This window comes from Nicotiana tabacum, chromosome 21 (assembly GCF_000715075.1).
Source record: "Nicotiana tabacum cultivar K326 chromosome 21, ASM71507v2, whole genome shotgun sequence".
In the NCBI taxonomy this organism is placed as follows: Eukaryota; Viridiplantae; Streptophyta; class Magnoliopsida; order Solanales; family Solanaceae; genus Nicotiana; species Nicotiana tabacum.
The window spans coordinates 39,784,305-39,856,393 of record NC_134100.1 but is presented as its reverse complement, the minus strand read 5'-3'; the positions used below and the strand labels follow the sequence as shown (position 1 = coordinate 39,856,393).

The 72,089-nt window shown below is 37.9% G+C and overlaps 1 protein-coding gene across 4 annotated transcripts; it reads right to left on the bottom strand.

The window, feature by feature from the left end:
• Positions 1-26,890: 26,890 nt before the first annotated feature.
• Positions 26,891-48,146, bottom strand: LOC107802689 (ubiquitin-ribosomal protein eL40 fusion protein). Of its 4 annotated transcripts, none has more exons than XM_016626227.2 (6): positions 47,947-48,145; positions 47,772-47,858; positions 47,584-47,686; positions 34,799-34,865; positions 28,194-28,308; positions 26,891-27,295 (listed from the first exon to the last, which is right to left on the bottom strand). In XM_016626227.2, the coding sequence occupies exons 1-5, from the start codon at positions 48,047-48,049 to the stop codon at positions 28,279-28,281; spliced, it is 390 nt and encodes a 129-aa protein (XP_016481713.1). In that variant the 5' UTR covers positions 48,050-48,145; the 3' UTR covers positions 26,891-27,295; positions 28,194-28,278. The 4 variants fall into 4 exon arrangements, with proteins under 4 accessions (XP_016481713.1, XP_016481715.1, XP_016481714.1 ...); XM_016626229.2 differs by having other exon boundaries at positions 47,937-48,095; XM_016626228.2 differs by lacking the exon at positions 34,799-34,865 and having other exon boundaries at positions 47,947-48,140.
• Positions 48,147-72,089: the final 23,943 nt, after the last annotated feature.

Here is a 72,089-nt window from a genome sequence, read left to right as displayed (position 1 = left end):
TGCAAACTCTACATTTGTAAACTTCTAGTCTCAATTGCGTACCTTGGGCGCAATTGCGAACCTGTGATCGCAACTGTGAACTTCGCAATCGTGAACTTGTGGTTGCTATTGCAAACTCCGCAATTGCGCACTATTGGTTGCAAATGCGATATCTGCAACTAGATTATTAATTGAAATTTTGGGATTTTACCTCAATCTCTCATATTTTGAACCCTAGACTTGGAGAGGGGCGATATTTCAAGGAGATTTTCATGCAAGGCCGAGGGTAAGTGATATTTACCTATTTGTGATTATGTTTCAAGAATCTAGATGGATTTTTAACACCTAAAATATGCAATTTTGAGACAAAATTTGGGGGCTTTATCTACAACTTAAGAGAGTATATTTTGGGGATTTGAGGGATGATTTGAACTCAGTTTTGGAATCTAATAACATATTTCTACTCGGCAGGTTATGGGTCATCGAGATTTATTATTGGTTTCAAATTTCGGGCATGCGGGCCTGGATTGACTTTTGTTGAATTTCTAAAAATCTTCAAAGACCGAATCTTTATGGATTGGGATTGCTTCCTATAGTGTTGTTGACTTTCTTGGATGATGTTTAGTTAGGAATTTGCATTATTTAAGGGCTAGAGCGAGTTTTTGACACGACTTGAGGTTGAAGACTAACTAGATCAGGTAAGTATCTTGCCTAATCTTTTTGCAAGGGAATAACCCTTAGGATATGACCTTATTTGTTTAAATGTAATGTGTGAGAAGTGATGTATATGTGAGGTGACGAGCATATATGCAGGTGCTATGTATGGTTCATGACCGGAGTAGCCTTTAGGTTGTATCACGCCTTGTTTTGGATATTGTGCTTCATGATATCATGGTTTATATGTTTGTATGACTATGTGAACTTCCCGTATCATACTAGAGATAAAGTGTAGGTATTCCTGTTTGAATATGATACTCGTTATGGTATGGCATACTGTCACGCCCCAAACACAGGTAGCGCGACCAGCGCTCAACCGAGTGAACCCGACTGAGCAAGCCTGTTAGAGTTTCTTCTACCCAAACTCATCCATGAATAAAGAGGAGATGTACTCCATTAATCAAACTTTCAAAAGATTTCATTAACAACTCTCATTTAATTCCCATTAGCATCTTCATTCATAATTTCTAAAATATTACGAGTTTATAGAATTAATGAAAAATATGATTTCCAAATACCAACATTTCTAGTTCAATTCCCAACATCAACCACAACCCACAACCTGTCTACGGAGTCTCTAAGTACAACAGAAGAGAAATATGGAAATGCCGGCAACAAGGTCCCGGCTATACCTCAACCACAAAGTACATGAGAAACAAAAGATACATGACCCCAAAATGAAGTGGGGCTCACCAAGTCAGCTGAAGAGAGTGTACCGCTATCACTGATCAATACCGCCTGTTGTAGAACCACCTGCATCCATTAAAGATGCAGCGCCCCCAGCAAAAGGGACATTAGTACCATCAAATAGCACTAGTATGTATAGATAAAAGTCCTCTTTCAAAATAGAATGCCCATATAAGAAAAAGGCAACACATATAAATAACAAGTCACAATCAACAATATCCAAATGTCCAGTTAAAATATAATAATTTTCAAAATACGAACTTCATATATAATTTTTGGTTGGGAGATCATTAGCACCGATATACCACTATTCACAATATCATCGTTCACAATGCCAATGTTCACAATACCAATATTTATAATACCAATGTTCACAATACCAATACCATCGTACTTTTAGTACGGAGTCCGATCATGACCCGATCGGCAAGGCCATCTCATTAGAGACATCAACCACAATCACTCTCAATACCAATACCACCGTACTTTTAGCACAGAATCCGATCACGACCCGACCGGCTAGGCTATCTCATTAGAGAATCAACCATAATTACTATCAATACCAATACCACCGTAATTTTAGCACGGGGTCCGATCACGACCCGATCGGTTAGGCTATCTCCTTAGAGAATCAACCACAATTACTATCAATACCAATACCACCGTAATTTTAGCACGGAGTCCGATCACGACCCGATCGGCTAGGCTATCTTATTTGAAGACATCAACCAAAATATCAATTTCAATTAAGATGAATAATTTTATCACATCAATCTCATCCCAAATAAGGGGAATAATCACAATCCACCCCTACACCAGCATGTGTAGTTTCAGGTGTGGGCCTTATGACCCACCCTTCCTCGGTTTTGCTAATGATGCTCCCAAAAATATTTTTTTGATTTGATTTGCACACAAAGGTAACATAAATACAATTGTACTCACATCAACATCTTTCACATAGTATAAATTCTCATTAGTATTTCCAGTCACCCACAACAATAATATTTCATTGGCTCATTTGGCCATTCACAAGATTCTTTATTCCTGGCACGATGGACGTATTTCATATTCCACACTTTCACCTCTTTCAATTTCAAAGATCACCATCAAATATCAATATATAGAATATTTCAGAAATCATATACTTCATATCCATTTGAAATGGGAACTTCAAACACAAATGGTTTCTTCCCAAAGAATGAGGCATACCAACCAACAATAGAAACGCTCATGAAAAATCATAAACAATCAATACACCATTTATTCTTGCAATACTCTTCCCCATAAATGACAATGTACAATTTAAACACATGAGTATATAGAACTCGAATCACACTGGATATATTTACAAAGTAAAGCATTAGTTAAAGCAGCCACTGATGGGCATGATTTGAGTATAAAAGCTCTTAGGAAAATTCTATTTTCCAAATCACTTTTAAAACAGTGGAGTCGAAGCTCATTTCATATTCTTTATCGCATCCTCTCAAATCATTTGCACTACTAGCCACAATCATAACTTAAATTCTTGGCACGTTGGCCACACTCTATTTCTTCAATCCGCTTATTTCATTTTCAAGTATCTTCTAATATTATCAACAACAAGAAACTTCCAATCAAGTCTTTACGTACACATATGAGAAATTATGAGTCTTAAGCATATCGAGGTTTTCTCACCCAATTGGTATACTAGTTCTCATTTAAAACACGACTCAAAGCCACAACATTTTAATGCACAAACCATACTTTGAACATCTATCTTTTGACATAAGGCTCATTCGAAATAAACAAGTTTATAGGGAATAACCCGGAATATAGAAGTTAGGAATCTTGAGCCAATCATACTTGATCTTACGGAAACATTATGGATATCTATTCTAAGAGAGAAAGTTTAGCCAACATACCTCGCTTTGAGCTTTCCTTAAATTACTACAACGTTTCGGAAATTCTAGCAATTCCAATCTATTTGAGACATAACAAAATTGAACACAAATTAGGAAGATATTCATGGTTTCAGCTCATTTGAGCATTTTATCAAACACTAGGTGTGTAAATTTGGCTACAAGGTTCTTCTACAAGATTTCCTTCATTCCACAACCCAATCTTTACTTATTTTAGCTCAACAATCTTCCCACAAACCTTATTGGTACAAGCATGTATAATTAATACTCTTACACCCAAAAGTCATACTCCAAATCACCCATCTTTTACCCCAAACTCGCAATTGAAGACTATGGGTTTGAATCTTACCTCTTGAGTGAAGATCTTGTGAGATTTCCTTGTTGGATTTTGAAGGCTTGAACAAGATCTTGATGAACAAAACACTTCATCTACTTCCTCTCTCTAGAACACTCTCACTTCTCTCTAAAATATCAGGTTTTAGGTCAAAATTGACTTAACCCCTCTCTCTACCCGGCCTTGGGGGTATTAAATGAGCTCCTACGTGCGCGGCCGTGCACCTGGGCAAGTGGCCGTGCATCTGGCCGCGCACCTGAGGCAGAAACTCTCAAATATGCGCGGCCGCGCATCTGGGCGTGCATATGACACAGGTCCAGTAAAATGGCCATAACTTTCTGTATACATATCCAAATGACAAACGCTTTGATGTGTTGGAAGCTAGATTCAAAGGGCTTTAATTTTATAGGTATATCACCACCTAAGTCATTATATTTAGGGAGTTCTATTCATTTTAAGTTGGGTATTGTGCCAATTAAAATATCCTTTCCACTTAATGTATCCAACTTATTCCACACAAATTCTTGCCATTCACAAAACTCCTTAGTATGTTCCAACACACCTTAAACATACATTATCAATTCAAAATTATGTGGCTCTATCCCATAGGTCTCTTTAATACTCAAATATGTTATTCCCAAATACCGTTGGCGTACTTTAAAATCTTAAATCATTAGAAAATCTTTTTACGGGGCCTTACACATACTCGCCTAATTTGAGTTGTAGTCATACACTTCGTACATACATACAACTTAGCATGCTATTTTCCTTAGTCCATTCGTATGTAATATGATATCCGTTGTTTGTGTACATGTGTTCTTGTATATGCTTCTATGTGATGGACTTAATTGACAGCACGTGAGTGATCTGTGCGGTTCGAGTTGTTATAGCACGTGAGTTATCCGTGTGGTTGTTATAATTGTGGCACGTGAATTGTCCGTGTGGTGATTACAATTGTGGCATGTGAGTTGTCCATGCAGCATGTGGATAAGTATCCATCCCCCTAGGGTCACAATCTCATGTTTCTCTCTTGATGGCGTACACGCAGATTATGAAAAACTTATTAGTAGTTGGACTTTGCATATCTTCTCTATATGAAAACTCCTTGGATTTATACATGATTTTTACTGCATATCTTCTCTATATGCTAGCTATAGAATGTATACCTGCCCTTATGCATATCATTTCTATATGTTGCTTACCTGATGAAATGATTCACAGTACATATCTTATCTATATGTTAGTCTGTGTAAATTGACTTATTTATTTATGCATATCTTCTCTATATGCTAATATTGACGGTTATTTGATATTTTATGCATATATCCTCTACATGAAATTGCTGACAGTTATTTGATATTTATTCGTTTCTTCTCAATATACCACATGATTGAAGAATTGATTCACAGTACATATCGTCTCTATATGTCAACCTGGGTAACTTGGCTTGCTTATTTATGCATATCTTCTCTATATGCAACTATTGATGATTTAATGATTTTAGGAACATATCTTCCCTATATGTTGAGCAGTTAAACTGGTACAAAACATGTGCATATCTTCTCTATATGCAATTGTTGACGAATTACTTGATATCAAATGCATATCTTCTCTATATGGTGAAATATTAGTTTAGTTACAAAGCTTGTGCATATCTTCTCTATATGCACTGATGGCATTATCAGTACTTCAGGCTTAGATTTTGATATTGTTGTTGTGTACATTTATATGTTATTAAACGGTACATATTAAGTAAAGTGAGTATCTTTTGACTTAGACCCTCGTCACTATATCACCAAGGTTAGTCATAATATTTATAGAGTATATGGGGTTGGTTGTACTCATACTATACTTCTACACCTTACGTGCAGATCTTGGAGCTAAGCTGTTGTAGATGACGAAGGCTAGCGTTGAATTTGTACCAGCGATCCAGATTCCAGATACCACTTGTTCATGGTAGTTTAGGACTTATAATTTTGTTTATGTAAACTTCAAACATGTATTGTATTTATTCTTTGTACCATAGCTGTATAATTAATCTTAGTGGCTCATGCTAGTACTACCAATCCTTGGGATATTGTATGGAATTCAGCCATATTATTTATTAATAATTGATTGTCTTCCATTCAAGTTATGTTACTTATTGTTTAGATTATCTAACGGTTCACGTGAGGTGCCATCACGATTTGGTGGGATTTTGAGTCGTGACAAAGGAAAAGTTTTAGGACACGCCTTGTTTAAGTCAATGTAGTTAATACACACTAACCATTTGATGTTCTTTTTAGTATGACCACACTTCTTGCCAACTATTTCGGATATTTGACTTTTTTTATTGAAACAGTTTTCAACTGTTTGGAAATTTCAATATTTATTACTTCATTCCTGTGTGACCCTTGCTTTCATTTTTTCTACTTGACTGGTTGGTAACTGGGATCTATGTTGAGCTTGTGAGTCGTTACTTCTGGGGAAATCCCGCTCATGTCTGCATGTGACCAGCAAGCAGTATGCATTAACGTATAAAAATTCAATTAACTTACGTTTCAGCTCGGGAGTGAGTCCCGAGCCCCCATACACCTTCCCTTCTGGGAATTCGATGATAAGGATAACTTCATTTAGTTCATCAACAGTTGATTTGGAGGCATCAGTCTCGTTTGGCTCAACGATCATATCCAAAAATAGCTTGATTTCAGGTTCAAAATCACCAAACTTGGCTTCTGCATTTAGGGCCTCGACGCTTTGGGATTATGGCTGCTTTGGTTGCTATTTGATCGCTTCGCTTGGGGAGGGTGCTCACAACTGCAATTGAGTTGATCTCTCGGGACACTATTTGTTCCCCTCGAATTTCCTAAAGTCTCTACTTTGATGGGAACTTAATCACTTGGTGTATCGTTGATGGAACTGCATCCATCTCGTGAATCCATATTCTCCCTAGGATGGCATTGTAGGCCATGTCACTCTCTACTACCTAGAATAGAGTTTGTTTAACCATCCCCTCTGCAAAGGTTCTCAAGACCACTTCACCGTTGGTCATCTCAGTAGAGTTTTTGAACTCGAAAAGCAATCGTGCTTTCGAGGTGATTTGGCTCGTGAGCTTCATTTCATTGATTAGCCGCAATTGGATGATATTTTTTGAGCTGCCTGGATTAATAAAAAAAATTCTAAATTCAACGTCTAAAATGCATAAAGTTATTACCAGGGCATCATTCTAGGGCATGGTCAAGTCGTCTGCATCTTGTTGTCAAAAGTTATGTTTTCTCCTAATAGGGTCTGCCGAGTATGCTTTTCATGCGAGATAGACACTCTTGTGATCTTCTTTGCTGCTATGAAAGTCACCTCGTTCACTTCTTCTCCTCTAAATATGATTGACTCTTAGATTTCATGTCGGGACCTGTGGCGGCTCCTCCTTACTTATGTTCTTTATATATGATTGCTTCCATTTTTTTCTAAAGAGCTCTGAGATACCTTTGTTTGAGAAGACCTTCAATTTAATTTGAAAGACTCGATAGTCGGCAGTCTTGTGACCATGATTGTTGTGGAATTCGCACCAAAATTCTTGCTCTGGTTCTTTCCTCGCTCGGTGTGGTGCAGCATTATTCCTTTATTCGCAACCTCTATCATCGTGATTCGGCCTATGCCTACGGTCATTTTCTCAATGCAGGGGTCTTAAAAAGGGCTTGTATCGGACTTTGGTGTCTCTATGTCTGGGATTTTCTCATATGCGATTCATTTTTGACTAATGGCCATGTCCCTTTGCCTCCCTATTTTCAAATCCGGGGAGTGTTAAGATATCTTCTTCTATTTGGAACTTCATGATGTATCCGTGATACACGTCATTCCATATTTTGGATGGGAGCTTTTGAAGGTTGTCTTTCAGCCTTCTCGTAGCTTCCGAACTATTTTCATTCAGATTTCTTGTTAAGGCCATGGTTGTCCAATTGTCCGGCACGGTAGGGAGCAACACACCTTTCCTCAGGAATCGATCTATGAAGCGTTAAAGCAACTCTTTGTCTCCTTGTTCAATTTTTCAAATGACCAACATTTGTCTCTGTACCTTTAGCGCTCCAGCGTGTGATTTGATAAAAGTATATGCAAGTTTAGCAAAAGAACTAAAAGAGTTTTTTGGTAAATAAGAGAACCAAGTTAGGGCTCCTTTGGTCAAGGTTTTTTCGAACTTCTTGACGACTACATACTCATTTCTTCCTTTGTGAGATCGTTTTCTTTGAATCCAGTTATATAAGCCATGACATGGTCACATATGTCCCAAGTTCTGTCATATTTCAGAATGTCTGGAATTTGAACTTCTTCGGGATCGGGAGAGGTGTCGCACTCGGCTTCTACGATTTCTAAGAGTATTTATTTGTGTTGATTCTCCTTATAACATGTGGAACTCCTGGGATCTGTTCGGACATACCTGAACCTCCGGCCTTAGTATCATTCGGGAGTCCCCCATGTTGTTGTATTCCTTAGTTTAAAGTTGGTGTCTTTTTAATCGACGTGCGCCCTCGGAGGTGGGGTTGGTGTTGCATCTGTTACATCACTTGTTAGGGATTTTAACACCTCTAAATTAGGGCATTCAACTGTTGTTGCTGCATCATGAATTCTTTCATCGTCTCCTCCAATATGTGTCATTCATTACCCGTGTTGGTAGATCTTGCAGGGGTTCGTTTCCCTCGAACGATATGGTGAAGTTCTAGTTGATTGTCATTTGGGTCCGTGTCCAGTTTGCTCCATTAGTTGGGAGGTTGGGCCCACGGGTTGCTTTAATCCCAGACGTGGTATTTCCCTTGAATAAATAATCAACAAGTGAGAATAATAGAAAGTAGTAGTGCGACTTTGGATCAAACGCTTAATTGGTAAGGCCCCATGATGGGTGCCAACCTGTTTAACCCAAAAATTAGTTTAAAATAAATAATTGAATTTATTTAAGGCCACTAGGAAATAGATTAATCCAAAGCGCGTACAGTGAATCTAAGGACAATAATGATAAATAGAACGAAGATTAAGATAAAATAAATCTTGTTGATCATTGACCTCTGAAGTAGCTATGTTGAAATGGAATACAATCTCAGTAAGAGCCAAAGATGATCTGTCTAATGAACAAAATATGAACACAATGAATGATCGTAAAATATTATCTGCCATTAGATACTTTTTACGAATGAATAGAATAGGGTATTTATAGATTAAAGGGGATGAGACTGTTCCGAGTTTCTAGCCTGCATGTCAGGCATGCAATTAGTGGGGAGGCGAGATCCTCTCCAACAATTATTGTGGTAGCATAACACACAGAGACCACGATCTCATGGAGGTTATGGGTACAACTGATTTGACATCGAAAGTATTTGATGTTCTCCATGTTCATGCTCTTCTAGTTTTTCTTTTTTCAAATTGTATCAGGTGGTCCCGGTCAAGACCGAATTAAACGTGTCACCATTTTACTCAGCCAGACGTTAAAGGCTGAATTTTACCAATACACCATTTATAAACAATTCAAATATTTCTGACAAACAACTTGGTAACTCAAACAACCATTTGAGATCTAGTTTAATAAGGTCAAACCAAAATGGTTAAGATGACACCTTAATCAGAAAAAGTCTAAGAATTAAATTAATCTTCCGCTTGGTGCAAGTCATTTTTGTCACGAGCCAAATTCCACCATAGGGGTCGTGATAGCACCTAATCTCTAAGACTAAGTAAGCCTATTACTTATCAACATTAACCAATGAAACAAGATATATAATAAGACATAAATTAATATAAAAGTGAAAATAGAGTTAATACAAGCCACAGTGATAATACTCAAACATCATCCCAGAATTAGATAGTATAGAGTCAAGAGCTCTAACTGAATACATAAGAATATCTCAAAACACAATATTGTTCGGATTTAAAAATGACAGTATCAAGGTAAGGATAGGACTCTAAGGGACTGCGACGGTCAATACAGCTCTACCTTGAATCCTCGTAGTCAATGTAAGCTCTCACTCCCTAGGTCTACTGCCTCCAACACTTGGATCTGCACAAAAATATACAGAAATATAGTATGAGTACACCACGGTCGGTACACAGTAAGTATCAATACTAACCTCGGTGAAGTAGTGATGAGTTTGAAGTGTTGTGATACTCACTAGTAGAATAACCTATGAAATATATCAAATATTGATAATAGAAAGTATAGTATAAAAATAACAGTAATCTCATCTGAATAAGTGATAACAATTCAATACAAGGGCTCAGCTTTAACAACAAGTCATCAAATAGAAATACACACAAATGGCACCTCGTGCTCACATTTTTATCACAATAATAATGGCCACTCGTATCTCCGCCCCGACCAAATCACAATGGCCACTCGTATCTCTCGCTTGGACAAAAAACATAATAACCACATGTATCTCTCCACCCTAACAAATCACAATAGCCACCCATATCGCTCCACCCTAACGAAATTACAATAGCCATCCGTTGGTACACCTCATACTTTTATGATGTCGTATATTGTATAAATGACTTTATAAGCATGATTTAAATGATTTTAAAGTTATAATATGATTATATATGATGTTTGGATATAGAATATAAAGTTTGAAAAAAATAGATTTAATTTGCAAAAGAAAAAATGACTATTATATGAGGTATTTTGCGGACATATTATATACAAAATTGGAGTTCTTGGAACTTAGTTTCTAATGCTTTTGACCGTTGGTTCATATGACATCCGGATAAAGAGATATGAGCAACAGAAGAAAGGCCAGTAAAGCACACATGTTGTTGACTTTTCAACTTTACTATAAATAGAAGACTTAGTCTTCTTTTTCCTCATTTTCGAGCAAATTCACGCACAAGAAGAGCTTCCGTAGCTATCTAAGAAGTTCCTTAGGGTTTTTAAGCAAGTCCATCATCTGCAACTCAAAATCAAGAAGCAAACACATCAACGCAATCCTTACGACATAGGTAAGACTTTGTCGTCCTTCTTTCTCCTTATAACTCAAGTTTTGGAAAGATATTCGTGGCTAAGCAAGCTTGTCACTTCTGTATTTTATCTATACAATAATAAGGAATGGTGTTGATCAAAGGTAACAAGGTTTGGAAGCAAGAACAGAAGAGGTATATAGGGTTTTCGTTTCGTTTTCGGCATGATTTGGTTTCGCTATGTTCTAGCCTTTATTCTTGATCTTTTAAGGGTTGTTCAAGGTAAATATCGGCATGTATTGTATACTTGTATATTATTCAATTCCATATATGAATTATCGAAAAAAATAGTTTAGTTTAGAACTTCAAAACACAACAAAAACAAAAGGGGCGAATCGTCCATTTGGCCTATGCCATCCGAACTTCCGTTTGCTCCTTTCCTTTGATGTTTTTATGTACACCTAACCTCCATATGATCCTAATAGATTAATTTAAATTATATAAGTTTAATTATCATATTTTGATGCTTAGATTATTCCTAAATCATATTTGGTCTTTCATGTCATAAGTTAGCCACTATGAGTCGACATTACGTTAATAATTTCATTTTGTCAATCGTTTGAACTATTGTGGATAACTAGATCTCCTTTAGTTTGATGTTATCATCTTTTCCGGGTATCCATCCCCGTGTATATTGTGGTGCTTGCTGGTTGTTTGGGGATCATCCAGTTTTAGGGGAAACTCTGTCGAAAGTTTGAAATTTTGAAGAGTTGGACAAATTTTGAGCTCCTTGGTTCAAATTAATTCTAGAGGGATCCTTATGAGTTAATTAACATTAGTATCTCATGTACATACTCAGTTTCTTGCTATAATGGGTATAGGCTCCTTCGTCCAACTTATGGATGACGAGCGTCAGATTACGTTTGTGATTCAGTTTATGGTTTCCTTCATGATCTCTTGAGTCCATATGATGCTGCCACATGTGTTATGCCTCATACATGCTTACACTGGTTATATGCTGGGGGGATATAGCCCATAACACCAATGAGTCCTATTGATTATATGCTGGGGGAGATAGCCCATAACACCAGTCGGGCTTATTTATTATATATTTACCTGCTGGGGAATATAGCCCATAACACCAGTCAGGCATGTTATATATGCGTATATAGCTACAATTTGCATTGCACGACTATACATGAGGCTAGTTCAGATGTATAGTTACCTGATTATGGGGATATAGCCCATCCATCAGACAGGTACCAGTTCAGATAGTAGTTCAGTTTCAGCTTAAACTTCGCTTACATTCCAAATCAGTTGCTAGTACAGAATCTAGTTTAGCGTTAAGCTTATATTCCGATTTCCAGCTTACAGTCATACTTTAGTATGCTTTACATATGCTTTCCACCCTATATAGTTTGTACATATTGTACTCACATCCCTTCCGGGGTGCTTCGTTTCATGCTGCACAGGTACAGATAGATCAGCACTTGAGCCACATCAGTAGGCCATTCACCAGCTGTTGCAGTCACTCCGCTTACTCCCGGAGTTACTTATCTCTTAGTATGTGTACAACTATCTACTTTGGGTATGGAGGGGCCCTATCTCGTCCAGTACTTGTTCATTTCAGCATTCCTAGAGGCCTACCGATATGCACCTGTGTAGTAAGTATGTTTTTATATGTCAGTATGTAATAGCCTTGTCGGCTTTCCAGATTGTATAGTTATTATCAGCTATGCTTATGCTTGTTCAGTTTATCAGTTTATATTCATGATTAGTAGATTATCAGCAGGTTTAGTGATGATAGGCACTTAGTGTTGGTTATCCGTCGCGGCCCTAGGCTAGATTATGACAAACATGGTATTAGAGTAGTTCAGTCCTAGGGTGTCTACAAGTTGTGTCTAGTTGAGTCTTGTTCAGGAGTATGTTGAGCTCCATAATTATGAACATGAGGCTATAGGTAATTATTGGATGGTTGTCTTTCCTTCTTATCTAGATCGTGCGATAGAACTATGTTATTAGAATCCAGCCTTCTAACAAAATGTTTTATTTATAGCGATGCCGCTGAAGAGACTCACAACTGCCTAGAAGGGCAAAGCCATTGCTAGCCAGGGTACTAGCAGAGTACCCCTGAGTTAGATGAGCATGAGGAGTCCAGACATGAGGTTCCATCCAGAGCTTCACAGACTCTGTCTGTTTAGGGAGAGGTTAGGGGTGCTCCAACTACTGCACCTCCGGCCCCTCAGCACGAGGACAAGAGGGAGGACGTCATATTGTTGACTAGCACTGTAGTTACTCAGGCGAGACGAAAGCATACAAGTCCTCAAGGTGACAATACGGGTTCTAGGATTTGTGATTTCCTCATATTAGAGCCTCCATCTTTCACGGTATCTAGTATAGAAGAGGATCCCCAGGATTTCTAGACAGAGTAGCCAGAGCCATCAGAGTCATGCATGCCACAGATAGAGAGTCAGTTAAATTGGCAGCATATAGATTATAGGATCTAGCAGGAGGTTGGCATACCACTTGGGAGATGTCTAGGGGAGCAAATGCTGCTCCATCTACATGGCGGGAGTTCTTAGGGGCATTCCTCCGCCATTACTTACCTACAAATACACGTAGAGCACGAGTGGATCAGTTCATGACATTGAGATATGGGGTATGAGTGTTGTGGAATACAATCTCCACTTTAATTCTTTGGCGAGGTTTGCTACTACAGTTGTATCAGACATAGAGGATAGGGTACACAGGTATGTAGCGGGACTTGGTCCTCACTTAGTAAATGAGTGTATGGTTGTATCTATGTAGTCGGGTGTGGACATTGCAAGTATTTAGGCTTCACCTTAGCACTTGAGAAAAGGAAACAGAAGCTGAGGGGTAACAAAGTTAGAAGCTCAAGCAAGAGAGGTAGATTTTCAGGTTCGTTTGGTGAGACATCTGGTGCTAGTGGACAACAGAGTGTCAGGCAGCCAGCAGCTAGTACTCCTTTATGATTTCAGGGGCCGCGATCTGATCGACCCCCCACAGTCTAGATCTAGTCAGGCATCACGGGCTTCAAGATCCCAGCATTGAGGTGTTTCCAGTCAGGGTGGTTCACTTTACCGTAGGTGTTGTGATTGTGGTAGACGCCTTTAAGGCTGATGCCAGTTGGGTATAGATGCATGTTATGTTTGTGGTGAGTCAGGACATTTTATGAGAGATTTCCCGTCTAGGGGTGGTAGTGGTGCAGCTCAGCCAGCAAGATCAATTGCATCTTCTTCAGCACCAACACGCCCACAATGGCAAATTCCTCAGACACCAGCGGGCTATGGTAGAGGCCGAGGCAGAGCTCCTACTACGAGCGATCCCCAGAACCGCACCTACGCTCTATGTCATGACCCAAATCCCACTATAGTCCATGATGGCACCCAACGCCATTGTTAGGTAAGCCAACAATTATTCCAAAATGTATATCAAAACAATTAAAGAAATAAAGAGTGGAAATTGTTCATTTTTATAGGATATATAGATATTATTATTTTAAATGTTCGAATTAGGAAATAATATGAACCAGAGAATCATAGTGGGATACAATGAAGAGTAAAATCTAAATCCCCAAAACCTGCCGTCACAAGTACATGAGCATCTACTATGGAGTACAATACTAATACAACATCCATCTGGAATATAAAAATAGACAAGATAAAATAAATGAATATGATGGAGACTCTATGTGCTGCGGATCATAGCATGGAATGCATCTCACCATAAAGTCCCCTCAGTAGTTGTGCCTATGCTCCAAGATGACCACTAAATGAACATGTCTCAGTACCTGCAAATTAGTACAGAAGTGTAGCATGAGTACATAAATCAACGCGTACCCAGTAAGTATCTAGCCTAACCCCGAAGAAGTAGTTACGAGGGGTCTACATCGACACTTACTAGTGGTCCAATAAATCAGGTATAATGAAGGTTGGGCAGTGTATTAAAATCGAGGGTTCCGTGATTTTCATCATTTTTGGACATTTGAAGCTCGGCTTAGGCAATGTTTGAGAGGTATTTCAAAGGGATTCTTGAGGTAAGCCATTTGTGGTTATTTTTATTCAATAATTATGTTTCCCCATTGAATTTCCCATCTAGTTTGTGTGTTTTTGAGGTGTAATTTTGGGGGTTTTGTGAGGCAAGGGCTTGTTGGAGTAGAGTTTTTCACAGTTTGAGGTAAGTAATACTTCTAAGCTTGGTTCTAAGGGTATGAAACCCCGAATTACGTGCTATGTGATTGATGTTAAGGTGACGCATGTGCTAGGTGATGGGCGTGTGGGCGTGCACCATAGAAATTGTGATTTAGTCGATTCCCTAGAACTGTGTAGTTATCTTATCTGAACATATTTTTCTGTACTCTATGTGTTAAAGCACTTGAGCTGTGATTCATGCTAGAAATCATATTTAGGCTATATGCTGGTATTATTGGGACCCACAATGGTCACTCTTTGTTGTTGAGTTATCTAATTAATTACAGTTGTGTACGCAATCAGATTCATCATTACGTGTCATATCTCAGCCTCAATTATCGTATATTATCACATCTCGTATCATTGATTAGGGCTGCTTAGCATGAGTGTTATGAGCTCAAGAGACTGGAGAGATTGATGACTGAGTTAGGGCCTGAGTGCCATGCTGTGAGTGATATCTATATATATGTGGATCGGGTTGCACGCTGCAACAAGCCTTATAGCTATATATACGTGGATCGGGTTGCATGCCATAACAGGCCTTATGGCTATATATACGTGGATCGGGTTGCACGCCGTAACAAGCTTTATGGCTATATATGCGTGGATCGGGTTGCACGTTGCAACAAGCCTTATGGCTATATATACGTGGATCGGGTTGCACGCCGCAACAAGCCTTATGGCTATATATGTGTGGATCGGGTTGCGCATCGCAACAGGCCTTATGGCCTTATGTGGATCGGGTTGCACGCCGCAGCAGGTATCGTACACTGCTGAGTGACTGAGCATGAAGAGCGATAATTGAGACGGGCAGATTAAGTGCTCTGAGAGTGTGAGTACTTGGGGTTTCACTGTGTTGCATCACATACTGTATTCACATTGGCATGTAGTTATAGAGACGTCATACTCTTCTTGTCAGTCACACTTGGCATATTTTATCTGTGTTAAAATAAACTTTTGAACCTAGAAGCATGTCTGCTTTTCTGTATTGTTAAAACTCTGTATCTTTACTATATTGTTTGAGCTCGTCACTGCTTTCATACCATAGGTTAGACTTGTTACTTATTGAGTTGTTGTACTCACGCTACACCCTGCACTTTGTGTGCAGATCCAGGTGTTTCCGGGCATGGCGATTGCTGATTCCTGGCGTTTCATCAGTTCGGGGATCATCGAGGTAGCTGCCTTGGCGTCCGTAGACCTTGACTCTCCTCCTTTATCTTTTAGTCTTGTTTATACTATTCTACTTTCCTAGACAGTGTTCCATTGGTTAGACCATGTGGTTATGTAGATGCTCATGTACTCCGTGACACCCAGATCTTTTGGGAGAATTTTGTACTGAGTTACGATATTTATATTCAGTTTTTTTACGAAATTCTTACTTATTTAAACCTATTTCCGTATATTTGGAATTTAAAAATATTGGTATGTGTGAGTCATCGGCTTGCCTAGTACCATGATAGGCGCCATCACGACATGTCGGGTTTTGGGGTCGTGACAAAATTCATATTTGAAATTGAGTTTAAAATTTTCTTTGTATCAATATGTATCTAACTTATATCTCACATACAGGTATATATGGATATACATAGGTGTTTACCCATAAAATGATACAGTTGAATTTGTTATGCGGTTTATGGACAAGCGAACTAATTTGATCCAAAAGTAATAAATAATAAGATTAAAAATAAGACTTAGTGATTAAAATCGAAGGAAATGACAAGCTTGGCTCCGGGAGTAATGCCTCAGAGGACATGTCATGACCCAAAAGCTAGCCCGTCGTGATGGCACCTAACCCAACCCGGTAGATAAGCCAAAAAACAAATAAAACATAATATAATGATAATGATAAGAGTCAAAAATGAAATAACTGAATTTTATACATCTCCCCAAAGACTGATAGTACAAGTCATGAGCCACTAAGACTTAGATTTTACAAAACCTGAACTGAAATAATTACAATATATGTTTGGATTGTACATGAACATAATTCAAATCTAAAGCTACCAAAGACAAATGATAGCCATAACTGGAACGTGGGTACATCTTCATTTTCAGCTCCCGCCATACACAACAGCAACAATTCCAAGATCTACACACAAGGTACGGAAGTGTAGTATGAGTACAACCGATCCCATGTACTCAATAAGTATCCTAACTAACCCCGACGAGGTAAAAGAAGTAAGAACTATAGATGATACTCACTAACACCTGTGCAGTTCGTAATTTCAACAATTATAGAACATATATATGATCAAAACAGGAAATCTCAGGTAAAACCACTTTGATACTCACAATTCATTATTTTAAAGTGTTATGCTCAGTCGACAATCCAGCATATAAGGAAGATATGCAAGTAAAATCTGGTAAACAGTCGAGGAATTTCTACTAAAAATGAAATGCAATAACCAAATATCATTCTGTTGCAGTGCGGAACCCGATCCAATAACCATAAGCCAATAAAGCATGTTGCGGCGTGCAACCCGATCCAATAACAGTACCTAGCTCTCCCAGAGCTCACATCAACAAGAACCCCGTTGGTTTCTCATAATCCGTGTGTACACCATCAAGAGAGAAACATAAGAGGGTGACCCTAGGGGGATGGATCCTTATCCACATGCAAGCACGGCCAATTCAACGTGCTACCAACCCCGCGTGGTCACAGTCTCAATATCATAATCCGCATAGTGTGGTCACAGGCATATGAACATAATCCGGCTGGCGTGGTCACAAGCATATCAACACAATCTGCCCGGCATGGTCACAAGCATAATAACACAATCCGCTCGGCGTGGTCATAGGCATTACAACGCAATCCGTCTGGCGTGGTAATAGGCATAATAACACAATCCGCCCAGCATGGTCATAGGCATAACAAAACAATCTTCCCGACGTGGTCACAAGCATAACAACACAATTCGCCTTGCATGGTCATAGGCATAACAACACAATCCGCCCGGTGTGGTCACAGGCATCCAGTCCAAATCACATCATACAGAAGCAAGTATACAAGAACACATGTATATGATAAATAATTATCAAACTTCGTGCTTCTGGACTGGTATAATAACATGCTAAAGTTTAGCATGTGCAAAGTGTGCTATTATAGCTCAAATCGACAATTTTATCACAGAAATAGCAATTACCAAGTTTATTCAGGGAATTAGTCTCTTCATAATATCAAACATGTCTCAAATAGTTCACAAAAGTGATACAAATATGAGAAACATTATAACTTAAAGCTTAACAGTCAACTCTAGGCATATCCTAGCCTAAGCACTATCCCTAGCATGGATAAACACCCCAGTGCTCGCACATAGCATGTAGCTATCATAAATAATCCAGGCAACTAGTGCCTCAACCGAGTTTAGATACGATATTTACCTCAAACAAGCCAAGACAAATACCAAGCAAGCCAAACGACACTCTAGAAATGCCATCCCGCGCGTACCAACCTTCGAACGGCTCAAAACTAGCCAAAAGCAACTCAAGAACATCAAATAATTCCAAAGGAAACAAACTCATTCGATAAAGGTCGAATCTTTAATCAAAAGCCCAAAGTCAACCAAAAAGTCAACAAAAGTCAATGCCGGACTTGCTTTGGATTCCGAATCCAAGCTCATACGAATAAAAACAGACTCAATCGAAGTCCAATAGCTTAACCAATTCGCCAAAACATCGCTCTTAGGTGTTCATAACCCAAGAGTCCAACCCACACTAGTTGGGTCCTATAACTCCTGAAATACTCCTCCAAAACTCGCCAAAATCGAGTATGTTGTTCTTCTAATATAGGAGAACAAAACCCCAAAAGGAATCGAGAAATAAACGCCTCTAACTCAGTTTTAATTTTTAAAATTTAGGACATAACCCTAGTTCTTGATTTAAAGAATTAATTGGGTTTTCAATTAAAATCATGGATTAAAGCTTAAACCAAGGGGGTGAATCAAAGAAAATACTTAGGTTATGGTTTAGACCTTACCCGATGGAAGAAACTTGAATAACATCCTTGAATTCTCTCTATCACAAACTTTCATGATAAGAAAAACTCCAACAACATTAATAGCCAAAAATGTTCAGCTATTCTACCTCGTTTCTTATGTCAAACGATCCCCGAAACTCACTTTTGATACCTTCAATGGATTCCTTGTGAAATTTCAGTCAAGTTAGACTTTTGAATTACTCCATTTGACCATATAATGAAGGAGATATGTTGGTTTCTATTTTTGAAAATAGTGCAGATTTTTAAATACGAATTCAGTGGTAATTTCGTAATTAATCTAAAATAAATCTAGCAACCCAATTCTTAGTAAAATGATCGTATATTCCTCATACGATGTCAAAACTTGATGATTTCAGTTGCTATGATTCCAAAATTATGATACGGATATAATATTTTAGTCGAAACACGAATCAAAGGTCGTTTGCTAAATATGATAACCTTTATTCTCAAATCGACATTGAAACTGAAAACAATTACCATACAACCCAAAATTATCCAAAACTCATCGAAAATTAACCAAACTTTGTGGACATATCCAAAATTATCATACAAACTTATTGGAATAATTAAAACCCGATTCCGAGTACGTTTACTCAAAAGTCAAACCTTGATCAACTCTTTCAAATTAAAGCTTCTAAAACGAGAATCATTCTTCCAAATCAATCTCAAACCACTTGAAAACCAAAACCAACCATACACGCTAGTCATAATACATAATATGAAGCTACTCAATCTCAAACCATCGAATGAAACGCTAAAACTCAAAACGACCGGTCGGGTCGTTACATTCTTCCCCACTTAAACAAATGTTTGTCCTCGAACGTGCCAAGAGTAGTTCCAAAGCCATCAAATCACCATATACCCTCACCATACACATAACCATGGGTGATCCCACGTCACCCCATGTAATGACCCGGCTGGTCATTTTGAGAAATTATGCCTGGTTCGGCACTTTTAGGTCATGAGCAACTTCGCATAGTGTATTATGACTTGCGTGCATGGTTGGCTTTGGTTTTGAGTTATCCAAAATTTGATTTTGAAGGAGGACTCCCACTTGATAAGCTTGAAGTTGAAAGAGTTGACTAAGTTTAACTTTTCAGTATTTGACCTCGGATCGGAGTTCTGATGGTTTTGGTAGTTTTGGATGGTGATTTTGGACTCGGGCATATGCCCTGATTTGGATTCGGATGTTTCTAGAAGGTTTCGGCACCATTTGGCAGAAGTTGGCAATTTAAAGGTCTAGAATTTTCCTAAGTTTGACCATGGTTTGACTTTAAGGCTATTGGGTTCGAATTTTAGTTTCGAGACTTGAAATAGGTCCGTTTAGTCATTTGGAACTTGCCTGCAAAATTTGGTGTCATTTGGAGTTGATTTGTTGTGGTTCGGACGCGGGGTTGCAATTCTAGAAGTTCTTGAAGTTCATTGTGATTTTCATGCATTTTGGCGTCCGATTCGTGATTCTAGATGTTATTTTGGTATTTGGATCGTGCAAGCGAGTTCGTGTTATATTTTTAGACTTGTGTGGGTGTTTGGTTTGGAGCCTCGGGGGCTTGTGTTAGTTTTGGATTGGTTTCCGATTGGTTTTGTAGCATTTAGAGTGTTGGTGCTGGTTTCATCGCAATTGCGATGTTTTTGTCGCAAATGCAACTACTGCATTTGCGAGGTAGTGCTCGCTTTTGCAAACCTAGGCTGCTGGGAAGGGACTTGCATTTGCGAAGAAACGATCACTTTTGCAAAGCCTGTAGAGTGCGTATTGGCGAACTCTGTATTGCATTTGCGATGAAGGCCTAGGCTAGGGTAGTGTCGCTTTTGCGACCAATTGGTCACTTTTGAGAAAGATCAGTGCCCGCATTTGTGACATTTTATCGCATTTGTGAAGGCATCAGTACTGTTCAAGCTTCGCTTTTGCGAAGGATTCTTCGCTTTTGCGAGGGTTCGCAATTGCGAACCCCGTGTCGCAAATGCGACATATGCAGCTTGTTTATAACTTAGTATTCCGAGACTTAGCTTCATTGTATCATATTTTGAACCCTAGACTCGGTGGGAGGCGATTTTGTGGAGAGACTTTCATACCAAACTATTGGGTAAATGATTCTAATCAATTCCCAACTATATTTCATGATTATATATTAGATTTAACATCAAATTCATGAGAATCTAAGGGAAAATTTGGAGATTTTGTCAAAGTTTTGAAAATTAAAAAATTTGGGATTTGAGAGTCGAATTGGACTCGAATTTGAAAAAAAAAAAATATATATATATATATATATATATATATATATATATATATATATATGGACTCGTGGGGATATGGGTAGTCAAGACCTACCCTTAGACTCGGATTTTGACCGGGCGGGCCCGGGGTTGACCTTTATTGACTTTTTTGAAATTGTATAAAGATCATAGCTTTGTTAATTGAAATTATTTTGTCTTGCATTGTTTGATGATTTAAGTCATCTTTGGCTAGATTGAGCCGAGTGGAGGCAAATTTGTAAAGGAAAAGCTAATTTGAGTATTGATTTGGCCGAAATGAGGTAAGTATCTTGCCTAACTTTGTGTGGGGGAAACTACCCCTTAGGATTTGGGTTAATCGTGCTATTCGTGTTATGTGAAAGACGTGTACGCAAGGTGACTAGTGGGTACACGGCCTATATGTGGTATTTGACCAGTTTCGAGTATCTAGACACTTTCCATGCCTTTAATTGAATTGTCATAACATGTGATATCTTTCATCGTAAATCTACTCTTGCATGCTCTACTTGACATTGTTAACACTTATTCTTCCTCCTACTTGTTATTTTGCTCTTATATGCTTTAGTTGAAGTTGTTGCCTTCCTTATTGTCTTGTGACCTCTTAATTGTTGAGTCTCTTCCATGACTTCGTGCTTATTTGCTACTTGCCTCAATTGTTGTACTTGCACACCTTAGTTGTCACGTGATTTACTTGTTCTGTTATTTTTGTAATATTTGTTTTATTTCTTTGGTTATACGTGATTTCTTTATAGCCGTGTACTCATACCTTTTGATTGTAGAAGTTCTCGTTCATTGAGTTATTGAATTGTTGCTGTTAATTTAAATTGCTTGTGGATCGGGTTGCACGCTGCAACACGTGAAATAAGGGAGGATTATGATATTGGTAAATGATAGTACGGTGGGATCGGGTAGCACGCCGCAACGGGTGGAATAAGGGAGGATTATGTGATATGGTAAAATAAGGGAGGATTTGATATTGATACGGTGAGATCGGGTTGCGCCGCAACGGATTTTATATGTTATTCTTGATATTTATATGGTAAAATAAGGGAGGACTGTGTTTGTATGGTGGGATCGGGTTGCGCACCGCAACGGATTTTATAAGTTATTCCTAATATTGATATGGTAAAATAAGGGAGGATTGTATTTGTACGGTGGGATCAGGTTGCGCGCCGCAACGGATTGTGTTTGTTGTATTCATTGTTGTGTTTTGTTAGCTTTCAATATTTATCATATGAGATTCTAAGGACTGATATTTTTGGATGTACTTATTTCGAGGATTGATTATTTTCATTAGTTTACTGATTTGCCGTCATTTCCCTTTCATTTAGTTGAACCACCCGGAAAAAAAAAAGGAAAATCAGGCTAGGAGATGACTCATAATAGATCCGGCTATTGGACCCGCTGCTCTTAACCTTGTTAGAATCCAATGTTAGTTCCTTTCCTATCATTATTATTTTGGTGAATTGATTTTCAAGATGAATTTTCTACGCTGAGTCATTATCTCATACTCTGTTGAGTTTTTAGTAACATAACGGTTTTAAGTAAAAGAATTTTTAACATGTTTACCTTACGTGACTCTTAAGTTGGAACTCGTCATTTCATTCGGTACTTTACTATTCTTAATAGTCGCCATATTTCACTTTAATTGAATTGTCAACTGAAACTCCTTACCCTATCTGATATTTTCACTTTACTTAAAAATGGATATTGTATTTTAATTTAACAAATTCTATATTTAATTCAGTAGCTTATCCGATGCTTTATTTTATTTGAAAATGTTATTTTCTTCACCCAAATGATTTTTAAAATAAACTCATTCTCTCATTTCATTCCCTACTTTATTCAAGGTCGTTATTATGCCTTATCGTATATAAATAAATCTCTTGAACATTTTAATTAACATTTGACACGGATTAAATGTACATGGTGCGCATGGGTTTTGCTGGGGGGAAAGTGATTTGAAAAATAATGTGGGCACGAGATGTCATATGTATAAGATTTGAAAGTTGTGACTTATGATTTGAGATTATGAGGAGGGGTACCTCGGGTAATTTTGTTGTAAATAGTGCATTAGGAACGATTTGATTGATTGAGTTGTCACCCATTTCTTTATTACTCGTTATTTTGATGTTCCTATTCGTGCTTCTATTATTTTCATTGTTGATTGTAAATTTGTGATCCTTCTGTTGTTGGTCTTACATTGACGTTCTTTCCATTGTTAGTTTTAAGTTATATCGTGCACATGTTTACATGTCTGGTAGGTGTCTTGACCTGGCCTCGTCACTACTCTACCGAGGTTAGGCTTGATACTTACTGGGTACCGTTGTGGTATACTCATGCTACGCTTCTGCATATTTTTGTACAGATCCAGGTACTTATGATCAAGTTGGTTTGATGCTTATGTCAGCGCGACTGGAGATTTCAAGGTATACCTGCTTGACATTCGCAGGCTTTGAAGTCACCTTCTATTGTTTTATTTCCATTGCTTCCTATTATTCCAGGACAATGATGTATCATTATTTCAAGTGGCTCTTAGAAAAGCTTATGACTTGTACTACCGATTTTGGGATATTGTATCATGTTGAGATTGTTGGCTCATTATAGAAATTTTTGTTTCATCCTTATTAGTTATTTGGTTAAAAATTTATTATTTAATCAGCAAGTGTTAGGCTTACCTAGTATTAGAGACTAGGTACCATCACGACATTCTAAAGTAAAAAATTGGGGTTGTGACACCCCATCCATATAAGCCCGACAACACCACCTAACAGAGGATCCTTACTTCAACCTTAGTCCATAAACCTTAAAACCAAAATCCCCAACATCCGAAACTCATTATATGACTCGATTCTTGCATCTATACACCGTATAACTCTGAACATGCTATATTACTCCATAACCATATCTCAAGACATAATCACATGATATACCACATAACTCAAATACTCATAGCAATAACTTCCGACCGCAATAGCTGCTCGATAACCAACCCGACACTGGTAACAAATCTCATATCAACTAAAATCTTGTTCTGTACCTTCGTACATTATCAATAATGAAGGAAACATACAGAAACTCATAACCACCCATCAAATTAACAAGTGGTTGAGCTCTCTTGCCCGAAAAGAACCATTGACAAAATGTAAGCGGACTAGTGACACAATTCTTGCAAACATACCTTAATCAAATCCGATGGCACTCATTTCAAGCCCAATAACCTCACCTCATCCAGTACAAGCTACTCGACCAACCTGTCACACAAATCCTACTTAGTGCCATATACCATGCAATCCGTGCATCAAACGAAAAAATAACTCAAATATACCCAATGATGGAAAGAGAATGGAAATGAAGAAACAGTCCCGCCAGCTCAACAGATACCACCACGAAGTGCAATGTTATCAATCCACCACACAAGGGGAAACATAACACACGAAATAAGCACAAAGGATCATATCCTAGCATAACGCCGCTGCGATGCATGACCCAATCCGAACACTGGTCCACATGAAATACCTCAAGCTACAATGCTCAAAATCAATAACCGCACGCAATTCGACATCAAGTACACGAAGTGCATGATCATAACCATGGAGAAGCGAATAATACGATATACGTCAGTCCAAAAAGACCATAACCATGGCGCAATCAACCATTCAACACCCCAATAACCATTTCGCTCGAATTCTGCTACAAAGCCCAAATAGAACCGCATCGAGTGTGCATATAACCAACAAATCACAACCCCTCGTAGCATATAAGAGTAACACATAGAACATATCAGAACACGAACAAGCTCAACTCTAACCGAATGACACGCCTTTTAGTAATAATGGTGCTGAGTCAGCAAATACGACTTAGTGTAGAATACACATCCTCATTAGGCCTACCAACGGGCCCCCAAATAAACTCCGGTCATCCCAAATGGATAAATGGCCTTCCAAAAGTCCACAATGAACTATTCATAGCACGTACTACCATCTAGCTAACTTTGGCCACATCTTTACAGTTCGCAACCCCGAAATAATCTGCTTCTGAGAACTCCGAGTCTCCAAATCCATAGAACACATGAATCACCATAGTCGATCCCAACTCCACCACTTGAATGACTAACACATCTCTCATACATAATCATCCCCACGAGAAATACTTCTATAATTCTTCCATGCCACATAGTAAAATCTGAACATCAACAGTCGATCAACCACGCGAGTACCGCAATACCAATGAAGCATCCGTAAGTCAAAACACAGTGTGCCTTCTGAAATACGCACCCTTCTCAGGAAATACCAATTAGTAATAGCATTCATCTAGTCATCTGAAACCGTCCATGTTGTCTTAGAATTCATGACCTTCTCTTCAAAACTGAACGGTGACCTTGCACATGCAAATCTCAATCCCACACAACACACCGCATCTATCATGCCATCATATGAAAAGTACGAGAATCTCATTATCAACTCTGAGTCACCAGCAGAATACATACCCGATCAGTTAGAAACCTTCCATTTGATCTCATCTATTAGAAAATCACAATACGCAACATGCTCCTCACGCCGATAGGAAATATCCATCTCCAACCGAGGTAGAAACCATCGAAAACTCTTCGAAACCCATTTACACATAACCAAGCCATCAGAACTGAATCTTTATAACTCAACCAAGCCACGCAGGTCGCCAAATCCAAAAGTATTGCCACAAAATACCTGTAGAGACTCACCACATCATAAGTACCGAAAGAATCGATCATATCACTACAACAAAAATGGTCTTCAGCGCCAATATATTTTACATATAGCGTCAATAAAAATTACCGTTAAAACCTTTACCGGCAATTACTTATTAGACGTTGTATCCAGCGTTGCTAAAGGTTTTAGCGGCAATTCAACCAAGTGCTGGTAAACACACAAATTATTGCCGCTAAAAGCTATTTACTTTAGCGGCCATTATTTACTGGCAATTACAATGGCCACTAAATCCCCTGAGAGATGTGCTAGATCACACGCTGCTTATTGCCGGCAAAAACCACTAATTGCTAGCAAAATGTACCTCTTTTAGCGGCAATGGTAATGATAATGGCGACTAAAATTATTCCTAAACACCTTTATTTGTCTTTTATAGATGACAACGACCCATTGTTCCATAAATTCTAATGCCAAGTTGATCAAAGTATTATTAATATAATAATAATAATACGTGACCAAAAATTTTAAATGAAAATACACAAAAGTTTGTAATTACAAACTAATATCCATTCTAAAAATCACTATCTATTTCATTAAATCCACAACAAAAAAAACTTCTATATATAGTTTCAAAGTGTCAACAACTTAAGAGAGAAAATAACCTTTTGAATTCAATTTCATTTCAAGTTTAACAAGTATCTCTTCAACTCTTGACTATAATGAAAGTCTTCCACAAGTAATTCCAGCTTGAATATCCACTTGTGCACCAAAATAATAGGCCAACCAACTTAGAGCTCAATCTTCTTGCAGCTCTGAATCAACCTTTGAGGAGCTTCACAAGGCTAAAATTAAAAGATCTAAAAAGAAGAGCTCCAAAGAATGAACACAGCCACTACCAGTTCCAGTTGTCAGCACCGTGCCAAGCATGTTTGATGCTTACTGCCAGATACAACCATAACCCAGACAAAAGCAACATCCATGATTCTTGTTAAAGGTACAGATGCAGTGAATTCTGCTTTAATATAAGGTAGGCACGGATGCATCTTACTCACATAATGAAAATAAAACTTCTCTAAGTAACTCAGAAGCATTAGATTTACACAAACTATTATCCATTAACGTAATCTGATATTCATCTAGTTCAACTAAGTAAGAAGATGGAACTTTAAATTGAGAAAGCTAAACAAATGGCTTCTGTACCTGAAAAATTGTGCCTGAAGAAGAATATAGTTGTAAATTAAGCAATAATATAACTGTAGACACAAATTTGAATCCCGACGCCAATGCGTTTGTGATATAATGGAATAACTAGTTCCTCTGAGTCTGACCAATAACAGAAGATTGACATACTAATGAAATATGAAACATTGTTATTAATTTCACTGCTTTACACTTCCAAGTCACGTGTGAAGTAGGAAAATAATTTTAAGGTAAAAAAGACAAAAGTTTTGAATACTTGTAGATGCTCCAGTTCTTGAGATGGTCAGCATTCCTAACATGAAAAGCCTTTTGAATATTAGATATGGAGAGCCTTTTGAACATCAAATGACCGCATGTCTGAAAGCATAATATACTAGACCCTTCTAGTCCTCCGCAACACAGGCTTCAAGATTACGCAGCTGCACCACAACAAAACTTTTTAAGCTAAGTTACCTATCAAATGTAAAAAGAAAATATTAAAGGGTCTCTAGTTTAATTTTTAGGAGACATGTAAACAAAAGTCTAGTGCTTTCTTATATTTTTGTTTCTGGACCAAGTTACACAAGGTTAAGCTTAGAAAATTGTGTATTCCGCAGTTTGAGAGCATCCACTTTGTTAAGATGACCGTGGAAAATGTTCATAGTTTAATATACTCTATACATTTGCATAAGAATAAATTTGATTTATTAGTAGGAAAAGAAGTTTGTTTACATTATAGAGTAATCACATGTCGGAAAGAGTTTACTTAAAAGTTTGGAACTTATAGAGTGAGCTCAAATTAAGAATCCAGCCACTAGCAATGGGTTTCAATTGAACTCATTGCTTTGGACTGAACCATGCACGTGTGTATACAAACATAAATAAATTAAAGATAGTGTGCATATAGTAGATCGAAGCCACTCCAAATCTAGTAACTTTAAATATCGAATTCATCTCTGTTTAGATATAGGAGCTATATGGGATTAAGTGATACATAGTTCAATTTTCGAAATATGGACACTATTTCAGAGTTCAAATAAGGACGACGACGTCAACTTAAAATTAAAAAGGTACACAATATGTATTTTTACCTAAAAAGTGACCGCAGACTAAAAGAAACAAATCTTGAATTATTTACTCGGTAAATTACAATGGATATTAAAAAATTAAAATACATAATGTATTAATTGATCATACAAGACTAATAGTAGTAGAAATTCCCAACTGATAATGCTGAAAAGCCATCTTTCATGTCAATACTGAGAAGTTATTTTTAGAGTATATGTACAACGCTAACACGACAGTCAAAAAACGCATTTGAAACAAAAAGAAACTTACAGATACAAGCTCTTCGATACATAATCTCGTTGTAGAATTCTTCAAAGTCCATTCTTCTATATTGAAGTCCATATGAAGCAGCTATTCAATATGAGCAACTCCATTTCTGAATTGTCTGCGTAAGCCAATGGATGAGTAGAGTCAGGAAATAGAAGAATGAGAAGTGAATTGTTGAAGAGACTATTCAATATTTTCATACAACACCATAAGATAATCCTAGTCAAGTTTCTCCGTCTTTCTTGGCAATTTCTGCACATTGCTAATGAACGAGGTTCTGCTCATTGCTAATCAGCAGATTGATGAAAAACTAGAATGGAATTAATTCAAAATACAACGACTTATGCCGCTGATAAACAAAAATCACAAAGGTTTTGAATTACATGCCTTTTCTTTTGTTAGAAATGATAAAACATAACATCCAAGGGTGCGACGTAAGGGTTATGAAATCAAATTTATATACATCGATAAAAATTTAAAAAGTCACAGCATCAAAAAGCAATTCCAACAACAAGAAGATAGAATACCCAGTATTTCGAAACAGATGCAACAAATAAATTTAAATTTCAGCAATTATAAATGGTAATGGCGTTTTCTCTAATGTGCCACAAGTAATATATCATATACAGCTTTCAAATACACTACCAATTTAACTAATGATTTCATAGATGAAGAGTCATGTAACTCTGATGTGACCAGCAAGAGATGCGAAAAAAGATGAATGTATGTAGTTATATCACTCTAACTTCATCCTAAATCTGGAATACCTAATGATCAGTTTAAGGAGTTCTCATATTTACCATATAATTTGATATACCCATAATATGATAAAAAATATTATAAATTGATCTATTGATCGAGCATTGCTATAAAACCATGTAAAAGAAATAACTACTCAAAATTATACATGTGAATTCTAGCCAGAGAAACAACAAATTTAAGTTAAAAGTATTGAAACTATTCCAAACTTAAAATCAAAATATAGGAAATCAGAAATAGTAATATTATAAATGTCATGACAGGATACATCAAGTTCTATCAAGAGTTACACTAAATAAAATACACGCCCTTAAAGAAGTTACAGAATTTTTGGTCCTAAAAACCTTATAATTGAGATTTTTCACCTAATGTCCTAAATAACCTTACATTTGAAAAAAAAAAAAAAAGGAGTTACATGATGAAACCAATGGAAATGCATAAGCAGTAAAGTTCATATCACATACAAGATGAAGAAATGTTCATGTTGCAAAATACTACACCAATTGCTTCGAGAAAGAGAGGGGACAGCAAATAAAGGAAACTTACGGGTCATTTTCAACGGAGAAATAGATAGGATGTTCGACGGAAAAAGGGTCTATGTGGCACAAATTTATGCCAGAATGAATTGATTAGCTTGTGGGTAGTGATGTTTGGCTATAATTTCATATTTTTAATGCATTACTTATCTTACATTTTGGGGCTTTAATGCTAAACTATACTATATTTGTGCTTAATTGAATTTATTTTATGCGTAGGTACGTTGAAGACGAAATTGGGAGCAAAGTAGAGATTTTATGTGTATTTTATACACTACAAGAATGGAGCTATGATTATTTGATTATTGAATATACAAGGAATAAAGTTTAACATTACAAAGGAAATCAAAACAAAGAAAGGAGAACAACTGAAAAAGAACCAAAAGCAAGAAACGAGAATGAGAAAATAGTTTGAAAAGTTAGGCAGCAAAAATTGAATTGAAACTAAGCAGTTGGGCGACGTGAGAATATTTTCTCGCTATAGAGCATGCGACGCGAGGATTAAAGCTCGCTATGGAGCTGGCGATGTGCAGGCTAAAGCGAGGAGGAGCTCGCATCAGAGGTTGCGGCGCACAGTGTGTAGCGAGGTGAAGTTCGCGTTTTGCCTCGCGAGGCGAGGCCCGTGGCGAGTGTGTTCCGGATTTTAAAGTCTACTTTGTCTCCTATTTTGTTTTGGACTTGGTTATTTCGTCTAGGTATATTCCCTACACATATAAATAGTCATTAAACACCATCGTTTAGGAGTTTTTGTGACCGGAGGCAAGAATTCACGTGGAGGAACACACACCACGCTTGGAGGAGGCGTCTAACTAGTTTTTCTTCTCCTCTTCCTTTAATCTCATAGTTTATTAGTTCTAGAGTTGTTGGGTGCTACATGAACATTGTAGTTTGAAGTTTAAATTATTCTTACTATTTTATCATATTGGTTTATTTATTCAATCTTGCGCTTAATTATTTAATTACTTGATCACCAATTGAATACTATCTACGAATCTAAAATTGAACTCGGGAGAGGGAATTTTAGATTACTTATAAGATTGAGTAGAGCAAGATCTTAACTCTGGGAGGGGGGGACGGATTTGCAGTCAGGATAGGAATATACCTAATCGCCTTGCTTGGTTACTATACAGGAATTATTAATGCGTTCTTGTTAATTCTAATTCCATAGGAATATAGGCGTTAGATTAGCTTGAATATGTGAGTTGTACTTCGGGAGAAGGCTACGGGCAATATTAACTTTGTCAACCAATAAACCAGATAAATTAATTAGACAATTTAAGTGGAAAAGTCAACAGGATTATTAGCTAACCCATAGCTCTAGAATATTCACCCACATTGAATTCGTCTTTAAGCTTGTCGTTATTTTCTTTAATCTCTTAATTTATTACTCTAGATTAATTTTAGTTAAATATTCATACGTTAGGATTTGCTTGAATAGATTAATTGTTTGGTTTAATTTAGTTGATAGTTAATCACAAGTCCTTGTGGGTACGATATCTGGACTTACAATCCTATATTACATGTCAACCATGTATACTTGCGTGTGCGTTTGGGAGCAACAACTTTCTAGGGCAAAAACTGTTTGTCGGCCGAAAAATTGCCCTAATCACATCTTTGGCAGAAATGATGAACAAAGTAAATTGTTTGTAAATAGAAATATAGTATTCTTTGGAGGGAACATCTTTTTAGGGGGGAAAGGATGGAAGATCTAAAATAATAGTAGTATAAGATTATTAATTTTAGTGGCCATTATTTTTAGTTGAAGGCAAAGACGTGTTTATTCCCGACAAATGTTTAATTGCCACTAACATTGAGCTTTATAAAATGAATTAGCGACAATTAGCTTATTGACACTAAATATTTTCCACTAAAAACATTTTTTCTTGTAGTGTATCTATTACCGTGTTAATCCAACCTACTACCAAGTTGTCCTATTTTCCCGAGTTCCTTCTGAATTACCCTCAAGTTGACACTTCTCCTGCCAGAACACCACGGTCCTTACCCAAAGCTCATAACAAGAGACCCTAACATAAAACCACACCGCCCTAAGACCCATAAGCCGATGTATTCCCTCTTAAGCACTGTTTCCTTCACCTTCCCGATACTGAAATGTAGAATCCATAATGATATAAAAATATCGCGAGTCTCGACACCATCCAATGTAAATCTCAGATTCTAACCATATACAAATCCGAAAAATTCTCAATTGCTACATATAAATCTTGAATCCATTAGAACCTTCTCGAGAGTCATCCACTTTGCTCAAATCTCAATTGCACTGCCCAAACGGGCCGAACGACCTGTGCCCCATTAGCACGACAACACCCAAAGAAGTAAACCCGTCTTAACGCAATCGAGCAAATTCCTACTACTTGCGCACTACATCCTTCAGGAATAACAACTCAATCATTTCATGATTCCTATATACCCATAAAGTGTAATACACCATGCATCCAGAAATTTCTTGCTTAAGTCATCCTCAAAACCAGCCTCTGCAAGTCATAACCGATCCACAAGTATACCTCAGACCGAAACCAATACAACATGTAACCATGCAATTAAATCGTCAATAGCAGACTCCCCCACTTGGCTCAAAGCCATAGATCAAAACACTCTATAATTCACAATGCCCATACTCTATTATTTCCATAATACCGCAATGAGATTCAACTAAATCCTTCATAAGCTCATGTAACACAAACCATATAATACCTCAAATCAGCTGCTAAGCTCGCATTCATCCTCGTGATGGTCAGGTCAACTTTCTCAACCAGTCCAAACTCAAATCGCAACACCTATACCCACTGGCAGAAAAGAAAGCCTCTACACAACATTACAAGGATCACACATACGTAGATTACCCCGCAGGTAATAACCCACCTGCTTAGCCTCAAACTGACATCTCTCTATACCCTTTCACAGCCACAACTACTACGCAATCACTTAATCTTCTTGAGTCTGAACTCATCAACAAGACATAAAAATCTACTTTGTTCCACAAATGAAATTAAACGAAAGAATCACTCAAAAACCTTCATAACTCAAGATTGTATGACACATTCATAGAAATCGAGCATCCAATAGTCCTTTTCACATCTCAAGCAAACTCTTCCCGTCACATTCAAACCATCTGAACACATCATGCAGTCACATCCTACTCATCATATAGCCATCCAACCACTCACTGAGTCACCAGTCCCACTCATAGGGACACCAATGGACATAGAATTCCAAAAGCACATGCTCACACAACTGAAACTACCGAGCCTAAGCTTCGGTCCAAACCGGGACTCAAGTCCTCCAGACTGGCCACCAAAACACAGAAAACACATCTTGCACCTCATCCATGGAATCCACAAGCCGTCGATGTACAACTGATACCGAGCGCTCACATGTGCATACGAGTGAGTGGAAGGAATTCAAAGAGATACGCTTTAAGTTGAATCAATGTTGCACGATAAGGAAGAAAGATGAGAAGTTTATCCTAAATGTCATATAGCCTCTCGAAGATAGGTATGGACGTCATCATACCGATCCGCAAGACTCTGCTAGACACTTGCTCATGACTCGTAGAACCTATGATCCAAGAGCTCTGATACCAACTTGTCACGACCCAAAAACCAGCCCATCGTGATGGCACCTAATCCAACCCGCTGGGTAAGCCAAATGACAAATAAAACATAATATAATGATAATGATAAGAGTCAAAAATAAAAGAACTGAATTTTATACATCTCCCCAAGGATTGGTAGTACAAGTCATGAGTCACTAATACTTAGATTTTCGCACTGATTGATACCAAAATAGTTAAAAATAAAACAAGCCGATGAACACGAAAGTATAAGCTAAAGAGTGTCACGACCCAAAACTAACCCCTATCGTGATGGCGCCTATCGTGGAACTAGGCAAGCCGACTCATTTCCAAAACAAGCCGATATTTTCATTTCAAAGATAATTTCAAGGTTATTTAACATAAAACCTCCATTTAAAGAGTTCAAATCAAAGAAAAACAGAAGTGCGAAAAAGAAAAGCCCGTCACTAGTCATGAGCATATACTACAATCTGTCTAATAATATCAAGGCTAACTCAGCCCGGAAAATAGCTAAATACAACTAAAGGAAGATAAGAGGGAGAAGAGCAGGGGCTACGATCGCCAAACAGCTACCCTGCTATCTCCAAGAAAATCTGCAACCAGAACACTCAATAACCGCTACCGTGTCCAGCTACACCTGGATCTGCACACGAGGTGCAGGGAGTAACGTGAGTACGCCAACTCAGTAAGTAACAACAAAAAATAAAGGCTGCGCAGTAGTGACGAGCAATAAAGCATATAACGTTCATATCAGGAAATCTCAGTAAAATACCACATGCTCTTAAAAATCAGGATTTGAATCAAACATCTCGTTTAAACCCAGTTCCAGTAAAAATCATTTTTGAAGACATTTTTCCAACAGTTTTTCAAACAAAGGCTCAATGCAAAGGTGAGAAAAAATGATGAAATCATAAACAGCCCCTCGAGCAAACCTCACAGTCACTCGTGCCACTCGGGCATACCTCCCAATCACTCTTGCCACTCGGACATGCCTCACAATCACTCTTGTCTCCCAGTCACTCAGCACTCGGCACTCGCACTCAGTAGGTACCTGCGCTCACTGGGGGTGTGTACAGACTCCGGAGGGGCTCCTTCAGCCCAAGCGCCATACTCTGCACGAACAACTCACGTGCGATAATAATAAAGTATGCTGCAGGCGGGCAGCCCCGATCCACACTGATCCTCACCAATCAGGCCCTCGACCTCACTCAGTCAGAAGTATGCTGCAGGCGGGCAACCCCGATCCACACTCATCCTCACAAATCAGGCCCTCGGCCTCACTCAGTCATAAGTATCTCAAGCCTCTCGGGCATTTCAGTAAAACAGGGCATTCGACCCAAAACATTTATATGCATCAAAATAGAGTCATAAAACTGAGTTATGCGGTAAACAAGTATAAACATGATTGAGTATAGATTTTCAATCGAAAACAATGAGAGGATGGTAAGAAACAGCCCCTAAGGGTCCAAACAGCATTGGCGCAAGGCCCAAACACGGCATTCAGCCCAATTTACAGAAATTCTTTCTAAAACAAATAAGTACCATATGGTTTCAACAAAGTATGCAACTTTACAATTGCTACGGGAGGGACCAAGTCACAATTCCCCAACAGTGCACGCTCACACGCCCGTCACCTAGCATGTGTGTCACTTCAAAATAGTAGAATGATACGAAATCCGGGGTTTCATACCCTCAGGACCAGATTTACAATCGTTACTTACCTCAAACCGCGAAATTGTTATTCTGCAATGCCCTTTCCTCGTGAATTGGTCTCCAAACGCCTCGAATCTGGTCATAAATAATTCGTTTCAGTCAATAAAATTCATTGGAATTAATTCCACAAGATAATAATGATTTTCCATAAAAATCCGAAAATTAGCTCAAAAATCGCCCGTGGGGCCCACGTCTCGAAACTCGACAAAAGTTACAAAATCCGAAAACCCATTCAACCACGAGTCTAACCATACCAATTTTACAAAAATCCGACTCCAACTCGACCCTCAAATCTTCGATTTAAACCAAGAGGGTTTTTAAATTTTCCCAACTCAATTCACCAATTAAATGATAAAAACAACCATGGATTCGGGTAATTTAATCAATATTGAGTTAAGAACACTTACCCCGTTGTTTCCTCTAAAAATCACCCAAAATCGCCTCACTTCCGAGCTCCAAATTGCCAAAAAATGAAATCAGAACTTAAACTCACTGCCCAGACGTTTCTTCTTCGCGAACGCGGTCAGTGCCTCGCGTTCGCGAAGCACAAAATAGCTCCCGTCCAAATTCCTCCTTCGCGAACGTGACATCACACTCGCGTTCGCGAAGCACAAAAATGCCTCTGCCTCAATGCCTTCTATGCGAATGCGTTCAATCCATCGCGAACACGATGCTTCTTTCCCCTCACTACGCGAACGCAACACCCCCTACGCGAACGCGTAGACCAATTGCCTGGGGTCTTTGGATGCTTCCTCTTCTTCGCGAACGCGTAACACCTCTCGCGTCCGCGATGCACACCCAGTCCACCCTTCGCGAACGCGAGCTTCTCTTCGCGAATGCGAAGAGAAATTATTGCCAGCCTCTCAGTTCCCCTTCGCGAACTCGAGGCTCCACTCGCGAACGCGATGAAGGAAACCAGATGGTGCATCAGAAAAATTCCAGCAAATTTCCAAGTCCAAAATCCAACCTGTTAACCATCCGAAACTCACCCGAACCCCTCGGGACCTCAACCAAATATACCAACAAGTCCTAAAACATCATACGGACTTAGTCGAACCCTCAAATCACCTCAAACAACACTGAAACCATGAATTACACCCCAATTCAAGCCTAATGAACTTTGAAATTTCTAATTTTTACAAACAACTCTGAAACCTATCAAATCACGTCCGATTGACCTCAAATTTTGCACACAAGTCCTAAATGACATAACAGAGGTATTTCAATTTTCAGAATTGGATTCCGACCCTGATATCAAAAAGTCAACCCCCCGGTCAAACTTCTCAAAAAAATAAAACTTTCGGCATTTCAAGCCTAATTCCTCTACGGACTTCCAAATAATATTCCGGACACGCTTCTAAGCCCAAAATCACCATACGAAGCTATTGAAATCATCAAAATTCAAATCCGAGGTCGTTTAAACATAGGTGCATATCCGGTCCACTTTTCTAATTTAAAATTTTCAATTATGAGACTAAGTGTCTCATTTCACTCCGAGTTCCTTCCGGACCCGAACCAACTAACCCGATATAACATAATATAGCTGAATAACACAAAAAGAAGTAGGAATGTGGAAAACGGGGTTATAACTCTCGAAACGACCGGCCGGGTCGTTACATAAAGCTACTAAGGACAAGTGATAGCCATAACTGGAACGCGGGTACATCTTCAATGCCAGCTCCCGCCACACATAGCAGCAACAACTTCAACATCTGCACGCAAGATGCAGAAGTGTAGTATGAGTACAACCGTCCCCATTTACTCAATAAGTATCCTAACTAACCTCGGCGAGGTAAAAGAATCAAGAACTATAGATGATACTCACTAATACCTGTGTAGTTCGTACTTTCAACAAGTATAGAACAGATATATGATCAAAACAAGAAATCTCAGGTAAAAACACTTTGATGCTCACAATTCTTTATTTTAAAGTGTTCTGCTCAGTCGACAATCCAGCATATAAGGAAGATATGCAAGTAAAATCAGGTAAACAGTCGAGAAAATTTCAAGTAAAGATGAAATGCAATAACCGAATATCAGTCCGTTGCGGCGCGCAACCCAATCCAATAACCATAAGCTAATAAGGCCTGTTGCGGTGTGCAACCCAATCCAATAACAATACCTAGCTCTACCAGAGCTCACATCAACCAGAATATCGTCAGGTTCTCACAATTCACGTGTACACCATCAAGAGAGAAACATGAGAGGGTGACCCTAGGGGGATGGATCCTTATCGACACTCAAGCACGGCAATTCAACGCGTACTACCGGCCCGGCGTGGTCACGGGATCAATATCATAATCCGCCTGGTGTGGTCACATGCATATCAACATAATCCGCCCGGCGTGGTCACAGACATATCAACACAATCTGCCCGACGTGGTCACAAGCATAACAACACAATCCGCCTGACGTAGTCATAGGCATAACACAATCCGCCCCTCGTGGTCACATGCATAACAAAATACTCCACTCTGCGTGGTCACAAGCATAACAACATAATCCGTCCGGCGTGGTCACAGGCATAACAACACAATCCACTCGTAAATTAACCAAACTTTGTAGACATGTCCAAAATCATCATACAAATTTATCCAAAACTCATCGGAAATTAACCAAACTTTGTGGACATGTTCTAAATCATCACACGAATTTATTGGAATAATTAAAACCCGATTCCGAGTCCGTTTACCCAAAAGTCAAACCATGGTCAACTCTTCCAACTTATTGCTTCTAAAACGAGAATCATTCTTCCAAATTAACCCTGAACCGCTCGAAAATCGAAACCAACCATACACGCAAGTTATAATGCATAATATGAAGCTACTCAAAGTCTCAAACTACCGAATGAAACGCTCAAGCTCAAAACGACTGGTCGGGTCGTTACAGGACATAAGTAAGAACAATGTAAAAAGCGAATAAAGTTATTTTATTGAGTTTGAGAATGGAATATAACATAAGTTTCCCCAAGAATTTGGTGTGTTACAATGGCTGTTAAGCCCACTATTTATAGCTAGACCTAGGAAAACAAGATCATAGGATCAAGCCCCTCTTATATGACAATAAAAGGGCCATTGATGAATATGTACCAACAAACAATGAATGCAAATATTCTCTGTAACGGCTACTCATTTCATTGAATGTTATCCGATGGCAAACATTCGATATGCTCACATTGTTCATGCTCCCTTAGGGATTTATCCGATGCCATTTTAGATGTTGTTCCCGGTACTAGTTATTATTCGATTTCTTTTCTACCTTCTTCGGTTCCACGTCTCACGCTACCATTCGATCATTTAATATAAACCAATTTTACCCTATACAATAGGATACACATATGATACACAAGTGATACTCGAAATATGTATAGTGCAATACACATATCATTATCTTCTTCTATGTTCATTTTGTACTCCGAGTCTTCAATTCAAACCTCTTCAAATTATCCCAAATTAAGATTCAAACTCTTTAAGATGCTTTCAACATAATTCAGTAGCACCCAATCAAAATAAATCACAATTAAGCAATTTCAAAATTTTTAACCCTAGCTCCAAACTTCTTTAATGGCTTTTATTGAAAAATCAATAATTTCCTCAAAATCCCATTCAAATGTTGCAGTCATGGCACCTGAAACATATCTAATTAAGATGAAGGAAACAATAGCTCACAGCTTCGACACTATTTTTACTATCATCTTATTGCTCTAAAACAAAACAGTTGTTGAATATTATATGAATGACAGACATTTTGTCCGCCACTTTGCTCCTAATTTGATACTGTTGATAGGAAGCACAAGACAAACTCAATGAAAGTTTATAATGGAGAAAATGATTTTGATGGTATCACAAAATGGAAGAAGCGTGAAATCAATATGGAAATTAATCGTGACAAATGGGTTGAGGTATTTGTTTATGGTGGATCGAAGGTGGAGGGAAGAGACGGAGGAAGCAACGAGAAGAAAAAAGCGCCCATAGCCTGTTGGTAATTAAAAAAGGGTTTAGGGCTTATATTGGTAGTATTTGATTTATATTAGCAGTATTTTATGAATTGACTAATTTTAGTTTTCTCTCCACTCCATAATAAGTAATTTTTTTAGTATCTTTATTTTGGTCTAAAATAAGTGTACTTTTACATTATCAAGAAGGAATTAATTTTAATTTTTCAAAATTTGCCCTTATTTACATGTCCAAATGTGTTAAGTTAATAATATGCAAATTTTAATTAAGGGTAATTTAATCAAAATACTTATTTTTTTAGGAGTTAGTATTTTCTTAAGTAGTATATCAAAGGCCAAAAAATCACTTATTATGGACCCTAAGGAGTAGCATTTTAACTCTAAAAGACCTAAATGAGTAGTTTACTCTTTTTTACTTTTGCAAATTGTCGGGAGCAAGATGATGGACTGAGTAGGCTGGTCCAATGCATCGGGATTCTTTGGTTTTGGTCCTTGTTTGACGATGGTTAGCCCAATTCATTCAAGGGAAAATTACACAAAATACCGATTAAATTTAAAATAATTACCCTAAGTATAAAGTTTGCCTTGGCTTAGCTTGACTTAGTTTGGCTTGACTTAACTTAATAAGCATGATAATGGTAAGGGTATTTGTATAGTTATGCCCGCATTAAATCATGAAGTTGGGATAGATGGGTGCTTATCGGGCAGATCGGACAGATATTTATGTTAACGGTTTGACTTATCGGTTATCGGTTTATAAATGTAGTAATCCGCTAGCCATCCAATAAGATATCGGGCGGATTGATATCGAATTAGTGATTATCGGACAATTATTAGGCAGTTTATCGGCTAAATCAAATAGACAATAAGAAAGAAGTTGAGAATTAGAGATAAGGAAAAATTTGAAGTAAAGCATTACATCTGCTCGATGCTCGTCTCTCTCTAGTCGAGCATTTATATAATCTAGTTGGTTTTAGCAATGTTGCTAACAACAAATTCATGTATAGAGAGAGATATAGGCTTCTCAACCTCAATAGACATTTTTTGTAAAATAAAGCTCTCTTTTCCCCTCTTAGATGGCAAGGATGATCAACATCTTTTGTTGATCATATAGTTCAAGATTCTGGCTTTAGCATATGCACTCTACATCTGTTACTTACCAGATCATAATAGCAAATAAAATGATGACGTACAATGGTAGCACAATATACAAATCTTGTTCTATGAAGGCTTAGGCTAATCACCACTACTCTGTTGCCACAAATTGATGATATCAGTAGCCTGATTAAGAAGAATAATCATCTGCTTCTGTGATATCCAACGTTTACTCTCCAACATGACTTTAAATATTACTTATATACATAGGGTTAAAAAGTGTAAATTTAAAAATTCTTTACGGGTTAACGGTTTATCCGATAAGGAAATTGAGTAATCCGCCCCCAAACCGTTAAGCCGTTAATTATAAAATTTCAATCCGTTCACCAACCATTACTCCGATAACCCGATACTAATAAGCCAATAAATCATTTTTGCGGTTTGGTTAACGGTTACGGTTCGGTTTTAAACGGCCCTAACTAAGTAGGTTGGTCCAATGCATCGGGATTCTTTGGTTTTGGTCCTTGTTTGACGATGGTTAGCCCAATTCAATCAAGGAAAAATTACACAAAAAACCGATTAAATTAAAAATAACTACCCTACGTATAAAGTTTGCCTTGACTTAGTTTGGCTTGACTTAGCTTAATAAGCATGATAATGGTATGGGTATTTGTATAGTTATGCCTGCATTAAACCATGAAGTTGGGATAGATTTGAAAAGGCCGGAATTATTCTTTGTCTAGAGTCTAGACTCTCGCCCAAATTTTGGGTTGACACCGTCAAGAAATCTCTCTCACACACACACATCTATCTATCTATCTATCTATATCATTATAAAAGCACGAATATTCCACGCTAAATATTAAATGCGGAATTTATCCTTGAAATATTGAACGACTTAAAATTAAATTATTTCTTTAAAAGAGATTATTCCATATTGGATGGAATGGTAATATTTAAGAATTAAGGTGGATACTTAAAAGGATTCAAATTCTTCTTTTAAAGATAACTTCAAATAGGATTCATATATATTATTCTATGATTAGATGTCTTATTCAATGTCATATTCAAATAAAATTTATAATTTGATCACATAAAGATGCAAGCCAGTGCTTTTTTTATTGGTAAACGCGAGTTATCCTTCTTCAAATTGGAACTCCTTCACGTAAAGCCATTAAATAAAAACCTAGAATATTGATTATTTATCAATTTAAATTTTGAGACAGTGTTTGATCACCATACTAAAGAGTATGACAGATGGTCTATTATTCTTTTTGAATGCTCAGAAAGTTGATACCGATATGTGGATAAAGAATTAGCTAGCGTTTGTTCATAGATTTCCAAATTTATTCTAAAAAAATTGATTTTGGTGAAGTTTTGTTTGAAGATGAAAATGTGTTTGGACATTTGTTTTGGGTGAAGTTTGGTTTGGAAAACATGAAACATGACTTATACCCACAAGTTCTAAAAACTATCACAAATACCCAACAATACCATTATCAATAGCATTCATTATATTATCGCAAACCATAGTCCTGAACATAAATAAATTTGATACAAAATTATCATTTTTATAATGAATTACATGATACACTATCAGGTGACCGAGAAGACGAAGCAACATCGTTAAAAATAATAAATGGTGGGCTCTTTTATAAAATACAAAAGTTTGGGGTAATTTTTAAAAAATATAATAGTGATATTTTGGCCCAAAACCAGCTATTGAGTTGGTTTTGGGATTTGGGATTTGACCAAAATGTAGGCAAAATCTATGGCCAAACATGTGTTTGCCAAATAAAACCCAAGTTTATTTTGGCAAAATCTATGGCCAAACGGTCTTTAGACTTTTGGTTCAATGTTCAAGTATGGGAAAAGGGTGTCAGTTAAACTTTAGGAAAAAAGTAAAATTGACACCGCGCAAACAGTGGCTGAGGCAGGATCTCCGCGAAGGGGGTTCAAAAAAAAAATATTGTAGCTAATGGGATTTAAACCTATAACCTTTCAAGGATTTTGAACCCACTTGCCCACTAAGCTACACTTTTGAGTTGTGTCAAGGGGGTTCAAAACTTAATATATAGAGGTAAAAACAGATTTTGCCTTATATATATAGTATAATTTCTCGACGAAAGGGGTTCGGGTGAACCCCCTTCCGCCCCTTAAATCCGCCCCTGTGAGCAAAGACAGGTAGTTGTTTAATAACAATTTTAATAAAGTCTTTCAGTTCAGATCCCTTCCCTATTGAATGTTGAGTTGATTTTATTTTTAATTATCTCATTTTTTGGTTCGGGTGTATGTAAATATAAACTTATGTAATTATTGATTGGAAAAGTGGAGTAATTGTGAAGATTATTGGATGTATGTGAACATAAATTTTTGGTGTATGTTTTACGTGCAGAATTCTGGAAGAGACAATTATTGGTTATTTGTTCTAAATATTTTTAGTGTATGTAGATATAAATTAATGTCACCACTGATTATATTGGGTGTACGTGAATATAAACATGTATTGCTACTGATTATATATATGTTTATTTTGTGTACATTTTATGTGTAGTACTATAAAAGAGACTATTATTTGGTCAAAAGACAACACAGATTAATATGATACAAATGTTGCCTTTTAATTTATTTGTAAAACTATAAGTTTTACGTTTAATTTCTTTTGATCATTGTAACGACCCGACCAGTCGTTTTGAGTTCTAGCGCGCCGTTCGGCGGTTTGAGGTCTTGAGTAGCTTCACTTCAGGTATTATGACTTGTACGTATGGTCGGAATTGAATTTCGGGAAGTTTAGAGTTGATTTGGAAAGAAAATTCTAAATTCGGAATCTTTAAGTTGGAAGAGTTGATCAAGGATTGACTTTTAAGTAAACGACCTCGAAATCGGTATTTTAAGGTTCCAATAGGTTCGTATGATGATTTCGGACTTGGGCGTATGTTCGGGTCAAGTATCGGGTGGACCAGGAGCATTTCAGTGCTTATTATGGAAGATTCGCATTTTTAAAGTTCAAGGATTTCTTAAGTTTGATTTGAAGTGAATTTTGATGTTGTCGATGTCCGTTTGGGGTTCCAAGTCTTGAAATAGATTTGTATCGTGATTTGTGACTTGCACGTAAAGTTTGGCGTCATTCCGAAATGTTTAAGTGCAATTCGGACTCGTTTGGCAAAGTTTAAAAGTTTGAAAGTTTAAAGAAGGGTTTCGATAGTCGATTCCTAGTTTTGATGTTGTTTGGCATAATTTGAGGCTTCGACTAAATTCGTATCATGTTTTTGGATGCGTTGGTATGGTTGGTTAGGGTCCCGGGGGGCCCGGGCGCGAATCAGATTGGAATCGGATCGAATTTTGGACTTAAAAAATTTCTGAAGCTTAAGGCTTCTGGGGTAATCGCACCTACGAGACTTTGGCCGCAGGTGCGGCGTTGTAGTTGCAGAAGCGACAGTTGGACTGGAGCTGGAATGACCGCAGATGCGAGGATATTTCCTCATCTGCGAGCCCGCATATTCGAAGAATGCTCCGCAGAAGCGGAATACTAGCTCGCAGAAGCGGAAGGTCTCCGCATGTGGGAGTGCAAAGGAGCGAGTGCTGGACTGCAGAAGCGGTCTCGCAGGAGCGAAATTTAGTCCGCAGAAGCGGATTTGCCTGGGCATAGAGAGAACTGCATCTGCGATGGATTTTTTCGCAGGAGCGGAACCGCAGGTGCGGTTAATGGTCCGCTGGTGCGAAAGTTGCTGGGCAGTGGTGCTTTTAAATTGAGGCTTCACTCTCATTTTTCTCTTGAGAGGCCGAATTTGGGGAGCTATTTTGAGGAGGTTTTCATCATGCAATACAAGGTAAGTAATTTTCCATTTGTTGTAAGCTAAATATATAGTTTATATGTGGATTTAAGGATGAAAATTTATGGAATTTGTGGGATTTTGGTAGGAAACCTAGAATTGATAATTTTGGATTTTGACCACGATTTTGGAAATGAAATTAGGAATAAATTATATATTTGAATTCGTAATATTAAGGGTAATGTTTATCTTCGAAAAGTTTCGGAATCCGGGCAAGTGAGCGCGAGGGTTGACTTTATTGACTTTTCGAGCAGAGTTGGAAATTGTTATTAATTAATTAATTATGACGTAGGTGCGCATTTGGTTTGAGGAGTTAGAAAGGCGTTGGAGCCAGTTATGGAACTTCGGAGCGAAGTAAGCCTCCTGTCTAATCTTGTGAGGGGGAATGTACCTCGTATGTGTTATATTCTTATATGTTACATGTTGTGGAAGCTACGCACGTATGAGGTGACGAGTGTCCGTACGCATGCTAGAATTCCTGATTATGTCCGGGTAGTCTAGGATTATGTCCGGGTAGTCGATGCCGACCCTTCGTCACTACTTCTTCGGGGTTAGGCTAGATACTTACTGGGTACGTGTTGATTTACGTACTCAAACTACACTTCTGCATTTATTGTGAAGGTATATATATATTTCTGGTGATCTTTTGGGCGTAAAGGCACGACTATTGTGGGGACTGTTTGGTGAGCTGCATTCCAGGTTACGATCCGCATCATGCAGAGTCTCCATCACAGTTACTTACATTCTCCTGTCTAACTTGTATTCCAGACAGATGTTGTGTTTTATTATATTTCTTAATAGATGCTTATGCACTTGTGACACCGGGTTTTGGGGGTTCCTAGTGGATGTTTTTTTTAAGCAAATATGCCACTCGGCTTGATGCCTTGTGGTGAATATATTAATAATAATCCAAAATAGGAATCCAGTTTATACAATGTATGTAAAATTCAAATGAAAGTAGGAAAAATCCATGTAATCTAGCTATTACAACAGTTTGACTTGAATATGTTCCAATCGAAGGTGTTGTTTGTATCCTCTAGCCAAGTGCAAAACCTCAGTGTAGCACCTCAAACGCTCTCACCAGGCGCCATGTTTTGCGTACCAAAAGGATTAGCCAACTTGAATTGCTAACGTACACCTCCAATTGATGTTGTTGTCCAAACTTATGATGGGGCGTGCAAACACTGTGAGACTTTTGTCTTTCCAATTGTTGTGACTAGTCGACTAGTAGATTACCCACAACCCTTAGATGATGACCCGGTCGGTCGTCTTGAGAGTTATAGCCCCGATCTCCTATTAACTATTTTCCCCGTATCCTTTTCTGCTATTGTGACTTGCCGGGAGGTTTCATTATGGTTTTTGGAGTGTTTTGGGACACTTAGTCCCTAAATGGAGATTTAAGTCTTAGGATTTAAACCGTAGTCGGAACTGTGTGAAGACGACTCCAGAATGGAGTTCCGTCGGTTCCGTTAGCTCCGTTAGGTGATTTTTAACTTAGGAGCGTATCCGAATAGTGTTTTGGAGGTCAGTAACTTATTTAGGAAGTCGAAGTTTTAGAGATTTGGATCGGTAGTGAAATTTTGATACCGGGGTCGGATTCCGATTCCGGAAGTTGGAATAGGTCTGTAGGGTTGAATATGAAATGTGTGCAAAATTTGGGGTCAATCGGACGTGATTTGGTTAGTTTCGACATCGGTTGTCGGATTTGGAAGTTTCAAGTTTTTTAAGTTTGAATTAGAGGGCGATTCGTGATTTTAGCGTTGTTTGATGTTGTTTGAGGGCTCGACTAAGTTTGTATGGTGTTTTAGGATTTGGTTGGTATGTTTGGTTGAGGTCCCGGGGGCCGCGGGTTGATTTCGGATGATTAACGAATCATTTTGGACTTGTGGAAGATAGCAGATTTTCTGGTGTTTTGTATGAGAGCTAGTGAATCGCGTTCGCGTTGAGTTTTCTGCGTTCGCATAGGGTTAAATTCTGGTGCTGCGAAGTTGTGCTTCGCGATCGTGAGGCTATTTCCGCGATCGCAACTTAAGGAATCATTGGGCAGTATTAAACATTTCAAAAACGAGGGTTTTGCCATTTTTATCAAAACTTGAGTTTGGGAGCTCGAATTTGGACGAGATTTTGGGGGATTTTCAGAGACATAGATTGGGTAATGATTCTATACTCTGTTTTGTTTATATCCCACTAATCTATCATTAATTTCATCTTTAATTTCGGATTTTGGGGTTGAAATATGGGAACAATTGGGAGAAGTTCTTTAACTAAGATTTCTAGTTTTAAAAGGGGATTCGTGGTCGTATTTGAGTAATTTTTATATGGTTGGACTCGTGAGTGAATGGGTGTTCATATTTTTTTTTACTTTTACCTGATTCCGAGACGTGGGCCCGGGGAGGCCTTTTGGGGCGATTTCCTAATTTCTCACTTTAACTTAGATTTCATTGACTAGATTAGTTTCCAATAGCTATATTTATGGTATGTAATTGATTTTGGCTAGATTTGGGCCATTTGGAGCCGGATATTCGTGGGAAGAGCATTGCTACCGACTGATTTAGCTTGGTTCGAGGTAAGTGGCTTGCCTAACCTTGTGTGGGGGAAATTCCCTTAAGATTTGGTACTGATTTTACTATGTGAGCGCCTAACACCTGAGTTTGGCTCTGCAACTGAGCTATCGCTATTTGCTGGGCTTGTAACATCTCGAAGATCATCCGTAAGCTGACTCCGATCTCCTCCACGTTATGGGTGTCTCGAGTTACGGATCAAGTGCCGCCTCGAATGCTTTTTTCGGGTTCGGAACGTTGGTTCGCCTCAAGAGCCACTTGTGAATTGACATCTAGCGGTACTTCGACTCGAGCTTCGGTAACATCGTTAATTCGCCTTCCGGCCTTGGGTGTCAAGTTGTTGGTTTCATCTTGAAGGCCGACTTCGTGGTCGATAGGTAAAGCCATCAATCGAGGGTTTGCCATTGTTGATTTGAAGTTGTAAACCGTTGTGTATTGCAGATTTGTATCAAACAACCACTGTTACCCTTAGCCCCACGGTGGGCGCCAAACTGTTTACTCGGAAAATCAGATATAGTTGAATTTATTAGTAGTTCTAAGGATATGTGATATAGCTTGACATAAATCGTACTAGAAGTGGAAATGTTTAGATTCCTGGCTATAAAAATGGGATATGAATTATTGAATAAGGAGAGTGAGTATGCTGAGTGAAACAGGCTCAAGAGATTTATTCTTCAATAAATAGAAGTAGTCTTTTCTTACAATGTGTGAACCTGCCCTGTGCTTACATGGATTCCCCCTTTATAGTAGAAGGATCTTACTTTATTTACAATAAAAAATATACAGTGGAGAACCCATGATGAATTGTCTCTTCCCCGATTCCCGCCAAGATTCTCACCCCTAGTGCGGTTGCAATGGCTCTTGTCTGCGAACTCGATACTGGTTCGAACTCGTTATTGGGTCGAGCCCTTGGCCTTGGTTCGAGTTCGACATTCGGGGTGAGTGCCAATCGGTCTGTGCGTCTCCGACTACCTTCACGTTGCCTTGCGGTTCGATTTGGTCATGGGCTTGATAATGATACCGAGTCGACTCCTCGATCGGTCTTGGAGCTCGAAGCTTGTTTGTACTGTCTTCGGAACTCATCTCGAAGTCTCACTTCGGTCGCTTACCATTCGAACCCGATCAAACGTACGAGGGCCGAAATCTATTTCGACCGTATACACACCACAAACACATTCTTGAAGATGCCATCTTAGAGCTTTGACATTTCTGAGATAAATTATTTTTCGGTTCCAGTGGAACAGACTATATGAATCCCCTATATCCAATTCTCATGAAATCAGGTCAATATCGTTCCAAAAGTAAACATAACACGTGAAATCAAGTCTTTTTTGTTCAGGAGAACTTACTTGCGGCAGATCATCTTATCCTGGTTGTACTTCCGGGCCAAAGCCATAAGAGACGGCTCAATAATCCCAACTCGAAGCCTCAGCACAAGATGCAAAGTGGACTCTGTTTTTCATTAGGAAAAATAATTAACCAAAATAAAATAACAGTTAAAAAAAAACTTTAGTTTCCAATTGCATTCAACACTGACCTTTTTGGATATTATAATCTGCAAGCGTACGGCCATCTTCAAGCTGCTTACCAGCAAATATCAGACGTTGCTGGTCCGGTGGAATCCCTATAAAGTACCCATCAATCAGATACCTTTACTATTTCACAATTACTATGAAAGTTAAGAAAAAAGTGAGAAAATTACAAGTGAATACCCTCCTTATCCTGAATCTTAGCCTTGACATTGTCAATGGTGTCACTCGATTCGACCTCTAGGGTTATGGTCTTCCCTGTTAAGGTTTTCACGAAGATCTGCATCTTTGGTTCGCTTTGCTATTTGCACTTCGTCCCCTCTCCTGTTACCAGAGAGCTTATACCGATGCCGTTTAGGGTTTTCAGAAGCATTAATTTCATTTACCTCCACTCCAGATTGCATAATTACAAATACCTCCTAGAGCTTTTTGAACGTATCTATTTAGTAGGGGTGTACATCGAGTTGGTTCAGTTTTTATCACAACCAAATCAAACCAACTATATCGGTTTGGATTGATTCGGTTTCGCCGGATTTTTTGGGTTTTTCGGATTTTTTTGTTACATAAATATTATTTCAATATTATTTTATTAAATTTTTTATAAGTAAATATATTTTTAGTAAAAATTAAAAAAATTGAGAAACGTATGATCTATTAACATATTTTTATGGGAGAATTTTTTTAGTAACATAAGATAGTTATTTTTTAGTCGTCTGATAATATATAATTTTTTGTTGATGTACACTTTCAAGGTTAACTGAATTTAATAATTGAACATAAAATTATGATACCTATATAATAATATGTTGTATTTAATTTTAAATTATCAAAATACCACTTCAAATTCGAAAAAGATATAAGAATGTAATAGATCTTGACATATGTAAATAGAAGAACAAAGAAATTGACACATTTCACTAACACTTGATAAGAAAGTGATCATACAACCCATTATTTAAAGCTAATAAAGATAGAGCACTTCATATTTTACTAAATATTACATCCCATAAGAGATTCTTAAATATTTCTAGACATTTTTAAAAAAAAATTCTATAAAAATTATATATTTATATGTCGGTTTGGTTCGGATTTTTTTACTCAATACCAAACCAAACCTAGTCAGTTTTTTTAATCGGTTTGATTTGACTTTTCGGTTTGGCGTGGTTTTTCAGTTCGATTTGTACACCCCTACTATTTAGGATGGTAGTGGAGCGGGGAAGAGGGTTTGAGACTTAACTCACAAAAATTTCAACCCGCATCTCATAGCATTTCTTCTACTTTCAACCCGTCTAGCTCTGCAAAAAGAAAATTATTTTGTTACTTTTGCTAAAACACCCAAGTTTAATATTTGAAATTCGAGAATATGGTATTAACTACTTGTATCTTCAGTTTAACTTCTAAAATGACATCAATTTTAATAAGAATTTGTTCAATTCTTTTCTCCTCTCAGACCAAAATAAAACTCCAAAAGGATAGTGATCTTTAAAACAACTTAAGTAAATGTAGTTACACAAAATTGTTAAAGTTTAAGTGTAGAATAATAAGATGCGATACTGAAAGTTAAGAGTATAGTAACTTTATAAATTTAAAACCCATCAATGTTAGTTATATTTTAGGTCTTAGATGTGCTACATATTTTGTTTCTTCTTTATTTGATTTTGATTCTAAGTATGTGGTAATTTTGATCCTATTCAAAATTGGTAGTGTCAAATCAATGGAAACATATTTCTAATATTTTTCTCTCTCTTCCTTGACTAAACCTGCATATTTATTTGTCTTGAAGTAGCATAAACCAATTTTAAGCGTATCAGATTAAAAATTTCTAGGTAAATAAAATTAAGACTCATAACTGTTTAAGTTAGTAATATAAACTTAAAGGCATGTTCAATTTAAAATTTTAAACAAAACTCCTGAAACGCGCAACTCGCCCCGCACCCATATATAATTTTAAAAAAAAAATATTTCAAACAACCGCATAAGGCCTAGCCCGCCCGCCCCGCTCCTCATCTGTTCTGTCTCATTGTCATCGTTAAACAAACGTATACAACATTTTATTTTTGAAAAATACATAAGTGCCCTCCTAATCTTGTCCAAAAAAATCAGTTGCACAAAGTTCACTGGAGTCCCATTAACCCCTTATCCTAGATCAAAGTAAAACTAATACCACCCTGAAGTATATAATATCAGTCTCATAGTAGAAAGTGTTATACACTGGCAAGCCACGTCATCATCACGTAGAGCCACATCAGAAATCTTCCATGTTTTAGTTTTTTTTTTTATTTTTTATCTCTTGTTCTTCACCAGTGTAATATATTTATTTTATGCCTAAATAGCTTGAATACCTGATAATATGGCTAATAAGAATACTAATAGGAGAGAAGCTAGAGTTGTAGTCTGTTTCACTCCAATAATTTTGTGCTCGGATTAGATTAATTTGTTGCTAAAGCTTGTTTTATTTAATTTTGTTAAAAAAATATTAATAAAATGACATCCTAAAAATAGCCAAAGAAAAAGATTTTTCTTTTTATGAATCATGGATGAGAATCTTCAAGCTGTTCTCAAAAATTATTTAAGAATGGTTCTTGCCGTCGATTATTGTACAATTATTTTTCTTTCCAAGAATAATCATACTCAACTTATTTGAAGACAAAAACTAAAAATAAAAAAAAATAAGAGAAGCAGATATGTGAAGAAGAAAGGGATGAGAGAATGAGGAAGAAGGAGAAAGACAACAGAGGGGAAGGGGGTTGAAGAAGGACAAGTGCTGGAATATAGAGGCTGAAAATTAAAAAAAGAAAGGGGGACATAGTTTTTATTTTTATTTTTTGGTTACTAATGCGTTCATCATTTTTTTCTCTTTCTTTTTATGTCACGTTAGTTATTAGGGTGGCATTAGTTTCACTTTAAACTAGAACATGTGGGTAATAGGACACCCCGTGAATTTTAAGTGCGAATCTGATTTTTCTGGACAAGTTTAGGGGGCAACTTATGTATTTTTTCTTTTTTTGTATCTTTTTTATATCTATATTATATTAAAATGAGGGTAGTCGAACTTGATATTAAGCCAAATGGCGTATTGAGAAAAAATCACTTAGCACTTTTAGGACAAAATATAAAAGTATTTTAGAGAAATCTAATAAGGACTAAGACAAATTTAATTTAATTTATTGTGGAAATCTATTAAGATTGACTCATATTATCATGATCCAAAATCTCACCAAAGGTCATGATGGCGCCTAACCCGCTTGCTAGGCAAGCCAACAGTCAACAACAATAACAAAAGTCGATTGTTAAATCATTAACAGAGTTATGAGGTAAATAAGAAAGCAAAATAAGTCTCAAATAGCATCATGAATATATAAATCAAAGACATGGTCTAAACACGACCACAACTATTTCACAAATCTTCCAAAATTCGGTGCCGCATCATCACGAGCATCTTACAAGAGTAAACTGTCTCAACTAAATAATATATCTATCTTGGAAAGAAGTAAATAGACAGAGATGAATAAATAAGAAAGAGGAATCCATGTGTTGCGGATCAAATCAAATAGAGTGGCTCACCACGAAGTCTTCATGCAAGCTCCTAAACAGCCGGAAGGGTACCACTAGTACCTACTTCAGAATTTAAATAAAATTATGCAGAAGTGTAGTATGAGTACAAAATCACGGTACTTAGTAAGTATCAAGTCTAGCCTCGAAGAAGTAGCGACGAGAGATCGATATTGACACCTACTAACAGTCCAATAAACAAGTGAATGTGTAAATAAAATAATAAATAAGATATGATATCATAAAATAGGTACAAAAGGTAAAGGCACAGTAAATCTTGAATTTAGACATGCTTTTCGGACAAAAGAGATACAATATGATGTCAAGTACCTCAATTCTTTTCATAATTATGATATCAGTCTGTCATAAAAGTTACTGCATGAATCTAGGATGCAAATGCATGCTCATGATCCACTCTCAATACCTCATAGCACAAATCCATGTGTCTGACACTGGCCAAGTGTCCAAATCGAGCACCAATCAGGGTGCCTGCGCTCACAAAGCCCAAAGTAACATGGGTAATCACTTAACTCCAGAGGGACGACTCCATATCTAAGCGCAGTTGCGGCAAGCAACCCAATCCAATCATAATACTATCAATAATCAATATTTGCTCATAATACCTTACCAAAATTCTCTACCTTCCTCAATATCCAATTCTCCAAGTCATGCATATGCATATGAGATGATATGATAAAGATGCACATGACATAATAATAAAATGCAGATGAATGTTTACATGAATAAGAGAGAACTATGGCTAATCGCGTAATTCAACTTCTCATAACAGTTCATTATGCTGATTTAATATTCTTAAGTCCGATCATGATATCACATATGAGTAAATAAGCCAATAGCCACTAAATTATAAATTAAGTAAGGCAAAAATATGACTGGCCAAATCAACAAGCCATGTTGTAGGCACGGTTTCTAATTATGGATAAGTTTCATCACATAGTCATTGTATCAATGAAATATGGATAAATAATTTACATAGTCCAAATAAGGCATAATAGAAATCTAACTCTATCCGGCTACAGTCATAACCTAGCTACGCATATATGCTCGTCACTTAGCATATACGTGGTACCTAAATCAAGCAACAAGTAGCAAATAGATCACCTATGAGGACAATTCCCTCTTACAAGGATAGACAAAAGACTTACCTCCACCCAAAAACACTTCAACCTTCTAAAACCAATTTTTCCTTCAAATCCACCTCCAAACGACTCGAATCTAGTTAAATATTACACAAATTAGTCAATACAAGCTTTAGGAAAGATTCAATATTCAACCCAAATTAAAAAGTCGACTTCGAGCCCCGGACCCGAAATTCGAAATTGATCATATATATAGATTACCATAACACCCCGATTCCAAATATATAAGTATATTCTGAATCGGGTTAATATTTCATGTTCAAACCCCCCAAATTCATTCTCTTAAGTTGTAGGCAGAATTCCAAATTCACTTGTTCAAATCCATATTTTGATGTTAGATCTACTGATAGTTCCATGTTTAATACATGGATTTAGGTTAGGATCATTTACCCCAAGCTTTTGGGTGAAACCCTAGCTTCAAACTTCTCCAATAAGCTCCAAAAGTTAAGAAATGAATAAAATTATAAAACTCAGCCTTAAATAGGTCATGCCAAAAATTTGCCCAGTATCGCAAAATCACTTATGTGGACCGCATAACTAATATGCGGTCTGCGAAACACGTTGAGGAATGCAATAGTCCAAACTCCCAGCCATCGCGAAATCAGTATATGCCCCGTAGATCCATTTTGAGGTCCGCCAAACACGTAGAGAAATCATCTAATCCAAAACTCCTCATCGGCCGTGATGTGCAACACGCAGAACCATTCTGTGGTCCACGAAATGGGTCGCACAATAGACTTGATAACTGCCATCTTTTGCTAACTAGCTCCAAACGCATCGAAACCCACCCAAGCCCCTCGAGACCCTATCCAACCATTTATACAAGCCTACAAACCCTACTCGAACCTAACCAAGGCCTCAAAATATATCTAGGAACTTCACAACAAAGAATCGAGGATCAAACCAAATAGAATTTCTCTTAAGTTCATAAACTTCAAAACTTTCAACCAAGAACGTAGGCACCTTAGATCTCAACCAAACTTTGGACACTAGTTTCATTTAACCATATAGAGTTATGCAAAGTTTTGGAACATCAATCGGAGTGCAATAATATTAAAGTCAACTCTTGGTCAAATTTATGAACTCTTTAATTCTTCAAATTGCCAACTTTCAGTAAATAGAGTCAAAATCCTATAGGAATATCCAAAATCAAATCCGAATAGATGCCCAAGTCCAAAATCACCATACAAACCTATATAAAATCTCAAATCCCAATTTCGAGGTCGTTTAGTCAAAAGTCAACTCTTGATCAACTTTAGCAACTTAAGTTTTAAAAATGAGACTAAGTATTCTAATTCACTCTCAAGCCTTCCTGAAACCAAAACCAACCATTCCTGCAAGTCACAAAACAACAAAAGAAACTATGGAAGCATTAAATAGGGGAACGAGATTTTAATACTCAAAACGACCGATCAGATCATTATATTCTTCCCCTCTTAAATAAATATGTCTTCGAACGGGTTTAGAATCATATCTAAGATGCCAAAAAGATGAGAATATATGCTCTGTATGTCATGATCGTTCTCCCAAGTTGCTTACTCGACTGGTTGACCTCTCTAGTAGACCTTCACCAATGCAATCTCCTTCTATCTCAACTTACGAACCTGCCCATCCATAATGGCCACTAGCTTCTCCTCGTTAGCCAAATTCTCATCCAATTGCAATGAAATGAAATCCAACACATGTGACTTGTCTTCATTATACTTTCGGAACATAGAAACATAAAATGCCAGATGAACTCCCGACAAGCTGGGTGGCGAAGCAACCATGTAAGCCACCTCACCAACTCTCTCCAAAACTTCAATGGGCTAATGAACCTTGGGCTCAATTCGCCCTTCTTCCCAAATCTCTTCACGCCCTTCATAGGCGAAACCCTCAGAAGTACCTTCTCACCTTCCATGAACGCCACATCATGAACCTTCCTATCAGCATAATTCTTCTACCCGGACTGAGCTGTGTGAAACTGCTCCCAAATCAACTTTACCTTATCCAAAGCATCACAAACCAAATCTGTACCCAACAACCTAGCCTAACCAGGTTCAAACCAACCAATAGGAGAATGACACTGCCTATCATATAAAGCCTCATAATGAGCCATCTGAATGATAGACTGATAATTATTATTGTAAGCAAACTTTACCAATGGTAGGAACTAACAATAACGCAAGCTCTCAACATATCCTCAAGAATCTAAATAGTCTGCTAGGACTAAATAACTGTCTATGGGTGAAAAGTTGTGCTAAGCTCCACCTATGTGCCTAACTCTCACTGAACAACTCTCCAAAAATGAGATGTGAACTGAGTATCATGGTCTGAAATGATAGAGATAGGCACACCATGCAAATGAATAATCTCTCTCGTGTAGATCTGTGCCAACTTCTCCGAAGTGTAAGAAGTCATAACTGGAATGAAATGCGCAGACTTGGTCAATGTCCACAATGACCCAAATAGCATCAAACCTCCTCAGGGTCCGTGATCACAAAGTCTGTAGTGATACGCTATCACTTCCACTTTGGTATAACCATCTTCTAAAAGTAAACCACCTGGACTTTGATACTTATAATTAACCTACTGGCAATTGAAACACTTTGAGACATGTCCAACAATGTCCTTCTTCATCCCCCGCCACTAATAATGCTACTTCAAAGCACGATACATCTTCGTAGCACCTGGATGAATAGAGTACTGTGAACTATGAGCCTCCTAAGGAATCAAATCCCTTAAGCCATCAATATTAGGAATGCAAATCTGACCCTGAAGTCGGAATACACTATCATCTCCAATGGTCACCTCCTTTGCACCGCATAGCAACATCGTGTCCTTAAGGACAAGCAAATGGAGATCTTCATACTAATGAGCCTTGATATGCTCAAACAAGAACGACTGCGCAACAACACAAGTAAGAACTCTACTAGGCCTGGAAATATCCAACCTCACCAATATATTAGCCAAGGCCTAAACATCTATAGCCAAAAGCCTCTCCTCAGTTGAAATGAATGCCAAGCTACCATAATCCTTGCCTTTCTACTCAAGGCATCTTCCACCATATTCACCTTACCCGGATGGTACAAGATAGTGATATCATAATTCTTAAAAAACTCAAGCCACCTCCGCTGCCTCAAATTCAAATCCTTTTGCTGAACAGGTGTCGAAGACTTTGATGGTTAGTATAAACCTCACATAACACACCATAAAAGTATTGCCTCCAAATCTTACGTGTATGCACAATAGTTGTCAACTCCAAAACATGAACTAAATAATTTTTCACATGGGGCTTCAACTGCCATGATGCATAAGCAAACACCCTAGCATCCTACATCAATACTACACCAAGACCAATGCGCGAAGCATCACAATACACCGTGTATGGCCCTGAACTTGTGGGCAACACCAATACTGGAGCTGTAGTCAAAGCAATCTTGAGCACCTAAAAGCTCTCCTCACATTCATCAAACCATCTTAAAGAAACACCTTTCTCAATCAACTTGGTCAATGAGGCTGCAATAGATGAAAACCCCTCAAAAAAGCGACAATAGTAGCCGGCCAAACCCAAGAAACTCATGATCTCTGTAGCTATATTAGGTCTAGGACAACTCTAGACCGCCTCAACCTTCTTCATATCAACCTTGATATCATTAGTAGACACCACGTGACCCAAGAATGCTACCGAATCCAACCAAAAATCGCACTTGAAAAACTTAGCATACAACTTCTTTTCCCTCGGAATGTGAAGCACAATCCTCAAATGCTGCTTCTGCTCCACCCTACTATTGAATATACCAAGATATCATCAATTAATACAATGACAAAAAAATCCAAATATGGATGGAACACACTATTCCCCAAATGCATGAAAGTTACTGGAGCTATAGTTAGACCAAAGGACATTACCAAGAACTCATAATGTCCATGTTGAGTCTTGATAGCCGTCTTAGGGATGTCAGAAGCCCTAATATTCAACTGATGATAACCCAATCTCAAATCAACTTCGAGAACACCTCGAAGCTGATCAAATAAATCATCATTACGAGGCAATAAATACTTATTCTTGATAGTGACCTTGTCAACTACTTTTAATAAATGCACATCCTCATAGACACATTCTTCTTCTTCACAAACAACACTGATGCATTCCAAGGCGATACGCTATGCTTGATAAATCCCTTATCCAACAACTCCTGCAATTGATACTTTAACTCCTTCAACTTAGTTAGGTCCATACGGTATGAGGGAACGGATATGGGCTCAGTACCTGGCGCCAAGTCAATACCAAAATCAATAACCCTATTGGGCAATATGCCCGGTAGATCTGCAAGAAACACATTTGAAAACTCCCTCACTACTTGGACTGAATCAATAGTAGGGGTCTCAACACTAGTATCTCTAAAAAAACAGATACACCAAATACCCCTTTTTAACCATCCATTGAGTCTTTAGAAATAAAATCACCCTACTAGAGGTATGACCAAGGGAACCCTTCTATTCCAACCTTGGTAATCTCAGCATAACCAGCGTCACAATCTTAGCGTGGCAATCAAGAATAACATGATACGAAGACAGCCAAACCTATACCTAAAATCACCTCAAAATATACCATAATCAACAATAGAAGATCATAACCCCCAATGGTTACCATACAACACTATCCACTATAATAGAATCATTGACATGTGTAAATACATGAACATGAATATCAAGAGAACCACGAGGAATATCCAAATAAGTAGCAAAATATGATGATACATATTAATAGGTAGACCCTGGATCAAACAACAAAGAAGCATCTCTATGACAAACTGAATCCGTGTCTGTGATCACAGCATATGTGACAATTGCCTCGAGTCTACTCAAAAAAGCATAAAAATAAGCCCATCCGCCACCAGTCTGACGTTCACCGACCTGGTCCCCTCCTCTAGGACGACTCTGGCTGCATGTCCTCCCCCTCTAGCTGACTGGGTAGGGGATGTAGCAACTAGGGCGGAGACCACTTCCTGAGAAATTTGTGGAGCTATGCCTCTAGCAAACCTGGTGCGAAACTCTTTCATATGTCCTAACTCTCTACACTCATAACAACCCCTAGGTGACTGAGGCTACTAAACCTGAATATGCCACTGATGACTCGAATACCCACATGAAGAACCCTAAACAGACGGATCACAACACGAACTCACTAGGAGAGAACTAAAAGATGATAAATCTCGAGTGCTGAAAGATGACTGATCCACTGCTCCACGGGCTACATGATGTGCAGAATGAGCTAGCCTACCATGATGGACTCTACCCAACTGAACCCTACCTCCAGTCGGGTACTTCCAGATAAGGTATCCGACTATGAATGTGTTTAATCCTCCGAACTATCTCTACAACCTAGTGGAAAGTAGTCCAAATCTCTTAGCCATCACAATCTTGATGCCATAAGTCAACCCCTTAATGAATAGCTTCACCTTCTCTTCATCGGTGGGGATCAAGAAATCTGCATGACGGGACAACTCAACGAACCTCACTTCGTACTCAGTCACAGTCATGCAATCGTACTAAAGATACTCAAACTGTCCTCTTAACATATCTGTCCTAGTGTATGGGATGTACCTCTTGAGAAACAAATGTGCAAACTGAGTCCAAGATTGAGAAGATGAACATGCTATTATGCCGAGCTCATAGGTTTTCCACCATCTTGTGGTAGACCCTCTCAATTAAAATGTCGTGAAGTCCACCTCATTGGACTCTATCAAAACCAAGTGACGAAGCATCTGATGACATATGTCTAGAATATCATTGGCCTCCTCTGAAGCGTCACCATCAAAGTGAGGAGGATGTAACCTCTGAAACTTCTCCATCCTCTTCTGATCCTCAATAGACATAGCAGGAATAACCACGGGTCTAGCTACTATAATGGGTTGCTTGCCGCCAACTGGAAGTACTCCCGGCGTGAGAAACATCGCCACTACCTGCTTTAGAGTACGAGTAGTAAAGGTGTCACGACCTAATTCCCCTTAGGCCATGATAGCGCCCGATGCTGTCATTAGGCAATCCAACAATAAATCAACATGTCGATCGATAATTCATAATACATTTTGAAACAAGTGATAAAATAAATAAGCAGAGTTGTTCCATTTTGATAGTTAAATATTGACATCATCTACAAGGTTTGAACATGATCAAAACATAAAACTAAAGGTCATAACCTAAATGCAACCATGAACAATGGTCTAAATCCCCAAAATCAGGTATCACAAGTGTTTGGGCATCTAATAGAATATATAATACTACTACAGCAATTGTCTGGAATAGGAAAGGCTGAATACATATGCAGGCCCTTAAACTTGACCGAATGTTTCATTAAGACACCTATACTAAGTCTTGTTCCAATTGGACACTTGAACTATGCAAAAAGTGTACCTATCGGGCACAACTCGCTGACATGGAATATATCGCGAGATACACAGTATTTGAGCGCGTAAAATTGCTCTATGTTAAACTATAACAAAAAATTTTGCCAGAAAATATAAGATTTCACCGGGAAAATGAACTTTCCTGCCATGCTGGTTCTACTTCGCCTCCAATTCTTCTGAACTTGTTATCTCTGCCACTTCTTTTCAGCCATAGATTCAAACTCTTCTCCTCATGCCGTTCTAAAACTCATACCATTTTCACCGTCAGTTCTTTTGGAACTGGTTCTGCAATTTTTTACCATTCTTTTTAGCCATTGTTAAAATTCATACGACGAATAGGTCCTCCCATCTTCGAAAAAGTAATTTTCTTTTTAGAATTTCCTATAGAGAAAAGTTTATAATGATACAACTTAAAAATTATTTTAACGGATTTGAATAATTTGTGTGGTGGAGTATTATTACATACACTGCTTTTCTCTTTCGGTTGTTGGGGAGAGAGATTTTGATGTCGCCGGAAATATTCTACTGCCGACAGAGTCGAATGTGGCGTTGTTGGAATAGTATTTCAATGGAAAACCACTTTCTTTTCAAAGTAAAATGTTCACATGGTGGAATCACTGGAACTAATTTAACAATTTATACAAAATCTAAAAAATATTCAAAGACATATTTCCTCGTCGGATATTTGAAAATTTTTGCTGGAATCTTTTTTTCCCGTCAACATCTTCTCTTATTCTTTTCTTTTAGATCTTGACTTTTACTTTTGCTGATGTGTCCTTTCTTGATTGGTTTTGTTTACAATGTCAATAGCAAGTGATCATCACGCATCAGATTTGCTTTAGAATTATCATATTTGTGTTCAATAGATACACTTTTAGCATTGTCTAGGTGTTCAATTGGAACAAGTCTTAGTATAAGTGTCTAAATAAAACTTTTGGGCAAGTTTAAGGGCCCGCACATGTATTCAGCCAATAGGAAATAGATAGAATATAATAAATGAATAGGAAGGGGACTCCGTGTGCTGCAAATCGTAGCATAGAAAGCATCTCACCACAAGATCTCCTCAGCAGCTTTGCCTATGCGCCTGTATGACCACCAAATGTACCTATCTCAGTACCCGTACAATTAGTGCAGAAGTTTAGTATGAGTATGTAAATCAACACGTACCCAGTAAGTATCTAGTCTAACATTGAAGAAGTATTGGGTTGCACCTTGTTTGCATAGTTTTGGATCGACAAACATCGGTTTGAGGTGTTAGAGTGGCGTTGGAGCCGGCTATGGAACTTCAGAGCGATGTAAGTCTTTTGTCTAACCTTGTAAGAGAGAATTTACCCCATAGGTGATTTAAATTAATAATTGTTGCTAATTGTGGGGGGGCTACATACGCACGAGGTGACGAGAGTCAGTGTGTAGCTACTAATTATGCTATGTCCGGGTAGTTTAGGACTCAAATCATGAATTACTTGTAATAACTGCATCCTTTATTTAGTTAAAGTACTGGAATTATATTGAAAATTGTTAGAAGGAATAGTAAAAGACCGAAATTTCACATATTTGAATTTTTATGCAAATTACTTGTCTGTTAATAGAAATTGTACATCTTTATGTGTTAGCCTTATAATAACTTCTCATTCCGGAGGTTCATAAGATAATGTCCTCCTTTCTTGTGGAGCGGGCCAAATACCCCGGCAGTATAGATGCATCTATGGATCATGCCGCATGTCCCTCGGCAGTGTACACGACACTCTGGATCGAGCCATACAACCTCGGCAGAAATCGTGCTTAATAATAATAATTACACGATACCTTGACATTCTATTGCAACTTGCAAAGATAAATGATTAATTGGAAATTATTGAATTTGAAAGAATTATTTATTTCCGCTTGTTAAGGAAATTATTGTTATTCACATAAACCATGTCCATTTAAATATTTCTATTTTAATATTATTGACTCATAGTGAGTGTCAAAGTCGACCTCTCGTCACTACTTCTTCGAGATTAGACTTGATACTTACTGGGTAGACGTTGATTTACGTACCCATACTACACTTGGTGCACATTTTTGTGTAGGTACATGTATGTTTAGTGATCTTTTGGGCGTATAGGCGCAGTTATTGCGGGGACTTATGGTGAGCTGCATTTCATGTTACGAATACGCAGCATACAAAGTCTCCATTAGTGTTATTTACATACTCCTGTCTAATTTGTATTCTAGACAGATGTTGCATTTATCATATTTCCTAGTTGATGCTCATGCACTTGTGACATCGGGGTTCGGGGGGTTCTTACAGGTTATTCATTATTGTGGTTCGTGTTGATAATTTTAATTACTCCGTAAATTCTATTTTTACACTATCTAATTAAGGAAAAAAAATTGATTTCAAAAATACTAAAACGGGTAATTTAATTTGGTAAATCATCGTTGGCTTGCCTAGCGGCAACGTTAGGCGCCATCATGACCCATGGCGGATTTGGGTCGTGACAACATGATATCAGAGCTCTAGGTTCACTTAGGTCTCACGAGTCATGAGCAAGCCTAGTAGAGTCTTGCGGATCAGTATGGAGACGTCTGTACTTATCTTCGAGAGGCTACAGGGTTGTTAAGAGCATTTCCCTCCTTGATTCCTTTATCGTGCAGTTTGATTCCATTGAGGCTTGTGCCTTTATTTCCTTCCTACTCATTCTTATACGATGTTGAGCGCTCGTGTCAATTGGGTATCGAGGAGTTTCAGTGGTACTACAGACGTGGAGCAGGATGTTTCTCCCTGCGCATTCAAACAAGTTATTATCGTCTTTTTGCGAAAGGAGGTTCTGTCATTTCAGCTCAGTATCGGTAATTCCTATGGTTTTGAGGCTATGCACGGTGTTGGTGTAATGGTAGGGTGCTTGTTTATGTGTCGACGCAATGAGTGACTTGAAAGGAGATTTATCTCAGTGTGTGATTCAGAGGTTCAATATTTAATTCCAGCGAAGGAAAAACAATCGGACTACGAATGTTCAGGTTGGGTTGGTGGAGTAACGAGACTTGGTATTTTCGAGCGTGGTGAAATTTTTCATTGTAATGCGGCGGCGATGACCTTATTTGAATGCATTACGGTTCGCCGGTGTTATGATCTTCTTTGATTTTTGCCTTCGGAGCAGGGTGTTGTGAAATAGTGCTTAAGGGGAGGTTGTCAGATAGCGGAGTGCGGTGGAAATAGCGGTGTACATCGATTCAAGGTCGAATTGGTATTTCTAATGTGATGGCTCGAGAAAGATGACCTTCTAGGAGGCTTAAAGCTGGTAGCAATTAAGTGGCTCATGTGCTACAGAGATGGATTTTGATTTGATGCAACGTTTGGGCAGCAAAGTATGAGGGAGGACATGGCGGGAAGCGTTTCGCGGTGGTTGAAGTACTAGCAGGTCAAGTATGAAAAGAATAGATTGAGAAGTTTCTTAAAGGAGATGGTTTAACCGAAGTAGGAGTGGCAAATTAGCATATGGATTCTGTGGTAGGATAGTCGCGTGCCTTGAGAAAGTGTAGAACGGTTTAGGAATCGTGATGAAGGGTGATTTGGCTTATGGATTTTATTTGGAGTGGTGGTCAATGTACGACGAAAGATTGAATATGGCAGAAATGAGTTTGCTTGAAATGAAGAAGGGTGTGAAGATCTGATTATCATTTTAGATGCAATACGACTTGAGTCCGGAAGGTATGGTTGAACTTTCAGTTGATGTCAATAGGAAGGAGCAGACTTGTACAACTGGTGGACGAGCATGGGCTCGGGAGGGTTACCGAATGTATGGTAGTTGTACCTAGTGCATCGTCATTGGAAGACGTCGGCATGGAATTTTCACAAGTGGGTTGTCTCCTGTGAATATGCTAGCGGTTGTGTGATGTTGATGAAGCTGCTACGAAGGATTTTAATTGCTGCCCGGTAAGAGGTCGAAATGAGATTGACGAACGATTCAAAATGTTCATGAAAAGCTTAACAAAAGACTTCGAGAAAATTTGGCAGTTAACGGAGCGGGATCATGGTAAATGAGAAGGAGGAATAGTTATGGGCTCTATATTATGTAATGGTATCTTAAAGCTAAGTGGGTGAGCCCCATCGTTTACGATTGGATCGCGTGGTTGTCGGCTTGTGCAGCTTCTGATTATCGGTGCATTGGTAGATTATTTGTAACTAATAAAAGGAAACACTAGGGGTAATTCGAGTAGAGAAATTGATAAATGTGTGCTATATTCCACCTTATCGATTGAGGTGCAGGATTTGGGAAGACCCCGAGTTTATGCTTCTTGCGAATGTAATATACAAGGAAACGAATTCAGCTGGTTGCTTCTTGGAGAGTGTGTTCATGTGTTAGCAGAGCGTTGAAGTTGGTTACATTCGAGACCAGGTCAGAGTGGGTGACTCTTCCCAACGGTTCAGTGAGTTCAAGAATTTAAGTCCGGTACTTAAGGATTTCGGGTCTGTTGTATGGTTAAGGGCCGAGTTCTGCAGCGGATTGCGAATGGGACTTGAAGTGTTCTATGTTATTACCGGGTAAGCGATGCAGTATTGGGGAAAAGGAAGAAACTGTCAAAATAATATTTCATAATACTGCCGAGGTGAACGACCTGATCCCATAAGAATATTTCATAATATTGCCGAGGTGCACGGCCCGATCCCATAAGAGAATTTCATAATACTACCGAGGTGAATGCCCTAATCCCATAAGAATATTTCTAAGGCGAACAACCTGATCCCATAAGTGTATTAAAAATCTCAACGGGTCACTAGCCCAACTTGCGAAGATATGTGCGAGTTTAAGTGGTCACGAAACTACCGCACAAATAAGTACAACACGAGGATATGTACATAAGAGAAGACTTAAATCTACTGATAATGAAGTATCCCGCCAAATCTTAAAGTAACAAGGCTTGACAAACTATGTAAATTCTGGTTTCATGCTCAATCATGAATTCAAGTGTTTAAACGGGCAGGATTAACTCAAGTAGTACAGTTAAAGCCTGATGTAAGTCTAAGTCTACCTAGACATATCAAGAATCTAGCATACGCACGGACGCTCGTTACCTCATACGTACGTAGCTTCCATAAAACGTAGCACATAGAAAATATAATACCTACAGGGATAAGTTCCCTCTTACAAGATTAGACAAAGAATTACCTTGCTCTAAAATTTGATAATCAACTCCAACACCTCCCTAACACCTCAAACTAATGCCAAACAACATGAAACTATCCAAAAGAACGTGCAAACTAATCAAAATATACACAAGAACCCATAATTTAACAATTAGAAATAATTCTACACCCCACACGAAAAGTCAAGCCCGAGCCCACGCGCCCGAATTCCGAAAATTCTCAAAAATAAATATTACCCATAGCATTACAAACTCAAATATATAAATTGTCCCCATTTCCATATTCAACTTTTTGGTCAAGACCGAAAAGTACCATTTCTAGGTTTTCTTCCAAAGTCCCACATTTTTACCTCAAATCATGAATTTAGAAGCCTAAATTCAGACATATTCATAAAATATAACCAAGAGTGGGTTAGAAACACTTACCCTCAATAGGTGGGTAAAATGGACCTTCAAAATCTCCCCAAAATCGGCTCCAAATGATCCCAAATGAAAAATGAGAAGAAATCCTGAAATTCCAACTTCATTCAATATACTCCGAACGTGGCGAATCATACTTAGAAAACTCGGAATGGAACCAAATTTCAGACACAAGTCTAATATGACAGCACGAACCTGCCCTCAGGCTCATAATACCAAATGGAGTCTGATATCACTAAAGTTCACTCCAAGTCAAACTTAGCAAATTCAAAAACCTTCAAAATGCAAACTTCTGACAACAAGCACTGAATTACTCCCAGGCCACCCAAAATTCAACCCGAACATATGCCCAAGTCCAAAATTACCATACGAACGCATAGGAACCTTCAAATCCCGATTCCAAGGTTATTTGCTCAAAAGTCAAACCTTGATCAACTCCTCCAACTTAAAGCTTTCAAATTGAGAGTCACTCTTCCAAATCAATCCCAAACTTCTCGAACATCATAACCAACCACACACGCAATTCATAATGCATCATATGAAGCTACTCAATGTGTCAAATTGCCGATCGAAAATGGTAGAGTTCAAAACCGGTTAAGTTGTTACATTCTCTCCCACTTAAATATACGTTCATCCTCAAATGTGCCACAAGTCATTCCTAAGCCGTCAAATACCTGTATAAGATCCTCATACACACACGCATGCCACCTCAATCCGTAACACGCTCAAGATTGTATATTCTTTTTCGACCTTAGTCCACAAACCTTAGAAGCGAATTTCAACATCCTGGATTCCCTAGAAGATCTGATTCTGGTACGTATTCACTGTATCAATCCCCACAAGCTGCATTAAATCATAAATATACTCCCAAGATGTAACCACACGATGTTCCCTATAGCTCATATGACCATAACCATTTCTCTTGCCCCCAATAACTACTTATTACTAAACTTGTTATCAATAATATACATGATACCCAAATAATACCTCGTTCCAAACCTTCGCAATACTGCTAATGATGAAAATGTGCAGAAACTTATAACCACCCATCAGAACCACAAGTCATGGACCAAATTTTGAGCTAACTATAGGCGTCCTTATTCCAAACATACTTTATCCAAATCCCATTGCACAATTTCTAGGTCTAATAATCTCGTCTCACTCAGTACAAACTGCCAAACCAACATGCCACATCAAATACTATCCAGAATCTCATATGATACGATCCGTGTGCTAAACAAGCAACAACTTGAATATGACCAATAATGGAAAAGGAACCCAAATATAATAACTATCCAGTAGTGTAACAGATATAACAACAAAACAAAATACTATGAATCTATCCCACAAAGGAGAAGCAAAACACACAAAATAAGCATAAGGAACCGTATCCAATATCTCACCGTAGCGGCGTGCAACCCGATCCACACATAATACCCATTGTGGCATGCCACCCGATCCATAAAATAATCCGCATGGGGATACCCATCGAGCTAAAATGCTCGTACTAACTAGACATATGTGTATTAACAACAAGCACGCCAAGTGCATAAACATAACCCTAGGGAGACAGATAGCATAATGCGATACGAAGAATAAAAGACAAGCACAACTGATGCAATAAGAAAATCAACATCTCAAGAGACACCTCGCTCGCATATCGCCACAAGGCTTAAATAGGACCACCACATGCATGTGAGTAGTCCCTAAACCTCAAAAATACAAGAATATCCATATGTGACCTCTAGCTCTCCCACTTAAATGACTGGTACATCACGCCCACACAATTATCTCAACAGAAACACTCCCATAATATCTTCCGCGTCAAGTAGCAAAACCTGAACATTAACAGTTGTCAATCATGCGATCTCTATTGTACTATTCAAGCATCCACGACCAATACACAATGCATCTTCTATAACACACCCTTCTCAGGTGATATAAAGTAGTGCTACTATTCTCTCATATATCTAAAATCTGTCATGTTGTTTAGAACTGATGACCTTTTTGCCCGAAACTAAATCATAACCTTGTCCATTCAATCTTAATCTCACACGGCTCGCCGCATCTATCATGTTATCATATGAAAATACAAGAATATCATTATCGACTCTGAATCACAAGTAGGATAAACACTCAGTCGACCAAAAATCCTCAACTAACTACATTTAGGAGAAGATCGCAACATGCAACAAACTTTCCATACACGTAGAATACATCAACCTTAAGTCATGGTCAAAGCCATTGCAAACTCTTCAGGACCCGGTTGCACAAAAATAAGCTATCAGAATTGAATTTCTCTAAATCAACAAAGTCATGCAGACTGTCAAATCTGCAAGTATTGCCACAAAATACATGTATATCCTTATCATACCAAAGAAATCGATAATTTTCATTACCATACTGATCCAAGTCACTGCTGAACTGACCCAACTTCTTTAGAATTCCTCTTGACTTGCCTTCAAGATAACACTTTTCTTTAAGATAATTCTATCTCTCACTTGAAACTAACCTAACACCCCTAAACCCTACTCATTTGCATCACCACCGGCTGCCCTCTTTCCCATTTCTCTCTCTTTCTTATCCATCATACCCCATCGATCACCCAAACCTTGCACAAATTTGTGCAAGGTCACAAGATTCAACCACAAATCATCCAATTTGACCCTATATTTGCGAAACCAGCAGATTCATTTCCGTTTTCATCACTATAATAAACCCCAAATCAAAACCCTAGACCTAAAATATGCAACTGAAAGTCATCTGTTCTTCCTTGACCTCTCAAATCGGAGCACCCATGTCTGAATCCCATCATAATTATTTGTGTCCAGAGGTTAAACGTAGTGACCTCTGGACATTAGAGCTTTGTCCGATGGGTTTTTCTCATTCAATGGTCGATTCCTCCACTCTCATGCCCAGGTAAAGTTCTTCGATGATTTTTCCCTCTGTTCTTCTGATTTTCACCCATGTTGCTATCATCATCCACCCTTCTTCACTTTCCACTCACAAATTTGAACAGGCCGGAACCTTAAGGCATTGAAGGCCACTATAAATACTGCCTTAAATGCTCTCACCAAAAAGGGGCTAAGAGACGAGTAGATATCAATACACATCTAACACTAAAAGAAAATTGGAATCTTTACTGCTAAGTTTGAATCACAGTAGTTCTCTCTTCTAATTTCTCTTCTTTTTTGTGCGAGTTCAACCTCTGAGAGTTAGTTGTTGTTGGTTTTGATCTATAAACAGCTATCGACCTACTCCTACTTGATTTGCTGCCTGCAGAATATTTGGGTCATTACGTTCCAGTTGAATGTGCTGCTCGTGCATATTATATTGGGCCTGAATATCTACTGGCCCATATAGAGAGTCCAGTTCTCCTTTCCCTTTCCTCTAATTACACTTGTTGTTCTGTACTGCTTTTGTGTGTATATATAATTTAGAAACTAACCATATTGAATGTGTTGATATTTGATTGTCCTTTTAGTGAATTAGGTAAACGAAGGCTCATAAGTAAAAAATCAAATTAGAAATTCTGCTCACTTTAGATCTTTTAATATTCAATCACTAATTAATTTCCAAACTTATCTTTCCAATAAATAAAAGGTCTTATCTTGTTATCACTAACGATTTTTAATAAGTTTTAGATTTTACAGATCCAAAAGCGAAAACAAGCTCTTTTTGAAAGATCAGATCGCGAAAATAATTTAAGAAATAATCTTCAAGAATTAAAATCCAAACTCAACCAAGCTTACAAAATTATGAACATCAACGAGTTTTAAATACAACGTTCCCATTGAAAATTAATTCTCAATTAAGACATGCTCAACTTAAGGTATATTTTAGCCTCTTACTTTACTAAGTCATAAATAAGTAACCCCATTTTCTTTAAAAGCATATACTCAACTTGTAACGACCCGACCGATCATTTTGAGTATTATAATTTCGTTTCCCCATTTACTGTTCAATTTATAATTTATAATCATTTTATGACTTACCGGGTTAGTTGGTTCGGGTCCGGAAGGATTTCGGAGTGAATTGAGACACTTAGTCTCATAATTGAAAACTTAAGATAGAAAAGTTGACCGGATGTTGACTTATGTGTAAACGACCCCGGATTTGAATTTTGATGGTTATAAGTATTATGCTATTTTCAAACAAGTAATAAGTAAGAGTCTTGAAGGTCAAAGGGTAAACGAGTTGAAGAAAATGAGATTGGTCGAAGTTAGACATTTTGGGATAAAATACGTTCCAAGCTATAATACCCCATATTTATGGACTAGTGCTATACCATATAGCCTTGATAGTAAGTATACAGATTATATTAGTATTTAAGTAAAATGAGATTTAGAAATTAATTATGTGGGTAATTAGTTAAGTGCAAGGATGTAATTAGGGATTAGTGGAAGACAAGTATCCAAAATAGGGGACAATTATGGAGTCCACGTAGGACTACTCAAATCTCCACTTTATGACTCATGTTCCATGGATAGGTATATCTTGGTGGCTGCTCCATGCCCAAGCTTCTTTTTCTTATTAAATGATTATCATATGGGCCCCACAATCCACTAAGTATTAGTAAACTTCAAAGTTTCGTTTTCAGAATATGTATATTATTAACAAGCATCACCACCTAGCCTTAAAAGCACAAAAACGTGAGAGATTGAGAGGCAACTTTGGGATTTTATTTTCAAAATTTTTCTATCTTTTGATGGGGCAAAACGTGGGCGGCAAAATCATAATAGAGAATTTATCCCTCCATCTCTCATAGATTAGCTTGTCGTAGCTGCTTATGGCATGACTGTTTGGAGCATAATTGGCAGGTCCTAGTTTATTAAGGTAAGATTCCATCTCTCCTACATGTTCTTGAAGTTGTTGTTGTTGTGTTATTATTGATATGCTTCTTGAAGTTGGAAGAAGTTAGTGTATAAGGTACCGTATAAGAAGCATTTATTGGATTATCATTGAGTATTTCGACGAGATTACGTATTTTTGAGGTGAAATTAGGGGATTTGGGCCTATGATTTAAAAATAAGATTTGAGGATTTGAAGGTCGAGTTATTATCGGAATTTGGTAAATTTGGTATGGTTGGACTCGTGGATGAATGGGCATTCATATTTTGTAATTTTTGTCGAGTTCCGAGACATGGGCCCCACAGACGATTTTTGAGTGTGTAATTTTGAATTTTTGTTGAAAAATTTGTATTTTCATATGGAATTAATTCCTATAATTTGTATTGACTGAATCAAATTATTTGTGGCTAGATTCTAGGCGTTTGGAGGGCGATTCGCGAGGCAAAGGTATTGCAGAATAAAGAATTATACGGTTTGAGGTAAGTAACAGTTCTAAATTTGGTCCTGAGGGTATGAAACCATGGATTATGTGTTATGTGATTGGTTTTGAGGTGACGCACATGCTAGGTGGCGGGCGTGTGGGCGTGCACCGTAGGAATTGTGACTTGGTCAATTTCATGGATCTGTGTTGTTGAATAAATTGTTGCTACCCGTACATTTTCCACGTATTAGGGAAATTGAACTATAAATCATGTTTAAACCATGTGTTGACACTATTGGGACCCACAGAGGTCGTGTACATGTTGAATTATCTGTTAAATTACTATGTTTTACTTAGTCATGATTTTACTTGCATATTACATCTCAGTCTCTCTTGTTCATTATTGATGCATCATATTATTGTTGTTGGGCTGCTTATCATGATTTCTGAGAGCCCGAGAGACTGGAGAGGTTGATGACTGAGTGAGGCCGAGGTCCTAATTGTAAGGATATTTATGGGATTGGTCTGCACGCCGCAACATGTTTTATTGATTTATGCCATGATTGGCATGTTATAACGCTTGGGCTGAAGGAGCCCCTCCGGAGTCTGTACACACCCCCCAGTGAGCGCAGGTACCTACTGAGTGTGAGTGCCGAGTGTCGAGTGCTGAGTGATTGAGAGGAATGAGTGACTGTGAGGAATGAGTGACTATGAGGAAAGAGTGACTGTGAGGTTGGAGTGAATGGGAGGACTGAGTGGCTGTTACTCTGAGAGGATGCATTGATTTTATTATTGCTGCATTTCAACGGTCATATATCACTATTTTGGAAATTTCTTAAAGACATTATCTTTTGTTTCAGTCGAAGTTGATATGAAACTACTGTGAAATTTGTTGAACTTGAGAGCATGCCTAACCTTTTATGTTGAAAATTACTGTATTTGGACTTAGCTGTGAAGCTCGTCACTATATTCAGTTCTTTATTTAGTATTATTACTTACTGAGTTAGTTGTACTCATAATACACCATGTACTTCGTGTACAGATCTAGGTGTTTCCGGACACAGTGGGTGTTGATTCCTTCACACAGTTGATTTTTCGGAGATTCCAAGGTAGCTGTCGTATTTCGTAGACCTTGTCTGTCCTTACCTATCTTTTGTTTACTGTATTTGGTCTCAGACTATTATAGACCGTGTTTTCCAGACTAGTGATATATAGATGCTCATGTACTCTGTGACACCGGATTTTGGGAGTGTATATATATCCAGTATTTATGGGATTTTCTCTTAAACTTAATTATTATATTTTTCGTATTTAAAAGAAATTATGGGTAATTGATATTGTCGGCTTGCCTAGTATTGAGATAGGCGCCATCACAACGGCTGAGATTTCGGGTCGTGACACAACTTCTTTCAAACAAAGAATTTTTACAAGATCTTTCTCGAACACAAAGGCATATCTCGTCTTCAACTTAATAAGTATACATATATACTTCAAAAGACGATTTCCTATTCTTTTTCAAATTATAGACTCAGAAACTTATAACCTATTTTCAAAGTATATACACAACCTTCCTCAAATGACGAATATTTTCACAGACGTTAAACATTGACTAAGTAGAATATGGACATTTCTTCCTCAAAACCTAGCTTAAGTTTAAGGAGCCACCTCAGGTAGATTTTAAGGGATTCCTAACACATTTCCCTTAGAATAACTAGAACCCTTACCCAAATTTCACCGGTTAGTAGACCATTAGGATAATAATCTTACAAACCTATAGATACCCAAATATACCTTAAAATATTAGGTGGCGACTCTCCTTTATCAACTTCAAAATAACCATTAGTTGTATCTTATTTTGACTAGTGCAAAATAGGGTGCAACAATATGGTGACTCTGCTGGGGATGTTTTCACTTAGGTTCTGACCTTAGTAGACTTAGGCTAGACTTGAACTTGTAGGATGTTTTGTTATATTCTGCTTTAATTATGCTTAACCTATAAATATATTCTTACTCACTTTATTCTACTTTCTTATGCTTTACAGCATGCTGATACATGCTTACCTGTTTACTTATACTACTGTTTTACCACAATTATGTGTTACTGCTTTATACATTGTCATCACATATTTTATATCGAGTCTTGGCCGTACACAATCACACATAAATGATACGCGAGGGTTGTCTTTTATACCCTGCCGAACCTTCTTTCAAACTCTCTAGTTTCAGAGAACAACTTTGTTAGTCCAATTGACATAACGTCTCGCAGTTATTCAGTCCAACTCCAAAATTAAGAAATACTCTACTCTAAGAAAACATAGGTCATGCTGCATAAACCTTAGGTGGGTCAATCCTTGGTATTAACTCACAATCAGGAAATCCACCTTAATGTCAACGGGTCAT

What these genes read in the sequence shown, in the direction of transcription:
- LOC107802689 (XM_016626227.2), bottom strand. Translation starts at nt 48,049, where the DNA reads ATGCAGATCTTCGTGAAAACCTTAACAGGGAAGACCATAACCCTAGAG. An exon ending in TAAGATTCAGGATAAGGAGG is followed by an intron (nt 47,859 to 47,946) that starts GTATTCACTTGT and finishes GGTACTTTATAG; the next exon opens with GGATTCCACCGGACCAGCAA. An exon ending in AGATTATAATATCCAAAAAG is followed by an intron (nt 47,687 to 47,771) that starts GTCAGTGTTGAA and finishes AATGAAAAACAG; the next exon opens with AGTCCACTTTGCATCTTGTG.